This window comes from Syngnathus typhle, linkage group LG14 (genome assembly GCF_033458585.1).
Source record: "Syngnathus typhle isolate RoL2023-S1 ecotype Sweden linkage group LG14, RoL_Styp_1.0, whole genome shotgun sequence".
NCBI lineage: Eukaryota > Metazoa > Chordata > Actinopteri > Syngnathiformes > Syngnathidae > Syngnathus > Syngnathus typhle.
This window is the reverse complement of record NC_083751.1, coordinates 5,173,516-5,244,793: the sequence shown is the minus strand read 5'-3', so window position 1 is coordinate 5,244,793 and position 71,278 is coordinate 5,173,516. Positions and strand designations below refer to the sequence as shown.

Sequence of the window (71,278 nt, the reverse complement as noted above, 5' to 3'; positions counted from 1 at the left end):
AGATCTGTCTGAGTGAGCACCGAAGGCTGTAGGGGGGGGGGGGGGGGGGGGAATTGGCGCTCGATTATAACGACTTTTCTTTCAATACTCACTTCTTTAAGGTCTGGTTTGTTGTACGTCCTTGCATCGGACATAATGTCCATATACGGGTTTTTTCTACAGTCCTTTTTTTGTATTTTTGAAAACCACCAACATAAAGCTTCCTCGTTAAACCATTCGGCGCTATCATCGCATTTATTCCAGAATATTACAGTACCCAGCTGTACAGTAGAATGACAGAATCAGATAAAACCACATGCAGGTAATTGGAATTCCTTTGTGTTCTTCTTTCTCAGAGCCCGAGAAAGGACCAACAAAAAGATCCGATCCCATCCACCATTTGCATTTTTAAACTTGACGCATTAAAACCCACAAAGACATATTTACAATTCCCCCCCCCCCCAATCCACAGTGATTTGCAAAACATTGCAGGCATCAGCCTGTGACTCAAAGTAAATGTTTCATCTGGAGACTGACTGATTCCCTTTGTGCGTTACAGTTTAAACAAGGAATTATGTAAGGTAGTCATGAAAATGCATGTGCGTGCGTGCACCTACTTAGATATTATCAATGTAGCTATCAGTGCGTCTTGCAAGGTGGGCAGAAGAGCCAAAACATCACAGATGTCAGATAGAGAAGTATGAGCACCCCCTGGGCTGCTATATAACCAGACACGGCACTGCAATATGACAGGGAGCAAAATTACAGCTGTAGACTTTTCACATATAGCAAACCTTTCTAATGTCTTTGACACAAGGGAAAAACATGACTATGTTTATATTGTGATGACTTTATGAAGTATTAATAAATGTCAGTTGATGGCAAGGAAGTAAAGTTGCTTAGACAAGTTATGAGCCATATTGGAAAAGTATTCCGGAAATAAATATCTCCATCACATTGATACAGTTTTAATTCAGTTCGAGTTAATGTGATGTAGTTAGTAATGTAATCCAAATACTAAATTATTAAATTATCAATTACTTTTGGATTAGTCCAACAGTAAATATTCTAATGGCAGCACTATAGCTAAAGCACCAAAAACACCAACTGACAAAATAAAGTAGAAGAAAAAATGGAATAAAATGAAGAAGTATTAGTCATGGCAACTTTACAGCTGCAGTAATTCCAGATGTAAAAGCAATATATTTACTTCGATTAGTTTCTTGCAAGCAGTTTAGTTGTTTTCTTTCAAACTCGAGCGCGTCGCTATCACTTTTCTGCTTCTTCATCCACCCTCATCTCCTTCCCTTGTCGGCTTCTCATATTCCTCCACCCACACTGACCCTGTTTTATTCAAGACATACTGTATAATAGAACACAATATACGGGGGCTCGGCTCACCGAGTGCTTCTGAGGGCATCGTCATTGGCTCGGCAACGTGCGCCATCTCCCATGCACCTGAGGCCATTGTGGGTGGTGACAGCGGTTCCAACCCAGCTTTGCGTCATCCCAACGGGGGCTGGGGAGGCTGAAAAAGCGGCGTAAATGTCAGAGGAATTAGCCGGCGCCACGGCGCCCACAGAACTCAGCGTGACAATGGGCGGGAAGACGAGAGCGAGGACAGCGGCTGTAGTGCATCTTTAAGCCGGAATCACAACTCTTGTTTTTTTTTTTTTTTTCTCTCCATCTTCCTTGCCAACTTCTTCACTTGTCCTCACGCCCTCGCTCTCTCCTTCTCGTGCTCTCTTTCTGTATCGCTGTCTCGCCCACCTCGCCTCTGCCCGCGAGCGGTTTGGAGCAGATTATAGGCCTGCCACCCCCACTAGCCCATACACACAAGCGTTCGCTCACACACACTCCTGCAACGGCAACACACACTTTGTAGACTTTTTCTGCGCCACCTACGGTTCCACTACATCGCATTCATCATGTAGAAGAACATCCCCATCCGGTCCGAATGTGGTTCGGCCTGTGACAAAATGTCCCCCCCGCAAGAGTAAACAAAGCCAGGAGGCGAGCAAAACAAGTTGGCAAATGTGAACCGGCAAGCTAGCGTGTCCAAAATGTTTTTGTTTGGCGGTCAAGTAACACCTGTAATTAAGGGCCATGGATTCTGTATGGGCCGTGTAATTGTGGGAGTACAATCTGTTGGAGAGAAAGGCTTGCTAACCATTGCTTATTATACATTTTTTCATTTTGGGAAGCAACTGCAGTGTATCATATTTAGGGAGCCACCATGGATGAGGATGTGTCCATCATAATTCACTTATTCACTATTTCCTAATAATTAGCTATAGGTTTTTATATAATGCACAGTAATTCGATAGAAAAAAAAATGCAAATTTATTTTCAAACATACTCAGGCGCATCATTATGACGTCACTGCTGTTGCATAATGTCAACGTCAGTGTTTGCACCTTCTATAACAGATATCAAGCTTTGTTTGTCTGACAAAGTGAATGTAAAAAATATTATGTTTGCTTGATTTACACCAATATTGAATAACTTTTAAGTCTTAGCGATGCAGTTAGCTAACAAGTAAGACTTACATTTGTTGACGAATTATCTTTGAAGGCGTCAATGGTTCATTGCAGGGCTTGTGCGGTACGTTGCAATCACCTGTGCAACAGTCATTAATCGATAATTAGCTCAGACTATCAGCAGTATTACAAGTTCTGATCATCAACTTTTCAATAACTTTACTCACCTGAAACACTCAACAGCGGCAGTTACAGTCACGACCCGGCGAAACTCCCGCTCAGACCCCCGTAGTTGTGCCAGGTGCCTAATTGAAATCCCCAAATATTCGCCACTGATACCATACAGTACTATTTGCATATAACGGCATATAACGTGTCCAGAAACATCACAAAGTAATAAAAAATAATAATAAGGCGGGTGAATATGAATATCCATTCAAATGTCCCAAAAAAACACCATGGGCCCCACACTATCTTCTGGAATCAATATTAACGACGCGGAACTAGGTCAATTGACATGAGTCAAGTCATAATGGATGTGAAGTAGAGAATCCTGTTACTTTTCAAAATAAAAGGTTTTCGGCCTCGAATAATAAAAAAACAGAAAAGCTGTTAAGACTGTTTTTTTTTTTTTTTCTTTTTCCATTTGGGGACCTAGATTTAGTTGGCGTTGTTTCTCACTTGTTTGTTTTCTTGTCCAATGTCATGCCTGTTTAGCCTGTTGAATAAATATCTATCCAGCAATCAATCAAAAAGAAGTGCCACTGTTTGGACCATTCAATTTGACAACTGTACATTCACATAAGTGCAGGTCAAGACCTCTACGCATCAGACGATGAACAAAAATCGGTTGTAGCATCGAAACCTACTGCAGTGTGTGCGTGTGTGTGCCTGTGTGTGAATTTGTATGTTTTCCAGCATGTTTGTGCACATCCTCTGTCGTTAATGGCTACCCTGAGTGCTCCCTACAACACCTAACTGATCCTCTAATTGCTTTTCCTCCTCTGCATTTATCATCATCCAGCCAGCCTGTCATGTTAGCAAATCTGTGAGGAGCGACTGTCCAGTGGTGGAGGCGGCTGGCATGCAGTAATAGTTGCTCGGAAGGTAACCAAAATGTCTGCTGTGTTCCGGAACCAAGAAGCTGTCGTTCAAATAGAGATCGCTGGCTGCTAATCCCAGACACTATAGAGTATAAAATTAAGCAAAAGCCAAAATGGATCATTGAGGCGGGAATATACATAATTTACGAATTTAAATTATTTTTATTATTTTTATTATTTAAATTGTTACAAAATTATATATATTATTTTATTTATATTATTCATCTAAATAAACTCCAAAAATGCCATTATTAAAAGCCCACTATACAACCAAAATTATTCATTTATTGCAATTATTTTATTTCTATAGACAAAGAGGTCATATGATAAAAGCCTTACGTTTTCACATTTCACTTCATTAAATGCGAGGTGTGCGCTCAATGTTGCACTGGGTCGTTTAAATTCAGGACACAACAACCCACATGGAAACTGGATAGCTCGAGGATGGGGGTCCTTTTCCCCATAAGGGGCTTAGGGTTGCCCACTGGTAACACAAGCAGTCTTATAGGAAGAATACAAATACATTATAATCGCAAAGACGAGCACATTTCCTCATTCTTGCAAGACTGTGAGAGAAAGAAGACACGTATACTGTACTGTATGCAGGGGGAGGGGGTTGGCTCTCTGAGTGGGGATTTGATGCTGATGAGGTCTGTAATGGGAGAGAAAGGCGAGCGTGAGGGGAATAGATTGGGACCCCGCTCTTCCCCAAGCACTTCTTCCACACGTGCCTATTTATTTCCACGCGCCTTTGCGTTGACCTTTCTCCAGCCACTGACGTTAACCTCACATCGCCGCCAGGGACTCGCACATCTCGCCTCTGTATGATTTCCTTGTTTATTTTTTATTGCCGCCGTTGCCCACGATGCAGAGGGCGACTGTGTTTTATCCGAGGGACGGGGGGTTGAGCATCTTATGACTCAGATAAATTGCACCTGTGACACAGTGCATAAGCTTTGAATATGCAAATGAAGAGGCCGAGAACATTGATTCATACTCACGCTCATCTGTTTGTGCTTTTGATTCAAACACAATCAGACTTCTCTTTCAGGAATTTTCAATGCCTATGCACCCCACCGTCACTTTATTTGGCACACCTGAACACTGTGATAAGCATAAATTCAGATGAGTAGTATAGTGACTTAGAAATTGTGCAATAATAATAATAATAATAAAGACATTGATGATACTAAAATAAAATGAATAAGGGAAAAACTAAGAAAAATAAGTGAGCATAGTAGCTTCGCTATAGCAACAAATATATACATCACAAAGACAGTGCTGTGTAAGAGGAACCGATCCAGATTGAGGGGGGGAGGTATGAACGTATTCGTCGACATGCTGCGTGGCAATACCGCCTCAAACAAAAGGAATACACTGAGCCAAACACACAGATGGAAAACACTCCCTCTGTCTGTTTTCATCCCTCATACACACACACACACACATACGCTTCCTCCTCATCCTCCTGTTGTGCAAAGCAGATGCGGGCAGCCCGTGATAGAGAGAGTGTCGGTCTACACAAAAGCAACCATGTGACTAAAAATAAATGAATCCTCGGGTAAGGGAGAGCCACACTCAAAGGTCTTAAAATAGCCGTTCAAACAAAGGCAGGAATAAACGAGAACGTGTGAGTGGGTTTTATTTTCAAGAGGAAACTACCCGACCATCCTCCCCACCTCCCGCCCGCGCCTTGGCGGCAGCTACTCCCCGGTTGCTAGGTTACGACACTTGTGGCCGCCATCCTCGGCCCAGAGGTGCTCTTGCTTGTGCATCATGTTTTTTTTTTTTAATGGCGTGTATATTTGTGTTGTGATTTAGGGATGGATGTGGGGGTCAAATGTGAGGAGGGGGGGGGGACGTTCTAGAGTTTAAATTGTAAGACCGATGCTTGTGTACCATGGAAACAGTGGATGCTAATTTGAGTGTGCTAACTGTTCCTGCAAGGGGGGGCACATGCATGCTTGTATCTTTGTGGTTTTTAAAAACTTTATTATGGTAATAGCACCCTCTTTCTTTTTGGAGAATGCACATCTATGTTGTGATTAAAAATTCATTTTTCAGACTACCAGTGGTTTAGAATGAGACTTTTTTCCTACCCCGTAGTGGAGAAAAGTGGTTCTAAAAATATTTTCTTTCTGGACTCGGCTTCAAACAACCTTGCAGCACGGGCACTGTTGGCGCTTTTCTTCTTTTTCGTTTTTACAGTGCCTGGGGGAAGCTAGTCACAATGTGAAATAAAACACAAAAGTGAGTCATGCACTTTAGTTGGAACAGTTGTTGCCGTTGATGTGCAGCTCTGCATAATCTGGGCCCCTTGCGTGAAGAGCTGCTCGCTCTCTGAAGGTGACTCTGATGTAGCAATTGATATAATTGTACAATATAAATTCAACATATATTATTAATTTCATTTTAAACTCTAACTGCAGCCATTAGCGACCAAATTTAAAACAAATGTATAGCACAGATCACATTTTATCTAAGGAACAGCGGTAAGGTCAAAGTTAAGGCCCAGGGGACGTGTCGTTTCCTTTCCCTCCCGTGGCTCGGCGGACATTGTTTACTGGTCAGCGAATTTCTCCTTCGCCTCCCTCTTGGCCAGCAGGGAGTTGGCCTGCTATTTAAAGGCCGAGCCTGGTCCAGGTGATTTAAAGCAGCCTGAGATTTGGCCGCCCTATTCCACCAGTTCCTGTCTTTCATTTGTGCCCTCAGTAAAAAAAAAAAAAAAGATCACAGTCCTTGTGTTCCACGCTCCCTGGGAGGTTGTTATTGCATCCTGGGGAGATTTACTGGGCATGTGTGGCAGGAGATGCTTTTATTTGTTTTCGCTTTTATTTTCGGGCTGTTGAACGATGACCTTGCGATGCGCGCGTCAACAACTTTGAAACAGATGGCTAACAAAATTTGGAATAAAATATGCTGTTTTGTACATATGTATCTTCACTGTCAAAAAAAAATAAAACTAATAATACACACACATTCATTGGATTCTTGGGGGGGGGGGCTTTGCTTCTGGCTAGCAGACGCTAAGCAGGAGACAAAATGTCTTTCTAGGAAGTCAATGAGAACCAGATCCTCTATGAACTTGTCCTTCATAAAGCATGCTGGCAAAAACAATTGGGGTCTGCTAGTGGAGGTGAGACCTTCATGTGAGGGGGGGGGGGGGGGGATAGGAGAACAAAGTCCTCGTTCCTTCAAAACAAGAAAGAGGAGGTCATTGATCTGGCCCACGTCTGTGATGAGAACACATTTATTTAGACGCTCTGTCATTTTCTTTTAAGTCGTCCATGTTGGGAGCTGGACGAATTGCGTGGGTGGAGATGAATGTTCCCCGTTAGGCCTGTGGCAAGGACTTTTTAGAGCCAATAAAAATCACTTGAGCAGGCCTGTGATTGATTTGGTGTCAGCCAACCGTCTGATGCCCGCTGCTAGGCTTGCTCTTCGTCTGTCAGACACATGCGAGAAGAAGCGTTGCTCCTGTAGGTGGAAACTAAAAAAATGGGAGCTCCAACATTTTTCCAATTTGGTTTGCAACCTTGATGGAGGTGTGCGGTCCTCTGAGTGCTATTCTACTTTCTTTATGTAATGTTGAATTTTGTTGTAGCTTGAAGATCCTCCAGTGGGAATCCATCCGAGTATGCGGCCACCACCAGAAGTCCCTGTGGCGGGAAGCGTGGGACGTCGCTGTGGAGTTTCCTGGCCAACGTTTGCGGGATTCCCTTTGTTTAACCCCACTGGCTTCCCGTCCCGGCAAGGAAGAGTGACGTGCTTGCCAGCGACTCCCTTGGCAGGATGCACGAGCCTGCCGTGCTTTATGACTCACGCAGCAACCTTCAGCCAAACCCTCATCACGAAACTCTCGGCGTCCAGTAAAGTCCGAGGGGAAATTTGAATGCTACTAGAAGGGGGAAAAAAAAAAAAAACTCCATGCTGATCCAGAAATCATTCACCTCTACAGCCAAGCATACTTCTAGAAAAAAATAAGGGAAAACAATATCATCTTAAATTAATTAGCCCTTGACTTGAACTAAAGACATTCTACTAAAACTGCTCAATAAAATGTATGGTAAAACTTTGTGGATTAACCTGTTCTGGAATGTCAAACAAAAATTAACACAAAACATCCTAATTGGAGGCATTAATTTTAGAAATACATTTTTTTTAAGAAATTGCCACAAATAAATACATAAAAAAATTGATGGTCATATACATCCCGAAAATTAGAGTTAATACCTTATATTTTTTCCTGGAGGTGTATGGGGAGGCATTTCTTTTTGACAGCCACCATTTATTCATAAATGAGAGCGTTTCATTGTAAACACAGCAAACCTGTAAGACAGTCACCACATACGCACGCCGACTGAGTGATGATTGACTGTTGCTGCCGAGCTGCTTCCTTCCTCCTTGCTTGTTTTCATCACGGGCCCCTCAGACCGAGTCGGGGGCCCGGGCTGCGAGCCTGGATTACATCAAAAACACAACAGACGCTACAGCCGGAAGACAAGCGGGAACTGGTGAGGCTCGTCTGCTATCAGCAACCTGACCTAAAATGAGCACAGACGGTGTGAGGCCTCGCCACGTGACGTAAAACAAACATCCAGTCTGCTTTTGTCTGCGAAGAAGATCCTTCACCTGTGTGTTTTTTTTTTTGTCTGATGACTTAATGGGTCTCTCTGTGTCTAGCGTCATTATCCCCAATTTGTCTGCAATCTTTTCTCTTGTCACACAGCGTCACGTGGAGGAAAATATGCTGTCTGGTTCTGGGCGAGTGCAGCCATGTTGTCACATGGAGCTCACTGGAGCAAAGACAAGGACAAACAGTACTCACTGAAAACACACAGGCACATAGGCAATTAGAATATCATGGGAAATTTCATTTTCAGTAGTCCATCTGCTGAAAACTGCAAAAATTTCCAGCACACTGGATGCGTTAGTCATAACTAAACAACGAAGGAAAATGATGGGCTCCTTTATTCAACATATTTCTAATGGGAAGGAAATAAATGAATTGAAATGACTCAGTGGGTCTGCAAAACAAGATAAAGATTCATCATGTTCTTTTTGGTTGATGAGCAGAAATGCGGAAAAGAAATCCTGGGAAAATATGATGAAGTCAATTATCCGCATTGGTTTCTATGGGGGGGAGGCAGTGCCCCCCGCAGCCCCCTTCTAGCTCAACCACTGCTGGTCGTACCTGGAAAAATGGCAAAGCGTCGACAGCCCGTGAGCAAAAACATGCCATTAAAAAATTCCAGAACATGTTCTTTAAATATTTTCGTCACATTTCAGCATGAAATGCTAACATGTCATCACTGAACAAGACCAGACGGAACTAAGCCGGAGTGGGGCGGGAAGCGGCGAGCCCAGACTGGACCTGATCCTAGCCGCTGTCAACCGTCCGTCAGTCTGGACGGCAAATCTCAGTCTGTCTGGGGTGTATTGATCTCTCGGATTGATTTGAGGCTTTGTCCATCTGCCTGACGCGAGCCCTTAATGCCGCAGAGCACACACGAGCTAAGGAGGCAGCGGGACGAGGAAGATAAACAGATAAGGAGTCCGATAATGATACTGCAGGAAGTGGGTGGGAAGGGGGACCGAGTGAATCTCGCCAGTCTGGTCTGGACATCTGGTGTTGAGAACTAATCTGCCCATTTGCCGGACGCTTTTTTGTCAAACATGAAACCCGGCAACATGATATAGTGCAAATTAATAAATGAACACGTTTTTTTTTTGCACAAGGGATCCCCCCCTCCCCTCTCCCCTTTTCTCTTTTCACACAGTGAAACAATACACTGGGAAGGGGCCCTTAGGAGCACTCGGTCCCTCAAGTGCGACACAGATCGGCAGACGTCTGAGAACCACTTGATCGAATAATGACGCGGAGAGATGATACCTTGAGGGGATACGTAGAGTCGGACAGCATAGTTCTTTGAGTTCTGACAAGTTTGCTTGATTGATGCAATTGATGGCGAAAGGCGAAAGGAATGCCGCCCGGGTGTGACGGGTGTGGAGTGATGGCGCAGATGGAGTTGAGTAACGGGCTGGCCGAGGGTTTGGTTGAGGTAAAATGGCAGGTGGGGCAGCGAGTTGGGGCGCAGTAAAGAGCCAGGCGGAGTGGAGCAGGCATGTGAGCTATGTGATGATTATCAGAAAACAGAGGGCCCGTCTGTTCTTCATGCTCGGGGTTGGGCTCAAGGTTTGAAGGGGAGGGGTGCGATTGTGGGGGTCGTGTTGTTGCAAACGGCGCTTGGCGGCCGAGCAGGTGTGCAAGGCGAAGAAACATGAGGGGGGAGGGGGGGGGTGACAGCCGGGGAAATCGACACGAGGAAAAGAAAGCAAAGCGATACGAAGGCCGGACAAAGAGACTCTTAAGGGCAGTGGGCTCATTTTGCTAATGTTTGTGTTTCAAGCTTCAAAGGGGATTGGAAAAAACTCATTTGGGCAAACCTCTTGGAAATGCGGTTTTAAATGCAAGCTGACTCACCCTGTTTTGAATTTGGTTGGACCTGAAAAGCTTGTCAAAAATGAAAGGTTAGGGCGTCGACGTGACGCAAGCAAGAAATCTCCTCAAGGCTCGACCTTATTTCGAGATCTAATAATAAGCACATTGTTAAATAAAGACGTCGGAGTTCTTGTGTAAGATGTCATTTGTTGCAGGGGAACCTAATTTTGCGGCTTGTTAGCATTGCTAAGCTAACACACACAGACAGCAGTCTGCTTCTGACGCAGAGGAAGTGATGGTTTCTCGAGTGTTTGTGTTGAGAGACGTCCAAAGCGTGCTTTCATTTCGAGAGGGCTGTCATTACAAAACGCGGCTCACGCGAGCTACCCCGGCGGCTCTTTTTTTCAACAGTGCCGAGACTGAGACGCTTCCAGGGGCTTAAAAAAATAGTCAACCGCTCCCCTTTTGCAGATGAAGCGACACAGGGTTGCTATGTTGGCTTCCAGAAGCACATGCGGCTCATCTCTGCTCCCTTTAATGAAAACCTTACGTCGGGAATGCCTGAACCAAGTGTGGCTGGGGCCTTTTTATGCGCTTATTGTTCTATGCTCCGTTAAAATATGGATCAATATCTGGAGACAACACATGACCCGAAGCTCCACATGAAAACAAATAGATAAAACATTAATCCAAACTGTCGTTCTCAAATTGAGGTCCCCTCAGGCGTAGCTTGAAGGCTCGCGAAATAATTTGCTATTAATTATTGTGTTGAGCCATTTTTAAAAAGGATGTGTGTGTTTGTGGAGGGTCTCACTTGGCTCCAAAGTGTTTCCCCAACGACAAGCTCATCTTGCACGTGGACGTTGATGAATCGGCTGTAAGGCGAGCCACAATTAAGATTGGATCAGGATAAAGGTACAAGTTAAATGAATTTCAGGAGCGCCACCAAAACATTCCTCCACCGAGCGGCCCTGCCTTTCGAACGCGCCTTCTGTAAATTGTTTGTGCTTTTAATTAATGATCCTGACATTTTTGCGTGTGTGTGTGTGTGTTTGTGAGAGGTAAACAGAACAGATGAGCTGGGAGGATCATTAAAGTGTGAACACACACACAAGATCTTTTTTTTTCCTTTTTCTGGAGTTGAAAAACTTCTGCTTTTGGAACATCCGCTTTCAAAATCAGCTCAATGACAGTTTCCTAAAAAGTGTCTCATTCAAGTCCAAACAGGTTCTCCTTTTTTTTTTATTCTTGGTCAATCCCATGATAAGCTTATTTTAGTAAGTAATCGTTGAAAGAGCACTTTTACAGCCTCATGTTGGGGTCACTATGGCCTTCACTAAAATGGAAGGAACTAGAAACAAAACTGTTTAAAATTGCGAAACAAATGATGTTTCCTGAGATCATTTAAAATTACATTATCTACCAATGTCTTCTCAAGTTGCATAATAGCATCACAACGTTGTTAACTCCCTGAAACATTTTTTCTAGTTTGATATAAATTTGAACAAATGTGTGTATGTGTGTGCGTGTGTGTGTGCTTTCACATGCTCAAAGTGTGTGACAGAGGCCAAGGAGGGGGATGAGAAACACAGTGTGGGTGGGAAACCTTTTGACAAAGTTCCCCATTTTCACAGAAAAAAAACTTGTTCCCGTTATGAGTCGCGTGACACAAGAGAATTACTCAGAAGTCGGCGCCAGGGTGCAAATGTGCGTTTCCACCCCCTGACTGGTAAGGGGGGAGCGGCCGCCACCGGAGGCGTCTGGGCTCCATTAGCATATTAATTAGCTGATCCTTTGACCAACAAGCACAGCAGCCAAATGTCACCGCGTAGGAAACAATCACAATTAGCGGAAGTTGTTATTGTTTTAGCAATGGCGTGTTTGTCCAGCTCCATTTCCCGTGGCTTCGGTGCCGCCCAATCCCAAGATCCTGCCCCAAACCCCGTGAGCCATCTTGTTAGCATTAGCCTACAACAACAAAACTGCTCTAAATTCTTGCAGTTTGTTTGCTTTACAGCCTTTCGTGTTTTGTTTTGAACTTCTCTCTCGCTTGACATTAATTATAATTCACCAGTACTAATGTTTTTGAACAAATGAAAGCCTACCCCCCAATTTACAGTTGAATATATAAACACCCACGGACAACTATTAGCATCACTCCGGTGGATGATTTTGTAAACAATGAAACATTTTCGAGGCTTCGTTATAGATGTGCGTGTACCTAAAGCTTGCGTGTGTGTTTTACGATGAGATGATGGCAGGAAATACTTGGCTTTGTATCTTTACTTGCCACTCCTTTGTCTCATTACACTATTGGATTTACGGGGTTATGTAAACGCTCAGAAGTTGGTGAGAAAGAGGCGGAGACACCATCCAGTTATGTGGAATGAAACAACTGTAGGTGCAATTTCCCCCAGCTTGACTTATCTTGACATGATGGAGTTTCTGGCCTGACCGAATGAATTCTTTCCTGTGGTGTAACTATCTTGTCTTTCCATCTGCAATGCCATCTGGGTTGGAGAGTCCAAACCGTCACGCAGAATTGATGCTCGAAAAACATTGCGGATTTGAGAACTTGTAGTTTTTGGACATTTAGCTAAAGCTAAGAAGAAAAAAAAAAAGCTAACTGCGCAGAATTCCTTGCCAAACAAACAGTTGGAGTAATTGTTAACTTCATTCAACCATGTTCTAAAACTAGAGTCTAGAGTGAGTTACAACATGGACCCTGGCTAATTTATGGTTTCACTGGGATGTTCCGAATGTACTGCAAAGTGTAAATCACACATTTCTTCAACCCAGTTCCAAGGAAGTGGCAAACAAGTTCTGATTTGACCGAGACATGAACTTAGATCATTAAAGTTCACCATTTCAACCATTCCTAACTAGAGGCACTTTAGAGTCAATTAACATGAGAAAAATATTGCAATGTCGGAGATCGTGAAATCCGAGACCCAAACTAATGAACGCAGAATTGTATGGCAGACATGCTCACCACTTCTGATAACTCCCTATAGTGAACAGTTATTGCTAAATTTAAACCTCTGATTTCATTACGTTCAACCTTGTACTGTATATGAATGGAAAAAAAAAGTAGAACGAGGAAAAAAGTCAGACACTTATTGCGTCTTCGTTCCCACAGCGGGGGTGATCCCCCTTTCTTATCATTAAAAGTCTTCTCCCACATTGTTCGTTATCGCTGAAACAAGATGAGAAAAGCTTTCTATCTTTCGTTAGAGTTTTGTTGATGGTGTTAGCGTGGCATGCGATTGCAAAGGGACAAGAAGAGAAAAAAACAAAAGGGAGGCTTGCAGTGATATGAAAGCATCCTTGAGGGACTTGCAGCTACATAAAGGGAAGTGCAGCGAGAGAGTGGGCTGTTTATTTACTGCACACAAGCTGCCTCCCTCCAGGGCTTTTTGAGTCGAGCTTGTCCCCATCGCTACCTCGGCTCCCAGCCTCCAGATAAAACGCCCCACGCCATTAGGCTCCGCCCATTTAAGGCGGGGGGGGGGGATGCTGCAGCTGGGAAGCGAGAGAGTGTGAGAAGTCCCTCTTCCCCTCATCTGGAGCGAAAACAAGCGCCTGTTAACTCCCAGCCCAAATTGTTAGTTTATTCACCTCGCCCTCCCTCTTGTTCATTGAGGCAAGTACAAATATGCAGATGTGACACTTGAATGGGGCTTCTTCGGGGCATTTGTGAGTATGAAGGCAAAAGAAAATGATACAAATGAAGGAGTTAAAAAGGCAAAAGAGGCAGCAGCCGGAGGGATGGAATTATTTGAAATGGGGAAGAGATTGTGCAATGTGGGGGCGCCGCTTGTCAGCGTGGCCCCGGTCCCAGGTGCCCTCCCGTTTCATGGCTCTCGCAGCCTGTCAGGGAAAACAGCCGAGCCGTGCAGACGACTGCGCTCGGGGAGGCTGCGGGGGCGACGGTAGAGGAAGAGCGACTTTTTGTTTTCCATTTGCCGCTTCGTCTCCATCAGCGTTCCATTTTATACCGAAAGGCAGTCTTCATTTCAGTGCCGGGGTCCTTTAGGGGCCACGCGAGAGGAAAGAAAGAAAGAAAGCGCCACGGTGCATTGAAATCACGAGTTTAATTCCTGGCGTGATTACGGTTGTGACTCCAAACGCTACGAAATGAGCAGAAATGCCATTAATTGGTTTTTGAATGTGCTTTTAATGAGGATAAATGGCACTTCATTATATTGTCATTTAGAGAAACGTACAGTAATGGCATAGTTAGAGATTGAAGACAAACAAACATATTTGTCATTGAGACGTCGCCACTTGTCTCTCAGCTCATCAGTACGGCACTAATTGTTCTTTGCAGAGGCTAAATAATATATGACTGAGTCATCTCATATTTTCTGTCTCCATGTTTTGCTGCACCGCTATTGAGTTTTAAGTCTATGCTAGCTAGCCAGACAGCTCCCGCGGTCCCATTTTTTCTTTTTTACAACTCATTATGCTAATGTACCACTGTCAGACTAGATTGACAATTTTAAACAATAATAAAAAAGGTTTTTTAATTGCAAACGCTACGCTGAATTAGGAAATGTCTGGCTTTTACAAGTCAAGTCCCTGACTAATAATTCTCGCCCTTGTCTGACGTAAGAAAAAAAAAAAGCCTTGGCTGAGAAGGAATTGTGACTGTGAAATGATTTGAGTGCCGCCCTGCAATAATGCGCAGCCTACCCTTTAGACATTTTCAGGGGAATTAGCCTAGTTTTTGAAATGTCATGGCCATCGCTCACCTTATTCTCCCCTGTTAGCGTGTGACCTTATTTCTCTTATCTGTGACGGCCATGCAGGACCTCTGCTCATCTGCGTGCGCGCGTGTGTGTGTGTGTCACTCGTATTCTGATTTTCATCCACACAATGGATATTTTCATGCTTTGATGCAGGGTCTCTTCCGTTTGTCTTGAAAACAGTATAACGTTCATATTATTTTTCCAAACTAAGTCGTACCCCAAGTGTGAATCGAGGATGTTTGGCAGCAGGTTTGACAGAGGGTCACCTTAAAGGTCCTGAGGCCAATGACTTTAATACTAGCTCAGACTGCTACGCGTCTGCCGCAATGATGATGATGATCCAAGAAATGGTGCACTCGGGTCAATGAGGGCATTGCTATCCGGCCTATAGCAAAGGAGGGGTTGGGAGGGATCAATACATAATATCTTACAAATTGAATTCGACCTGGATCAACCCGGAGGCCGCGTGTGACCGGCTGAGAAGTGCGGGACGAGAGCACAGTAAATCCTACTGATCAGTGTCGAGGCGAAGGTGGGTGAGGGGTGGGGGTGATGGAAAGGGTCTTTGTATGGAGAAGGTGGCGGGTTCACAGGGGACCGACAAAGTACAGGTTTATCGCCTCTAGTGGGCCCCTGGGCGCAAGGAGGTTACTGATTATGGGTCTCTTTGTGTTGTTATCTTCAAGAGGCTTCACCCCAGTCTTGTCCCTTGTATGGTCATTTCTATCATCTTATCTCCTAATGTCTATTTATATCCATGCATGAGTGCTCAGACATTGAGTGCGGCATTGTAAAAGAGTCCCGGAGGGTGTGATGCTTTTCTGTCTGCACCAGTCATTAGCTTCACTTATTGCGGTCACATCCGGCTTTGTATTGTTTTTAGCATTGATGGGTGAAAAATGAGGGAAGGCACCTGAGCGTGTCTGCGGTCACATATTGTCTAGCTGTTGAGGGGGAACAAAGGTCACGGTCAATGTGGAAAAACAATCTGCGTGGCGGAAAAGCTGCTCAATTGGAAGGCCCTCCGCTATCGCCCCGGCTTGGGTGACACGGGGGCCGGCGCGCGGGTGTCGCTTACACGGGAGGCTCGGCGCACTGCCGGCCCACCGAGGTGGGGGCCGCATTTATTTGAGGGCGTCTAATTGACACGCCGAGATCGATGGCGCAAAAGAAAGCTTTCTAACAGATCCCCCCCCACCACGACTGCCTCATGCTGGGGGGCTCCTTGCCCGATCAGTCACAACTGTACCAGTGAGCTGTAAAATACTCATCCATCCCCCCCACATACAGATGGAGACCAACACACACATTCTGGGAAACGGACACCAGAACGACCTCCACAGCGGCAGGCGATCGAACGCACAAAATTCCTTATTGATCATCACCCCTCACTGTTTAGAGGGGAGGGGGCGAGGCAGAGCCGCATAGCAGGAATACAGCTTCATCGATATTATACTATGGCCATTCTGTGAAATTTCCCTTAGGCAAAAACTTGACATTCTTTGGGTAGCACACTAAACGGATCCATTAAATATTGACACAAAAGTCATTCCAATATGGACAGCTTTCCATTGTGTATTTTTTTTAATCTTAGCCTAATGTAAACTTGGGGCAATTTTTCTTTATTATTTTTTTGGTTGCTTAAAAAAAGACAAATAAAAAAAAAAAAATTCCCACTTGCATGTTTTGATTTTTGTGGATTGCCAGTTGAAAATGAAAGAATTTTATATTAATTAAAACAAAAAAAAATATCTTAAAAAAATTCATCCATTTTCCCTAACACACAAAAACATCTAACCTACAAATGCTCATGATCAGTGCATTTTTATTTTATTTATTTATTTAGAATATTTGGTATGGCCCTCAGAGTACTTCTAATGAAGTGCCACCTGTCCCTTTGCTGTATGGGGATGATGGGGGGGATGATGATGGGGACGACATGATTACAGGGCTAAAAGCGCACGAGGACAGATGTTTGTCTTTGGCTGGAGCCCCGCCATAGCGTTCATTTGCATAGATTTGCATAGAGGCACACGCCTCCCCCAAAAATCCCTCCCTCCCGCACGTGCCTTATTTACAATAATCCCCCCGCATACGCACTTGACACACACTGGGGGTCACCCTACCCCATCACCCCGCAATGTAAATAGGATTGTTGTCTGTCAAATTAGCTTCAACACAACCCCTTTATATAATTTCACACAAAGCAGGAATGGGCGTCATATCAAGGCTAAAAAAAAAACAACATAACCATCAAACACAGAGTGGAAACAGTGCAGGCAAGAGAAATACAACAATTAGGATCAAGATTCAAACCCAGAACTTTCAAGCAATGAGGCAAACACACTTACCAGTCGATGAGAGTGCTGCCATAATGAGTTCGCTTGGCTTTTCAAATCCCGAAGAACATAGATGCCTAATTCTAACACTAGCCCTAATTAGAAATCTTTGCATTGATGCAGTCTTTTTAATGAGGCAGACTGATGAGACAAACCATGAGGGACTCCTCCTCCTGGACACGTTTTACTCTCTTTCTTTTGGCACTGGTAATTTGTTTTAAAGAAAAAAAAAATGGAGGAAAAAAGACCCTGTGGTTGGCACAAAGAAGAAGCGTCATTGGTGGATGTAAATGAATCAGCTGCATTCAATTGCTACCACTCAACTGAGATAATTGCAGGGACGCTTTAAACGCTTCGGCCCTGCGGGCATCCCAGAAGCCGCTGTCTTGCATTTGAGCCATGACCTAAATATGTGACAGCGTGATATTTGGGTCTAGTGGCGACCCCCATTGTTGGACTCTCATCGCCCCCGCCCCCTCCACGCAGTAAAATCCTAACTCGGACAACTCATCAAATTGGTTCGGTCCATACTATTGTCCATTAAGTGTTATAATAACACAAGGAGCCTTAAAAGGCAGCTACAAGTGCTTAATTGGTTCAGCAGATCTTAAATCATACACACACACACATGCATCCCTAAGCTGTACGAGTTCCAGATATGTGCGGCGACCATATTGCTAATTTGGCATTAAAGTAATTAGCATTTGCATATTCATCAGTCACACTTCTTAGGAATACCCTCTGATTTTCCTAATGCTGTCACTTGCGCTTTGTCCTCTATAGTGCTTGCTGAACATATGGGGATTTTCCACCACAATGATTTTGTTGAAAGGACAATGCAAGCAGATTTTTTTTTTTCTTATGTCTCTCGTCATTTTTTTTTTGTGCGCATCCACAAAGCATTGTGTGCAGCGCAGCTGCTGCCTTTGAGTCAGTGCTACTAGAAGTGACGTCAAGAGCGCCCAGCAAGGCGCATTTCTCACTGCTTTGGGTTTCACTTTGTTACCATGGCAGCAGTTGCCACTTCCTGCCAGACTGGGTCTTCCTGTGCTCATTCATTTTTTTTTTTTTTTGTAGCATGTTTACTCCAGACGGCTGTTTACCTTTTATTTATTCCTCGTCTTTGGGTTCCCCCTTATCTGCTCTCAAATGAAGCGTTGAAAAGTGCAGCCATTTGCACACAATTATCACCGCATACAGTTGAATGAGATGATAAAGGCTGACTGGGTGACACACAAAAGCAGGACAAGTTTGGGGGGGGGTCTCTCATTACTGGCTCTTAATTTCAATTGCACTGTGGGCTTCAGACCCAGCAGGAAGCCATTCCATGTCCTTGAGCATGTTAACATGACACCAATTGACTGAAGATGAAAAAACTGGAGATGAAGATGATGATGGAAAACAAAGACTATTTTCATTCAACGTCTGGTAGTTACCATGGTAGCAGCGTCTAGTTTACTAAACAAGATGTGCTCTGATACGGGCATTGTGTAAAAGATTACAAAACATAGATATGCTAACCTAGCACTATTGTCATTCTTCCTGTCTGACATTGACAGTTTGAAACAGCTTGTTAGTTTATAGCCACTATGCATACTGGCCCATGCAGGGATTGAACCCATGACCTTGACATTATCAGCAACTGAGCTAACCAGCCAATGGAAGGCTAGCAGATTGAAACCCACAATTGTGGTGTGATTAGTTAGCACCACTAAAATTTTAGATTTGACGACACCCAAATCAAACTCCCACAAAGTGTACTGTTCAAAAAATACATCTAGTTCCTTATTAATATTAAAACACAGTGTGTCCTTGGCATCCACACACCAGCTGCAGAAAGATAAAATATCAACCACCTTTTTCTGGGTTTCATCTGTGAGCACGTGTTCGAATGATCTCAATGGACAAAGGCAACACGAACATTTGGCTGTGATAAAAGCTCCATCTGCAGTGGAAACTTATTTTTTCGCAGACTTTTTTTTCAAGAGAAGGGGGGGTTTGTGTTTGCATGGTCAGCAGGATCCTTGTTGTCTTTTGTCTAGTTTTTGTTTGTGCGAGGAACAGAGTGGCTCTCTGTTTGAGACATTACCTGGTGGATATTTATGCAGCTGTGAGGAGAACCTTTGATATCTTTCTCAGAAACACACACTAGACCAGAGATGGTACACACACACACACTCGTGCACACATAAACACGCATAGACATGCATGTCGCTGTTGAAGGTGTTCAGCTGTCCAACGGCATCAGTTTGTGCGGACGACCTCGTAGCTTGACCCGGCGACACGGCCCAGAGGTCATGGTTAAAATAAACCCTGCTAACTGTGTAAACAGGATGTGTACACCCGGCCGCCCAGACATATGGCGTTCCCTAATCAAACGGCAACAATCTAAGCCTGGGTGAAGGCATGGAAATCTGTCGAGGTTATATAGCGCTCGAATAGGAACAAAAGTTTCATTAAAATGTCGGCTTTTGTGTCCGTTCCATTCATAACAAGTTGCAAATTCCAGTTGCTCAAAAAACATTCAAGTAAAGATTATCTTGCGTTCATCACACAACAGGGATATCTCAGTCAATTCCTTTTCCCAACAGGAAATAGCAGTTTTAATTGTGTGGGTTTAAGATCCTGTCAGCCATCAGCCTCTAGGAAGATGCAAAGAAAGTTTAAACTGATAAAAAGAAAATCCTGTTTGATAGTAGATCTCACAGGATGTCTGTCCACACAATTTTAAAACTGAAATTAGGCCCACGATTATCCTCAAGTTGGACTTTATTAACTGATTTACCAGGCTATTTACCCTAAATGAGCTGCAAATAAGGCTGATCATTATTTTATTTAAGTACTTAGTTTTGGTTTATTGCACTAAAATCAAAATGACGAATTTGAAACGTGACTGCGTTATTTTTATTGCACGACCAAAACATGGTGTGATTGTCAAGGAAGAAGCAAATTGCTACAAAAAAAAAAAAAAAAAAAAAGGAAATGTGTGACAAATAACAGCGTGAGGATATTTGGAAAGTCTGGCAATAATCTATTTTCCGCTTTCAACATATGCAAGCCGATTTTCTACGCCCTCCCTCCCGTTAAACAACAACGATATTTGAAGGCAATTAAAAATTACTGATAGGTAGGCGTAGTGTTTTGCTGTCAACGATCGGGGCGAGGCGAACAGATACACAAACTGTCACCGCAAATTGCAGCGCAGTCGTCGGCGTGCGTGACTGCTGTTGACGTTAAAAAATATGGGTATGGGGGGGGGGGGGGGGCAACAGGTGTTAACAGCAGCGTGACAGGTAGGCTGGTTTTGCTTTTTTTTTTTTTTTTCCTCATTATGACAAGCAAGCACAACGAGCGAGTTGCTCTTGCGTGCTCGTATCTACGCGTGTGTATATTTGCGTGCGTGTGGGCGTGTGTTTTAAATTCAGCAGCCTGTCTTATCTAAGATCACACCGAGAAAACCCCCCCAATCCCACCCCCGCCCAACTCTTTGGAGCTTCTCTGCATCCTGCACGGAACCGCCAGCTTTCAGTTAGTGGTGGAAACTAAGCCTTTCTCTCTCTCTCTCTTTTTTTTTTTTTTTTTTAGTGTTAGTGTGCTTCACTCGGTCTGTCAATGAAGACCGGGTTGAGTGCGGAGGCCGAGAGTGACAGCGAGAAAGAGGCAGCTACTTCTCAGAAGAGGCCTCTTGACAGTTGCAGTTTGACTGGAAGTCATGAGAAGGTTTGCAGCGCCTTCAAAAAAAAAAATGCCACATGATTAGAGAGCTATAGATATGGGAAAATCACAAATGTCAAAATAAAAAATGGAAATATCTGGAAACCTGATGTGCTATAAAAAAAAAGTAAATAATTTGAAAAAGTGTACCGTTTTCAGCACAATATTTAAAAAAAAAAAAAATTTGTACTCCAGTGATAACACAACGCCGAGAACAAAGACCGTACAAAGACTGAAAGCTTCGACAACCGCCGCACTATAAGAACAGCTTTCATGTGAAGGTTTAGTTGACGCACACAAGTCAGTCAGTCCTTCTTGGCTTTTGAGGCCTCGTCCTTTCATGTTCAAGCCGCCTTCAAATCTTTCCGAGTTGAGCTCACTCTTCGCGACCTTCGCACTAAGAAAAGTCGGCTGGCGGCGCCGACTCGGAAATACTATTAACCGCCTGCTCGTGTGAGGCTTCAACATATTTGGATTTACTTTGGTGGAGAATGCATGTCATGTGTTCTTTATTGTGAGGTCATGTAGTGTGATCATGTGCAGTACTAAATATATTTTTATTTTATCTGGGGTGGGGTGCAAATGGTGGGTAATAATGCATTACATTTACTCCATTACGGTAACATTTCGAATATACTACACTTACAGAGCAGTTTTAATGCAACAACATACTAATGTACTTTTACTTGAGCATTAATGTTAGCTAGCTATAGCTAGATTGTGCGCGTGGCTTTTAATTAGCAATCAAGAATTGCTTACCCCCCCCGCCCTGCAAAAGCAAACGTGGTACACTCCAGTCATTAAATGTAATAAGAGTAATCAATCCAATACTTTCCTACTTGATTAGTTGAACAAATAGATTCCCCCGTAATATGTAATGCAAATGTAACAAACACGCGTGGACACAAGCTTGTGTTTTCATTTTGGCTTTTTTTTTTTATTTATTACCTAAAAAAAGAAAATGTTCTATCACAAGTCACACTGAAATGTATTGCTTAAGAAAAAAAAATATATTCATATATATTTTAATTTTTTCTTTTTTTTTTTTTGAGAAACGTGGTTTGTTTCCATTATATTTCCACCAAAAAAAAAAAAGAAATCCAGACACGAGCAAGAGCCGCTGCCTTGTTTTCCCCCCACTTAGAAAATGCACAAAGAAATACGTAATTCACAGTTACCATTTTGGTTTCATAAATTAATACAGTCACACATGTGCTACACTGGTCTAGAGCTAGAACATTGTAAATTGTATTTTTGAATCTGGTTCAATTTCAATCGTTGGCTACAAGTAAGAACAGGCAACTGAAACTGTCGCGATCAGGAATTTCATTGAAGTCATGTTTTTTTTTGTATCCCTCTGTAATGCTCTATCATCATTTGTCATCTTTTTCAATTTCACACAGAAGTGAGGCACACACAGAGTATAGTTCATACATATACAAAAGGAAAATAAATAGAATTTGACCGGAAGGGAGGTGGGTGAGGGGACGGGTGGATAAACTGTCCTTTTGGTAATGTTGGATCCAAGGAGAAAAGAAGTGCATGTGGTCCTTACAGGACCTTTCTGGCTCTTTTGTGCCAAGTCATAAGCGTAGGAACAGTTTCAAATTTAGCCTCTTTTGTTTTCAGGGACGTGAGGTCGGGGATGACAAAAAATATTTCATTGACAATGCAAGGGCAACATTTTAAGGCACAGAAGCCTTGACATAACAGAGACTCCACCTGCTAGAAAACACATAACAAAAAGCTCCGTGGCCTCTTTCACACACATCCTGCAAAATGACCCGGCATTTATCCGCCGTTGCCTTTTACACGGAGCCCAGCCAAGGCAATGAACCACACTGATCGGGTACGATTTCAGGAGTCAGGAGATTTTTACATGCAGTAGAAAATGGGTGGGAAAATGACGCTTTGAAAACTGAAATTTCACTTAATTGACTTTGTCCCCACATTCCATGTTGGTGATGATAATACACAAAATACCAGTTTTTACATGCAGTGTAAATCGGGCTACGCCATTCTAATACTTTTGGAGCTTCTGACACTTCATCCGAAAGTGGAAAATTCCGGGTCAGACTTTTTATCCCCATTCCAAGTCATTTACAAAAAAGAAAAATGAAGGCGGACAAATGTGGGCTTTTACAGGCAGTGCTAAAGTGGTGCCTTGATGACATAGCGATAAAGTTGGGAGAAAGAAAAAAAATAGAAACATTCCCGTCCCCATTGTCCCCAATTTCTTAGTGAAAGGTAAGGCCACTTAACAAAAAGATGAGGTCCCCTCCCCACACACACACACAAAATGGTAATCTCTCACTGCAATCTTTTGGGAGTGCAATCGTGGCGGGGCGCTCAATAATTCAAAGTTCCTCGAGTCTCCGCGAGTGCGTCCGGATGTGATCCATGGTGTCCTGGCGTGAAAGGGGAGCTTCAAAGTTTTTAGGTGGGGGGGGCTCCAACTTCATTGTCACATAACAGGAATGTTCAGTGGGGGGGGACTTAACTTCATCTGTTTTGATTTGTTGGTAATACTTTCACGTGTCTTTTTTTTTTTTCTCCCCCATCTCCCCCAAATACACGAGTAAAAATGACAAAAAAACAAAAGCAGCAGTTTTTTTTTTTCTTCCCCAGAAATTCATGCATGTGAACCTCCACCTCTGCTTTTCTTTTTCCATTTCATCGTCACGCCATCCGCATGCAAAGAAAACCTGACACTTTTTTTTTTTTTGTGTAGCAGCAAAACTGTGATATGTTCATGGATGTTCCGGTGGAGGCACTAAGTTAACACATTTAGCCAATAAAAAAAAAATTGCTAGGATGACTTTAAATGGTTGTGAGGGGTAATTAGTGAAAACTTGGGGGAAGATAACAAATATGGTGGTGGGGGGGGGGGGTTCAACATACACTCTTAAAAGAAAATCTTTCCCAATGGCCACATTTATGTACACGGTCCACCTGGGTTGCGAGTCGCGTGTCATTGGACCGTTATGAACAACCTTGAACGACTGAATGGATATTTATTGGTACCCAACCACAAAGCCACAAAGGGCGGCTGCTTTTGGAAAACAGCGAGAGGAATAGAAATAAAAAATAGATTTTTTTTAATTATTATTAAATGTCATAATTAGCATTTTTTTTATTTAAGGATTTTAAAATCCCCCAACTAAAGCACTTTCTGTTCGTCCTTTTATCTCTCTGATCGCTGAGGTTGATATCAATACTTCCATATTATTTCTGCACACGAGTTAGAAATCAAGATTCTGTGCAAATCAACGTTTTGAACTGTTCTATGAAAACCTGAATGCTTTGTGAACAATGCTACATTTTCTTTTCTGCTTTATAAAATAGTATGTTTAAAAAACAAACAAAACAAAACAAGACATTGAACCAGCCTGTAACAGGTCAGAAGCGGACTGCTCGAGTGAGTTTGGAGATCAGTAAAGAATGCCCGTCGCAATATTCCAAAGAGTCTGGCAGCGTTGCCATTTTGGGGAGGGGGGAGAGGGGGGGGGGACACTGAGGCATCTGGTGCTTGTGTCCTATTGGGAAGTCAACTTGGAGCTCGTAGTCAGTGTACAGAGCGCGCACGCATGAGAAAGTCCAAAAATACCACCACCACCCACGGAATTCTTCTAAGTTCAAATTCAAGGTTTCTTCTTGAGTCCAAATCCAAGCAGCAGACAAAGTCCTCTTGCTGTGAAGGATGCTGGGATTGAAGTCTGCCAGGAGGGGAAGGGGGCGGGGGGGTTCTTTCCTAGCAATTCCCCCTAAACTTTGCTCTGAGCACGCTTCTTCCTCTCAGGCCATGACAAACTCGGACTTCAAGTCGGCCTTGACGTCGGGCTTCCAGACGGAGTCGTCAAAGTCCAGGTCCAGGGAGCCCTCGCTGGACATGCTGCTGTTGCTGTTGCTGCGGCCCGCCTTGCGGTTGGGCAGCCAGTGATAGGGGCCGCGCTGGTCCCGCCGGGCCTTGCGGCGCAGCCGCTTCTGCTGCATCAGTAGCTGCAGACGCTCCACTTTGCAGCGGGTGGCGCGGTTCTCCGTCTGCCGGACTCGGTCGCCTGCGAACAGAAGGAGAAATTAGCTTGGGAAACTCCCAATAAAATAAAATAAGTGTGTGTGTATACATTGTATACAGGGCTTAGACGGAAGGTGCCAGTAACCACAATCTATTAGCCAGCTCCATTAGTATCTGTCTGGGAATGAAATCATGAAATAACGGGCTCCCATGTCGATAAAGCAAAGCGGGGCGGCCCATCGCCTAGCCGCGGCTCCGATCCGGCATCACATATTTGCACGAATAAACACACACGCGAAACGGTGCACACACAACCAGCCACACACACACACACCCAGCAACAGCCGCAGTAGCTTTTAACGTGGATCGATGGCAAATTAAAAAGACCTATTGATTAAACCTTAGCTCTAGTGCAGCCATCCATCTCTGGCTCAGGACAACGCTATTGGCTTTCAATAGAAAATGCAAGCGAATGGAAATTGTACGCGGTGAGAGAGACGGGGAGATTGGGTTTTTCTTCTAGGTTTTTTTTTCCCATTATGGTTTCCTACTTGCGGCTCATTGACCCACATACACCCCCCACCGTCACCTCCCTCTTCATTTCTACCCTGCTTCCCACTTTGCATCTCGAGGGATGCTGCTAGGTGGGCCAGTGAGAAGAAGGGCACTGGGGGGGGGTTAAGGAATTCCGCCTCCAGAGGCAGAGCAAGGAAAGAGGGCGGAGGGTAAAGGATCAGCCGTCGGTGGCAGTTTTTCCAATCGATTACGCTCTCCTTTGCTCTATCACCGTCGGAATGACTTGCGGACCCCGCGTGGGCTTCATTTGCCTTACCCCCCCGAGCCTTCTTCCTCCGCCTCTATAAATATTAGCCACTGTGAATAGGAAATTTTCTGGCAATGGATTCTGGAAATCAGCATGGATGTTAAATCGGGATCTGTAAAAAACAGAGGTAGGGGGGGATCCCCTTGATTCAGACTTTTCTTCCATTGCCCTAGTAACTGCACTCTGAGTGAGCCCCCCCCCCCCCTGATTATCCCTTTTGTCAAAAATATAGCAAGCACTTTTCATTCTAAAATGCAAAAAAATACAACAGAGTATAAAAGGCAGTTTTTCAACATGCTGTAGGAAGTCGACGGCCTTTGGCTTGGCAAGTGTTTTGGGAATGTGCTTGGAGCGCCACCAATATGAGTCTAAGTGTGTGTTGTGTGCAGGCATGTGTGTGTGTGTGTGTGTGTGAGAGACCATTCATCAGAGTCACTACCGGAGCCCAGGGCGGCTGAGCCGGACACAGCTGGCCACAGGGATCTCCAGTCTATGTTTATGACAGTAGGGCTATTATTAGGGCTGGCTAAGAGGGACAAACCATACACGCAAATACATAAACGCACCTATTGCAAACACACACACACATTCATGATGGCTGCCCGGCCCAGAGCCTGACTGGAGAGCTTTGACGTGAACACAATAACCTTGGAGGACCCAGAGAGAAGTAAGAAGTGAATGGGAGAGACAAACAATTCCATTTCGTCCACTTTGCTTTGACAGAAGACCAAAAGATGAGATGGGGAGAAGGGCGGGCTGAAAATCAACTGTTCTTGCTTGGTAGAACAAGAGTTGACATGTTTTGATTTGGTTGACAAGACCAAAGAAAAAGCTATATTTATTTGAAATCATGTCTAGAAATTGTCAGTCCTTGACCACAAAAGTTGAATAAATGGCAACCAAAGTTCTTCTTGGTTGCTTCATCGGCTTAAAGCAGTCAAAAGAACAATCGAAGCAAAGATTGAGGGTTTCTTTAGTACACTGGAATGACTTTAACTTGACATTCCGACTTGCCAAAGACACCAGCCACCTGGGAAAAACAATATAGTGCTGAGGTAGAAAATGGCAAAATTGGCCAATCAGACGCGCCGCCGATCAAAAAAACGAGGCGGGGGGGGGGGGGCTGAAATGAGCGTTGTGACAGCAAGTGAAAGGCCGCCGACAGCCCTGCAGGGACACACGCTCTTCAATGACTTTTTCGACTTCATTTGCATTCTCCCTTCTTCTCTCCTTGTCGACAACGAAAGGGCACCCGATGTGCTTGAGTGGCTTTTCGCTCGATAGCGCCGCGCTGTACTGCGTGCGTCACCGCTCGCTGAGCTGGGCTGAGCCGCCGTCGCACGTGTGAGCAAGGGTCTTAGCGGCGGATAACGGGTGCGGCGGAATCGGTTCAAGCCGGTCGGAGCTTAATCGTGGAGAGGCAAAGATCTCCGATTCTTCCTCACCCGCCCTTCTCGTCTGGCTTGCCCCGGGGACGCTAACGTGACCTGACAAATCTAAAGGGGACATGGGGGGGGGGGGGGGTCCGGAAGGGAGCGGGAGCTTTCAGAGCTCTATTCTGTGGGCCTGTGTTGAACTAAGGCAGCTGCAGTGGGAGAAGGACTAAAAGGCAGCCCTATAATCCCAAAGCCCTCCCTTCCTCTCCTCCACAATGGCTCAGCCTGGTGCCCTGTATGCAGCCCCTGTCCCTGGCCCCTACACAATAGCTTTAGCTGGACAGGGGGGCCGGAGGGAGGTCCACCCTCCCCAGTAATGGAATTTATCTAACAATCAGCCTGCCAGGCCGTGAGTCCCGAGCTAGAAAAGAAAAAAAAAATCCTCAAACTCAGCAACTCCTTTCACCAGTGCTATGAAACCAAGCTTTTAACCAGCCGTTTGAGGCTCGGGCGTGTCAAGCTTTTTTATTTACGCTTGTCTTATCCTCCCCGCACATGAACTTGCAGTGGGAAAGGGTAAAGGCTCTCTGGAGAGACTCCAGCTATGTGACATTTCCAAGAGGTTGTCTTAAGTAGAAGTGCGTACACGTACTGCGCAACACACTCGGTTAGTCCTGCAGCTGAATGTTGGCAAGCCTTGGTGACGTGAAGTTAAGCCGTAACGTTAAGTCCAGTAAATCATCCGTCAGATAAGACTGACCGAGCATGCTAAGTCAGTGACTTCCGTGGTCCACCAGGATGCGAGCGACCGCAAAGAGTCCAAGGTTCGTTGTATCAGTGAGCCACACCGGCTTTGCCTCAGCTGGTTCCCCATTCATATCAGTTCCCAAGAAGTTTCGATGCTGAGCAGGAAGTTGGGGCAAGGCAAAAGAAGCTTTTTCTTCTTTTTTTTTTTGTGCCACTCCCCTGGAAGCCACGGTCAGTCCCGTGGGCAGTTGGCTGGGCTGACAGACGGGAGTTAACACCCCTTTGATGAATGACGGTGTTGAGTGTTTTGGTTTTAACGACCCCCTCCAGTGCTGAAGTTCAGACTAAATCTATTTAAAGGCCAAATGAACACAGAGAATGTACAGTATTGATGCACAACACAGGCATGGAAAACGAAGAGGAGGAAGATGGACAGATGGATTTTACAGGCGAGGCTGTTTTTGGACGGGGGGGGGGGAGTGCAGATGTAGAGACGGGACGAGGGGAGGTTTGGACTAACTGGGGGGGCGGGGGGTATTGAGGGAAAGGTCTTTCCTAAGTTAGGAAAATAAGCCTGTGTTATTCCAACTGTTCACTGGACACTTGTGAGGACACTCGGGTTGATATAGGGGGACGCTGGACTGTACAGTCCCGCTCAGTCAGCTGCTAAAACTATTCAACTCGTACAAAAGCAAACATTCAACACCCATTGAGCGCATCTCAGGACCGACTTCACCCAACTCCGTTTCCCCCTGACGGAAGATAAGGAGGCCGCCCAAGACAATGCTGTTTTCTCTTAGCGTAACCTTACAACACAGGCTCAATGTTATCTTCTCCGGACATCTGGTTGACACTCGGAATCTGGTGGCTCCGACCGGAAAGGTGCTTTTAAGAGAGTGTCATTTGAACTCCAGCACCTGCACCACCCTTGGGGCATGTGCGGTGTTGAGTCCGTACTACTTAAGACCTGCGCACACCCTTGTCGTCTTAAAGCGGTTGAAGCCTAATCTACTCCAAACATAGCTTTGCCCGGGGTGGAAGGGGTAAAGCTATCTCCTTGGCGCGGAAATACAAGGTGATGCCTGACTGTAAAAGTCTAGAGAGGCTCGTATCACGTCTTGGGAAAAAGCGGCTTTGACCGTAGCACCCTCTTAGGGTTGTGTAATTTCATTTTTCTTTGGCATGTTATCAAATTAGCTGTTGATCAAGAGAATGATCAAGTGCAAGTGAAAGCATCAGCAGGAACCATCTGTGTCGTGAATGAATGCGCCCTTTTGTGTGTCTGCGATTTCATGTGCAGTTACTCACCAGGGGGCTTGCACATGCGGATCTGGCTCTGGCACTGCACCAGCGGATGAAGGGTCGGCGGAGGGACGCTAGGGTTGACGGCGGGCACCGAGGTAGCTTTGGCTGAGAGTCCCGTGGCGCCGACCACCGGGGGCGAGGGAGGCGGCGACGGGGACGGCGAGCCGGGCGTGCCGCATTGGGTTTGGTAGCGGAGTTGGGTGAGGGACGGCGGCATGCCCTGGTAGTGGCGCGTGGCGCTCAGGAGGTCGTTGAGAATCTGAAGGATGGTACCTATATCTCGCCGGGGGCGCCCGTTGCTGTCCTGGCAGTTGGGGTGCAAAGTGCCTGAGAAGAGAGGAAGCAGAGTATTGCAGCAATACACTCGAGACGAGAATGTGCACGTTTATTGCTCGGAGCGATCGATAAATCTCACCTGAAAAGGTCCCTGAAAAGACTCCAGGAGCGTGGTTCACGAAGCTCTCAATGATGGCGCCGGGTTTACGGGAGCGCGCCGAGGAACTCGTGCCACTACTGGGGCTGTTGGTGCTGCAGCTGGCCTGAAACAGAAAAATGGGGGTCGTGATGTTGCAGTCAGAAAGTCACTTCAAACCGACAAGCAACAATTTTGAGATATTTTCATTTTGTGTATGGTAAGATATTTCAGGCTTACCTCAGGGCACAAAACGGGGGCTACGGGGCTGGCCGGGTTGTGGCTGGCCTGGCCCGAAGAAGGCTGGTGGTAGTGGTGGTGGTCCCGCAGATGATGGGGAGGAGAGCGGAACAGACTCCCGGCGACATGCGACGACGTGCGAGGGGAGCGGGAAGGAGGTGGAGGAGGGGTGGCCGGGCCGCAATGAGGAACCGACGATGGGGGCTGGTGGTATATGGGGGGCAGGGACTGGTGGTGTGTGGAGGGAAGAGGGAAGGTTGAGGTGCTTGTGGGAGAGGATGCGGAGGGGCCCGGCTGAGGCAAGTGGGGGTTGTGTGGATGATGAGGAAGTGGGGAGTGCGCTTGAGGGATACAAGGTTGTCCTGCGGGCTGGCCCATTGCCCCATCCGGGTTGCCCCGGGCGATAAGGTGCCTGTGCTGGATCTGCGGACCTCCCGACTGCTGAGCTGCCAGCTGGAGCTGGACGAACATCATGTGATCACCCACGCGGAGGGCCAGCGTGAGGGGGGAGCGGCCAGACAGGAAATCACTGACCTGTAGATGGAGAAAAAAAAAAAGATTTTCAATAAGGACAGAGAATTGTTGCAGTCCAAAAAAAGCGAGACGCTCCCCTGCGCGTTTGACTTCCTCTTCTGTCAATGAACAGTGGACAGCCGTTGAAGCGCAAACAACAGAGCTTTGAGCTCCCACTCTCATCGAGACACAGACGCACCACATTCGGCCAATCCTGCGATCAATCACCATTCTGTAACACTGGGCTTATTTACATGGGCTGGATGAGGCCGGCCGACTGTTGGAAAACACACAAACAGAGCCCACTCTCACTCGCCTCCAACTGCCCTTGGGCGCGCTCTTAGTCAGCAGTGTCATTCAGCGTGAGGACAAAAGCCACCCTTCTCTCTGGCTTAGGGCCTGAAAAATCAGTCCTACGTCCAGGAAATACACCCCGCCCGCCCGCAGGAACAGAATGGACAATTGTCTATGGCGGATCTGGAAGGGATGCCCATTTTTGGAGCACTCACAACACAGGCCAAAATGGCTGTGTGTGTGTGTGTGTGCGGAGAGGGGGATTTACTGACCCATCAGTGGCCCGGATGGACACAAGAATTCCACAGTGGACTTGTCGCAACTTGGCTAGAGGATTCGCATTCAACAACAAGAGTTTTGTTGTCTTTGCCTTTGCGTGCATGTGACGTTGCTGCATTTTGCCGCTCGTTTCTGTTCTCTTTGTTTGATTTGCGCGTGAAAAACAACGGCGGATAAATATTATAGCTCTGACGTATGTGTGAAAGGCGCTTTGGAGAGGAAGGGGAAAAAAAAAAAAAGAGCAGAGGTGTCACTCTGTCAAGACTTTTGACCGTGCTCCTGAGATGTTGCCTGGTGGTTAACCCTGTGAATCAGCAGGCTCTGCCCTCAATCACTCGTCTCTCTTCAGAGCTGCTTATTTATCGACCGTCGCCTCCCTATATTGCCAGGGTGACCTTTGCACGCTGGTATCGACATGGGTGTGTGGCAATAACAGAAAAACAAAAAACAGGGGAGAGGCAGGCGAAAGGACAAAGATGAGCTCACGGCCGTGTTTCAACATTAAGTAAAAAAAGGAAGGTGATAACAATCAGCATACAAGGGAGGCTTTGGGATAAACAAACTCAGCACTTTTGGGGAGTGTAAACGGCACCTATCAGGGTCTTGTTGATACAGTCCACACCCAGCGCGATTACACCGTTGTGGTAAGACGACAAAAGCAGCAGGCCTGAGGCTGGGTGTGAAAGCAGGGTTGGGTGCCGGGTCTTGGGAGGGAGGGGGGTAGGGGGACCCTGACTGGCAGCTGTCAAGAATGAGAGTATTGCTAGTCCAAAACACACAGCCCTGGGGGCGGGGCGTCAAAATTGGTGTTTGGTTAGAAGAAGGTTGGGAGTGGGGTGGAACCTGCGTGAGAAGTCTTTCAACCTCATGTCATCACCGCTGGCTCCACCCTTGCCTGTTTGGACGGGACTTACCGGTAGATTTATATAACAAATGCTCGGTTAGATAAGCGAGCTGATTACTAGTTTGGCTTACAGCATAACATTTTGTTGATGCGCGTCCGTTTTTTGTTGTCGCTGTTGACTGAAAGTCAATTCGGTGCCTCGTATTTGTTTTTCCGAGTTAAAAACGTCTGACTCGCCAAAGGGTCTACGACTGGAGTCGCTGGGGCCGCCTCGACCTTTTCGTTAGACAAAACAAATCAAAAGGCCAAAATCAGCAAGCGCGCAAATAACGGAGAACATTTCGACGGCTGTAATTTTTGCCAAATGATACAAAACGCCTAGCCAAAGTAAAGCTTCAGGTGTGCAATTCAGACTGACGCACGCAAGAAGCAGCTTGAGGATGCGGGGAAGGGGCTGCCGAGCGGAACACTTGAAATGGGGCCCCCGTTTCCTGAGGGAGGGGAGCCGTACGGGGGTTGCGGAGGATGATACAGCACAGTCTGCTTGCCAGCGGCCACATTGGCGAGAGCGCTCGTGTAGCAACAAGCCTCTTCCAGACGGACAGACTGTGCGAGGGAAACAAGGGGGGGGGGGGGGGGGGTCTGTTAAGTGTGCGGTTGGGGGAGGCGTTTTCGAGTGCTGTCGAGCTGGCGAGTGAATGATTCCCAGAGGTTTTCAGCTATAGCAGCTCAGCTCCAGTCCAAACATGCCTGTCTTGCTCTCAGGAGCCCGGCCAAGAGAGAGCCGATGTGGCTGGCTACCATTGACGTCAGTACAAACACCAGATAGAGCTTTGTGGAACATCACAGGCAAACAAAAGAGAGGCTTCTAGGCATGTCTGAAACCCTTCCTCCTCCTCCTCTGTGCAACCTTTATTCCCCCCCCCCCCCACCCCACCCACCGCTGTTCATCGTAGCACACTTGAATTCCAAAGCTTTACAAAAGCAACTTCTGTGCTGGTTTGTTATGAGAGACACAAGAAGAGAAGAGAGGAGAGGCCTCACTCATATTGTTTCCTTTAACACGCAAAAGAGAAGCGTGACGTGTGTCTTTGCCCGAAACGACACACTGGCGTGATTACCGTTGGCTAGGTGGTGTTAATGAAGAAGCCTTTTTTTTTTTTTTTTTTTAGAAATACCATCGTGTTGTCGGATTCGGGTGCCGGTATTTAGTTTAGTGGGAGGCTGCGGTTGACATGTAGGGATGGAAGAGCATGGTGAGGGGCAGCGAGAGGAGGGGTTGGGAGAAGATGGTGTGCGAAAGGGGGGAGGCGGGCGATGGGGGCAGGGTGTCAGGGAGTATTGGTGCTGGTGGTGGGTGATGAAATATTCAGTGAGGATGTGCCTCTGGCTCCTTCCCTCTTTTTTCCTCTCGACATCTCTAGCTGACAGTTTTATTTATTGGGGTCCCTGTGGTTCAAGGAACTCATTTGCAGTCGTTCTTCCTTCGCGCACTAAGCGAAGTGCGGCGGTGGCGATAAGGAAGGAGGAGGGAGAGAGGGAGGGGAAAGAAGATGCCTAGCTGACATTCATGAACAACTGAGCAGCTTTGTGCTGGAGAAAAGAGGATAGAGGCTTGGGAGGGGGGGGGGGGGGGGTAGGAGGCTGCAGAGAAGGGGAGGAGGCTCTCCTGCAGGCGTATTCGGGTTCCGATGAAGCTGAACACCTGTCCAAGTCGTTTTTATTAACCCGACTATCGACTGAGGTGGTTTGATCGCACTGTCGGTCTTTGCGCGGACAACATAGCAGCTAAAGATGCAATAACGGAAAGGAGACGGGCGGGGTGGGGTGGGGAATCAATGACTTGCATCATGCCCTAAATCCTGAAAGCAGCCAGGGGGGGGCTCTTCAAAGACCCCATTAGGAAGACCTGCATGAGTAATACGGCCTGATATGAAACAAGAGATGGGCAGGAAATAGCATTCATAACGGTGAAATTAAGTTCCCACTAAAGCCACTCCTTGTGGTCACGGATCAGGCCGAGCAGAAACTAGAGCAGCCTCAATATGAGAAGTGGAGCTCATGGGTTGGCACTGGATGAAAAACTGAAGAAGACTCTAAGAACGGATACATGTACTGGAAGGTTTTATGGACGGATGACAACATTTGGTAAAACATTTGCAGGGACTTGGAAAAAAAGGGAGTGGGAATAATAAGACAGTGTTACGTGAGGTCAAAACTGTTTTGACTGACATTCTCACGCATTCCTAAACCGAAAACTCAACCCACATTTACTGGTCCAATTTTTATATCCATTTCCAAATGCGTCTGTCACGGAATGATCAGTGAACCGAGAGAAAACATTTTTTGTGTGAATAACTTGACCTCATTGGACTCGGGATTGGCCATCATGTCTCCCTCCGCCCCCTCGGCAGCTCTACCGGTCACGACGGCCGCTACTTGAATCACAAAAGTGTCGCTGGCGGAAAACCGAAACAATGGCGGTCACGACGCGTATAGAGAGATTGTTCTTGCCGCCGTGAGCCCGAGCGAATTAATAGAGGCGGACATTAAAAATGGATGCCGGCCCATGCACAATGAACGACATCCCCCCCACTGCAAACACACCTTGACTACCCACCACAATGCCCATCCTCCCTTTTTTTCTCCCGCTGTGCATTAATAAATCACAAAAGGGGGGATTATACAGGTGCAAAAAGAGGCCGTGTGATCATCTTATTAGCGCCATTACCAAAGCCGCCATTTACGGGTGCTGCGCCATTATTGTCTTTTATCTCAAATTTTAATTCAGAATTAGCATTCGGAACGAAAAAGAACTTTGGAAAAAAAAAAAAGGCTTTGTTTTGAATGGTGGGAGGGAAGCCACGCTTGACCAATACTCATTCTTAAGGTTCCTGGCCCGCCTACATCCGAAACCCAATTTGAATGATTTCCAGTGGCGTCAATGCGGCTGATTAACTATTATTCAGATAAAGTGCACGACTGTAAAGGGAAACATAATCGAGCCATATTGAGAAGGTAGCAACATTCTATTGTGGCAGATCCCACATATTGCGCAACTCAATGACTGTCCAATCCGCCCTTTCGTGGGAGGGAAAGGAAATGGAACGAGGTGGACGTGACCCCAAATGGTGCCTCTTCAGAGTTTTGCATCACTCTGCTACGAGATCCAATAGCATTGAGTGTGAGTTGTCGCTCCCTGTGGAGGAGGAAGTGTGCAAGATGGGGGGGGGGGGGCAGCTACGTAACTGACCAATGGCGAAACACAGCCTCCTCCCAAAGCAATATGTTAGCATTCAAGGGGAAATTTGTCAATTTGTCAATGCCTTGAAGGGCTTGTCAGTTGGTCAGGTTCCATGTCTTAAGACGTGAACAAAGAGGTGGCTGCATGCGGGGGGGGGGGGGGGAGGTCAACGGGCAAGGGGGGAGGCAGGGGGTGTTAAGGGGTGAGGCCTGCCTGGGTTTTATTCCGACATCAATGTGCATCAATGAGCAAATAGTCCCTCGTGTGACGAGGAGGGACATATAATCCTCCTCTTTCCGTCAAACGCCAAGATCAATAGTCGGAGAGAGAACGTGGCTGCCGACAAATGCCCGAAATTTGCGACTGCGCCGCTTTCACCGCTCGTCTTTCATTTCCCTAAGAGACATCGCTTTACTTTCTGAACAGGAGCAGAAATCCTCTTAAAAAAATATCCTCTGTGAGCCGTACGTATGTAAGACATACACACTTGACGAAAGCATATAAGGTTGATGAGAGTCGCCCCGGCTGGGCTAGCGTCGCTGCGCTTTGATGGGCTGTCACTAGGCGGGAGCTTAACGCCACTTAGATGTCATGCAGAGAGTCTCGAGTGAGGTGGCAGAGCAGGAATTAAAGGCGGTCAGGATTGTCCTTGTCATCACGGTCAAACCCAGGCGCATTTAATTGATAGCTGCTTGGGAGCGTCCCGACTCATTTCCATTTCTGCGGTCGGCCTGTTTTCCTCCTCAACAAATGCGGCTTTACTCCAAAACACGTGAAAATGCGAGGGTTCATAGGTTAGCGGCTCACAGCTGCACCCCAAAACACGTTTCCCCGAGGCTATTTTTGGGTGAACGCTGGTATCAGTTATCGTGTCAGACACTTTCAAGAGCTAAGTGCATTGATTGATTTTTGATAGCCCCGGCATTAAAGGGAGTGGGGTGGGGGGGGGGGTCGAATGAGAGAAAGCTTTGGTGTTTCTATTTTCCCAATCAAATCCCACCGCAATCCATACCGTCCCGCTTCATGAATTATAAAGCAGAATCAATTTCTTTTGGATAAAAACACACTAAAGAAGCCAAATGGCTTTATCGTAACCTTTGACCCCGCCACACTGCGCTGTTGTTTCGCAATTGGGATGAGGACAGCAAGAAATTCCAGAGAAAGGCACACGCGGAGTGACTGATAAGCGGCCACCCTGGGAATAAAAACAAGGATGACAAATATTCAAAGTTGATGCATCAATTGGCAGTAAAGATAAGCTCGATAGCGCTGTAAAGTGCGAGCAGCCATCCGTTGTCACACACCTACACACATGAAGTCATTTGCTTCTTCTCCGCTACGAGTTCACACGCTCAACAAAAGTTCACATCGGGAAGCAAAGTCGGGCCAAAATGCGCTCTGATGTCATCGGGGTGGCTTTTTTGCAACAGGCGCAGATCCGCTTTTTGAAAGCCAAAGGGCAAAACTAGCTTTTGCAATTTCACAAATAAATTGCTAGATTTGCATCGCCATCTCCTCCGGTTTCGAAATCGTCACTGACGCGTCCGCACGCATCTCACACTTATGCAACTCTGCAAAAGGAAGTCGCCCGAGCGCGTTTCGCATCTCACGCCGCCGTCTATGTGCCTCAGCTGTCGCCATCCATCGCCGAGGTTGAGTCATACCCTGACGCGGCCTAAAAGGCGCACAAGCTTTTTCGGCCGAACTCGGAGGTTTTACATCGGGTGCGGTGTGTCGCGCCCCGCCGCCGCCGCCGCCGCACAACTTGCTTTCAGGAAGCTGGCGTCGATCCGACAGTCCAGCAGTTTACGAGCCCGAGCGCACTTCCTGGAAACTTGCTTGTTGTGCATGCGAGTGTTACATGAAAGCATCGGCAGCAGCAGCGGTAGAAGGGCTGACGCTTCCACCGCAGATGTTACCAGGATACGGGAGGGTGGCCGCTCCCTGTTATATCTTAACGCGTGACGCTCGCCAGGCTTGTTTAAGAGGCGGAGATTAAGACAAGCCAAAGAGGCTTGTGCTTTACAGGCTCATCCGCTCTCCGCTGCATTGCTGGAGTGACAAAGGTGCCCCTTGTCACAAACACAATAATCATGTTTTCACGCCTTCTGGTATAATTGGTGAGGCTCCTCCCCCCATGCAGTTGAGTTGTCCTGATAAGGCAGTGAGCTCAACCTGACAAAGGAGCGAATCAGGTTTGTGGTGACGTAACTACAGGTAGCGTGTCAGCAGATGACATACGCGAGACTGCGTGACTCACGTTGTCCTCGTTTATTGTGTTGCCTTGGTATGTCATCTCGGGCAAGGTTTCGCAAACTGCGGTCGAGGGGCTTCAAAATGGCCCGCATGTAAATTTTTAGGCGGTTGAGTAACATTTTTTTTGATAGAACTGTCTAGGTCTGTGATAGGTGCGGACCAATTTGCGAACAAGTACTAAGTGTTACGTCACCACTGTAACTAAGAAGCCCTAGTTTGCTCATTAGCGGCTCACCCAACTTTACTCAAGCTCAGTAAAAGGCGCTAATCATATGCTGTTTGCTACAAAAGGTAAACCGACCAGGGTCAAGTTTATAAAGCCGACTTCTTACCTGAGTTTCGGTTAAGCTCTCCAAGGCTTGCATTACTGACTGCTCGGGTCTTGACGCTTGAGACTGTGAGGGGGAGAAAACGAGACAAATAAAAATAAAATCGATCAAATCAATAACACATGTCCAAACGGCGTACGGTTAGGGCAGGCCGGCCTCACCATTAATCCTGCTTCGACGGTCGGTACGAGTGTTAACTTGCTCCCATCGGTGACGCCAATATCCTGGAGTTTCCCCGAACTTAGTCTGCTGCGGGGTTCAGAGAGGAACGAGATAATTAGACTGTGCTGACAATATCTCTCTTCACACAAACAAGCGTAGCCGCGTCCGCGGGGGTGCGCCGGCTTCAAAACCAGTTTGGAAAAAGAGCCGAGGGTGAAGGGAAGTATTGATCCGCCTGTCATATTTCAATTTCAAGTATAGCGAGGCTCTGACAATTGCTCGCAGTGGGTATTTGCCGGCGTTTGAGGTGGTTTGTTACACTGAGCAGCGCCATTTATAAACCAGACGGTTCCTTCCCCAAATATAAAATAACAAACACAACGATATGAATAAGCCTGCTTGATGTTTTATGAAATAACTTACAACGCTGCCTTAAAAGGAATCTTTCCTTTCCATGTGACATGACGCAATACACGTGACTGATAGGATGACGCTTGCGATGGGCAGCTGAGTGAAAAGCCAGCTTGACCCAAATCTCACCCTGTGCTGCTGAACAAAGACCCCCGGCACCCACTTGCTAGCTGGTCTACAGTTACAAGGGCAGGAGGGGATTTAAAAAAAAAAAAAAAAAGAGGAGGGGGGGTACATTTTAAAGGATGACGTGATTACAATGGGCAAGGGTGGCTATAGGCTTGAAAAACAATACGTACTGTTTGCATCTTGGAAAGCCTCCTCCTCCATGGTTACTTTTTGCAAAACACCACCTGCGCTTTTGTTAAACCCCGCTTAACCTGGCCTTCATTCATTCATTTAGCCGCTTGCTAATACTGCAGCGTTACGCTTTCGCTTCACTTAGAACGACAAAAAAAAAGCCATCTAGGCGGCGCCCACCCTACCGAGCCACTGCGACGGACACACGAAAGGGCATGACTCACCCTTGACATGTAACTTTATAAGATCGGACTTGTGTAAGGTTCCTGACATTGACTGTGTATATATGAGTCACCCACGCACGAACATTATCAATTTATTCCGGCCTCACTGTTTAGAAGGTGGGAGGGATCAATCAATGCGTCGTCCCGTCAATATCATCTCAAGTGACCGACGCGTCCCCTGTGTGTAATTGTGACACACAACATTGGGTACACTTGCGCAATCTGCCCCAACGCTCAGGTTTGATATAAGAAATGTCACAATTTGGGAAGTTTCGGCACAAATCTATACTATTGGTCGCTCCACGTGCAGGTTTTACTTTAACAAATTATTAAGTGTTGAAAACGCCTTGCTCTTTTGTTGTACGATCACTTAGAGCCTTTCCCCATTTCAGTTTCGGACCTCAGATGGCCATAGTGAAAATACAATGGAGGAAAATTAAATACATATTGAATGTATTTGGGCTTTTAATATGATTACATTTCAGGCCCACGAGCTGTATGTTTCGCACCACTGCTGCCAATAGTTAATTTGATAAAACTGGATGGATTTTTCCTGCTCAATGATGTATTGGTCATACACAGACAAAATTAAATACTGGACTCACGTTTCTTTGTGCAGCAGGGCGAGCCTCTCTTTGGGTACTTTGAGCCGCTGCGACAGCCTCCTCTTCAGCCCGTCCACGGTCTCCTCCTGGGGCAGCGAAAGCTCGAAGCGGGTGCCGGTGGTGGAGTGGATTTGCAGGTTCATGGAGGGCTCGGCGGGGGCGGCCTCGCAGGACGAAGAAGCCCCGCGGCTGGTGCAGCTCCGGGCGCTGGGATGCTGGTCCATCCGATAACCTGTGGGTCGCGGGGAGGTGGAAGATGAACGGTGGGGGATGATGGAATCGACGAGGGAGAATAAGAAGATGAGGAGGACGAGGAGAAAGCCGATCCGGGGCTTAAGTGTTCAGCTAAATGCTACATAGATGGGTGAATGAATAGCACAAAAAAGGCAGACCGGTCCACGTCAAACGTATATTCCTCTCAGTTTTACAAGTACGTTCAGCTTCGATACACGGCGACGAGACGGGCTTAACTCGTACCCACGCAGGCTCCCGTGGAACATGAGTGACAATGAACGTCGTGCACACAAAAAGTATCCCAAAGATCCAGCCAGCGTCGGCTCTCAAGCCAAACCCCCTGCACGGCGGACCAATCGTGACAAAGCTCACCCGGGGCGAGCCAATAGGAGGCAAGGTGTACACCCACGTGGAGGGAGAGCGAGTTAAAATCCATTCATAATAAATGACAGCATAGAAGAAGCGAATGTGGAGTACAAAGCTCTAATTTCACCACATTTTGGCCATTCTAGATGTTTTTTTTAAACGCATTTCCACCATATCATGTATTCTCGTGCAGGTGGATACTATTTACGCTATAAAATTGAATCTGCTTTTGCATAAATGGGTGCAGCTCTGTTTACACAATAATTTCCCTGTCCTTGCATAGCGCATGTGTATGAGCTCTGTCTGGTTGGCAACACTAAAATAGACTTGAATATTCCTATAAAGAATTATAATGAGAATAATAAGTTCATTTATTGGCATACATAAAAATACTAGATATTTACGTGATTATCCTCTAATTTTATATCGTGAATATAATTTCAATATTTACATTGTACCAATTTTAATTGTTTATAGCTGTTTATTATGGCATCAAGTTAGCCTTCTTCCACGTTAAAAGATCTCGATCGCCCCCAAGTGGCCACAGAGGAGTTACAACTCAATACCAGCCGGTTACTCACTTTTCTTTCGTAATTGCATAAAATTAGTACAAAATGTCTTATTACTCAAATTACGAATAGAGACCATTTATATTTATTATTTTTATGTTTATAATAAACAAAACACAGTATAATAATGTGCTTTGCTGTGGTCACTACCACAGCACGAAAATCAATAATGTGCAACTTATCGTTTTAATTAACACTAGCCGCCCACTAATTATATATTTTGTTTTACTGTAACAGCCTGACATTCACCACTCGATCGATACGAGCCGTGTGGGGAAGTTAATAACGTCCAACACAATTTACATGGCATTCCCTTGACAACATGCTTTATTATCGATCCTTAATTACCGGTCAATACGACAAGCCACCGGCCTCTGTAATATTTAGGACGAAAGAGCGGAGGAATGTGATGTACTGCTTATTAAAAAGGTGAAAAGTACTTACCGATGACCGTGGCAAGAACCGCGAAGCTTCGCGTGGAAGTAAAAGGTCCAATTTGTTCCCCCAGCTTTGGCATGTAAGGTACGAACCGAACAGGTCAGCAGCGAATTCCCAATAAGGAATGGGATCGAAATGAATTATCCACAAGGTGGTCGAAGTCGCTTGAGCACGTTGCTTCTGAAGCGATCCAGTCAGCAGTGCTTGTCTCTCAGTGTCAAGAACGCCCGCTCGTTGGTGAGTCGCCTCTTAAAGAGACTCTTCTCGGATGTGATGTCACCAATATGATTTTTTTTTTTTTTTAAAGGTGGACTCGTCCTCCAAAGGTCACCGTCGCGACGTTCTATTTCAGTAAGGATGTTCCGAGGCAATGACGAAACATAAAAACAAATAGTTTACCGTGTGACTTAATAACTGACTTACGCAAACATTGCAAATGACACTTGTGAATCACATGCTTGTTTCCGTACGACCTTAAGAGCATTCAAATAAATAAATAGTGTCGGTGGGCTGTGACGTCAGCAAGGCAGGTAACTAACCACGCCTCCTAGATACAAGGTACATTTGTAAACAAACTTGTCATATCCAGGAACTAGACTTGGAATGCCTAGAAGCGATACTGAAGTAAAAGTGCAAGTTTCTTAAGAGAAAACAAATTAAAGTCTGTATTTGGAATAGTTGAGTTAAATTAAATAGTCAAATACTAAGTATCAAAAGTATTTTTCACGTATATTTTAGTCATCATTTTATTTGGTCAAAAAATAATTTATTCAGGTTTTATTTTGCACTAACATGGGAGTATGGGCGTACAGAATGTATACATATGTGGAAGAACATGTATTTTATGATGTACATGTATTTTATATTTACCATCCGTGAAAAGAAATACTGACGTACAGAATGTATACATATGTGCAAAAACAAAAAGGATTCAACTGAAAACAAGCCTGCAGCCTGCATTTGTAATATGCAAATAACATGAGTTTAATATTGATTCAACAATTTAGCTAAACCAAGAGACAAATTGTAACGAGACTCAAAGCCATAACCTCAGACCTGTGAGGCATAAGCACTAACCACTATCTCACTAAATGAGTACTCCACAAATTCTCAAGATTGCTGGCGTCTCAAGACGAATCTAATCTGACAGAGACTCAATGCCTTCCGAGCATTGAATGTACTGACTGAAATGCCTATGCCGTCAGATACCATGATAATAATCAGTAATCGTGATGCAATTCAGGAGGGCGCTGTACTCTGTATCCACAAACAGCACTGAATATCTGATCACAAACAGAGCGGGGAGGAGACGAGCACAGCCCCAAGTGAATGATCACGCTGTCTGAGAACTGAATCATCCTGCTTTGTGTCTGTGAGTGATTGCGGCGGTGAAGTGTGTACCAAAAAAAAACCCACAGGCGTTATCTTAGACTCCACGTGCAAACAAACACAAGATAAGCCTTTGCTTATAGCCCACACGGCTCCCTCTGTCACTTTATGTCGTCATCTCTTTTATTCTCGCTCGCACATGCTGACTCAACAAACATATATAACAAAGTGAAAGAAGATGTCCCCCCCCCCCCTCACTTCCTTCAAACTTTCAAAAGTTAAGGTGATGTATGTGTCACTCTGGACTTCCTCTTTTAGCCATGCAGAATGACCTGACCTCATTTGCCAGAATTCAACATCACGTTTGAGCTGACGATGCGGCGAGAGTGTGACACGATCTTCTTCAGCTTCTTTCGCTGATCAGAGGTCTCGCCAAATGACTGCTTTGGAGTTTTAACACACTTTGGCTGGATTTGCAGTGCAGGTTGAACGTTTTGTGCTACTTTAGCGACAGTATATCACTTAAATGTTCTCGCCGGCCTAATGAGATTTAAATGGATTCAATCCAAGTCTACTCTCGTCAGTTCATTTATTCTAATTGACCTCCGAAAGCACAAAATGTCCCAGTTTGATCCTTTATGCTAAGTATGCCAATGCATGCATTTGTCATCAAGAGGCCTAGAAACCAAATGAGCTGCACACGAGTTGTTCCGTGATGGAGGACATGAGTGCAACCCCCGTACGTAGACGCCGTAATGCATCTCACATACTTCTGGGAAGGCTTTATTGACAGGGGAGGAAGGCAGCGGCGACGTAGGCGGGTTGTAAACATTTCACATTGGACATGAGATCTGGTGGGACTGTGCAGCCTGCGTGTGTGCCTACCGCGGACTTGTATGTGTGAACAACAACATGTGTGGGACATGTGTGGGCGTGCGTGTGTGTAACATTCTTATCCATCAAAGTCACCAACGAGAACGCCCTCTGCTTCAGGGGTAAAATGAAGCGTGTCCTACACCGTCGCCCCATCGTCGCTCTTCCTGTGACGTTTCCTCCTGATTTACTCTGACAGATTGACTGATTGAAGAACCGAAGAACTGAGTGAGGGTGGAATCGACACACCTCGCCTGCTCCGTTCCCGACGTGAGCATACCGGGTCATACGTGTCACGTGTGCTAACCTTGGACATCAGTGTGGACCATGTTAAAAAAAACGTCCATCTCATCTGAGGTTCCGCTCGTCCCGCCTCTCGACTCACAGCACAGATGAGCGATGACACATCTCGAGCCCGGCGGCGACTTGTCTAAGGAGTGCGGAGAATGTGCCAAAGCGAACGTGCCGTGCCGCGGAATTGGGGGGAGGACAAAAAAAGAACGGCACTTCAGACTGGGACGTAGTCACAGTTTACAGTAAGTGTGAGGTCGAACACCATTCAATGTGAGTCACGACAACGACACGAAGCGGGAAAAAAAATTTGGTCGCGATCTAACAAGAACAGTGGAACACAATGACTACAGAGTGCTTCCAATTCCAAAAAGCTCCCATTGGAAATAATAAAAGTAATTTGTTCCAGCCTCCAACTGTCACCATCACAAAAGTGCCACACAAGTACTAATTGAATCATTCTATCGTAAAACTAAAACAATGTAAAACTGCTTTTTACTTTATTACCCTGCTGTCATTCACTAACAATACCACAAATGAAAAATATATATGATAGTCTGAACGGCGCCAAACGGAAAAGGCGAGTCAAAACATTTCACAATTCCCAACAACTATGCATGTGACCATTATTTAAGATGAATACCATGAAGAACATTCTGTCTCTTTTGGTCCTATGTTGCAATCCATTCATGCCTTTGAGTCACAGCATTCCAACGTGGCGGCTATTGTCGAGTCAACAGTTAGCGCGCTTTCAATGTATCGTGTTCGGACATGTAATATGAACGCAGCTGTAATTGGAATGACTCAATTAACGTTATGTTCTGGTTCAGTCAAAGGTCACCTTGTAAAAATCTAGGTGGTGTCTCTTTCACACTTCAACCGATGATATTTTGATTAGTCATTCATTCAAGCGTTCCAGGAAAGACAACTTTTTTTTAATTCTTTCATGTATTCTGTGGGCGGCTCGGTGGCGCACTTGGGTAGCACGTCCGCCTCACAGTTAGGAGGGTGCGGGTTCGATTCCACCTCCGGCCCTCCCTGTGTGGAGTTTGCATGTTCTCCCCGGGCCCGCGTGGGTTTTCTCCGGGCACTCCGGTTTCCTCCCACATCCCAAAAACATGCTTGGTAGGCCGATTGTACACTCCAAATTGTCCCTAGGTGTGAGTGCGAGTGCAAATGGTTGTTTGTCTCTGTGTGCCCTGCGATTGGCTGGCAACTGGTTCAGGGTGTCCCCCGCCTACTGCCCAATGACGGCTGGGATAGGCTCCAGCACGCCCGCGACCCCAGTGGGGACTAAGCGGTACAGAAAATGGATGGATGGATGTATTCTGTACCAAAGTCAGATCAAAGCAAAAGAAAAGAATTGTGAGCACGGCTTGCGTGTAGTAACGCCGATGCGTCATCGACTGTGAGGATACAATGTTCTGTCGTGCCTCAGCCTATCACGTTTGTAACAAGAAGTTTTGACACTGCGACTCCATATTTTGCAAACCATTTGTCTTGTCACTTGTGTGTCACCCTGCGTAGATGAATCACTGTGGAAGTACTCACATTCTGTATTTGAGTAGAAGTACAGATACTATTGTGAAGAAAATGAGAATAAAAGATTGGCAAAAGTAGAAGTATTGGGTTAACACTTTTAGTTAAAATAGTAGAGATGAAATGTACTTCAATAAAAAGTATATAATAACATATATATATATATAATATATTTATAGTATATATTAAAAAATATATACAAATATATATATTTTATATATATATTATATATATATGTCTATATATATATATATATATACCCGGTTACTTCCCACCACTGTCATCAAGGCCCAAAAAAATCTTACCGCGTCGCCCGAACACCCCCACAAACTCAATAGTCGTCGACTCCTCCTGGAACTTGTGCTAAATAAGCGAATGAAATCCACCCACCGGGACGCAATGAAAACCTTTATAGAGGCCGGGTTGTTCAATTTGACAGCCAGCGGCGGCGGTGCCCGAGGACGTTGCGGTCACGCAGAGGTTAGGTGTCGGCGTGGAGTGCATGAAAGAGAACAAAGCGTACACAAAAGAGAAGGGGAGAAAGTGAGCCGAGAGTGGGCAGGGAGTGTGGGAGGCTGGGTAGGTGGATTTTGGCAATGCGCAATGGACGTCTTGCACATTAGTTGTGGCGAAACAAAGAGCACGGACATTCAGTCGAGTGGTGATGGTGCTCTTTGAGGTCGGACTGTGTTGAAGTGTGTATGAGGGAGCAGGGGGGAGGCACACGCCAAGTACACACACACACACAGAAGAATCACAGAAGTGGTGGAAAGTAACTGCAGTTAATACAAATACTTTATGTACTTAAGGGGACTTTTTAGTTTGATGCTAACAAACAATATAAAATGACTAAGGTTAATGGTAAGGCACTACTAAACATGTAAATGTACTTTTTCAGTTGCTAGCCTTTGCTAATTTTGTTTTGCTTGTGTAGGACATGATGATTCTATTGTGTATATATGACTTGTAGGACAAAGTTGACATATTTTACCGTTACTTAAGCAAAAGAGACGAATCAGGACTTTTACCAAACTATTATTTTAGTAACTATCTGCACTTCTACTTTTGCCACCTTTGCACATCGAGGAAATTGTGTGGTTGTGTGTGTGTGTGTGCTGTGTACAGTAAATGATGATGAATACTAGATCCAGGCATTTCCTTTGTTGGTGCAGGCAAAATTAGGAATTGCCAAATCGCCCCAGTTCCTCCTCCTCCTCCTACGCAGTTGAAAACACACACTTACTCAACACACACACACGATCCCTGCCCACTAATCCTCCTCCATCGGGGTATCCGAAGCTGCAGGCTAATTCCATCTTGGCCGGCTCTCCTCGTTTCTTTTATAACTCTCCCGTCACTTTTTGCCTAATGAGTTTTTTTTTCTCTCTCGAAATTCCGACCCCCAGTATTTTTCCGCAGCGACCCCCGCAGCCCCTCTTCAGAAGGTCAACTGAGAGTTTCCACATCAGCCTCCCCTCCCCTTACCCTCGCCTGGGAGGAGTGTGGGGGGGCGCCCTTCTCTCAATTCCCAAAATAGCCCCAATTGGCGATGTCATCCATTCTTTGCTCCCGCTGAAGTGCTTGAACGAGAGGTCGGTGTACTCTCAGCCAAGCGTGGATGTTTATGTATAAATGATAGCGAGAACGGCCAAAGCACGCCGGCACTTCCGAGAAAGGTTTATAGTGTAAACAGAATGCCAAGCGATGAGGCACAGTGAAATATTTACTACGTATGAGCGGAATAGTGTGCATCTAAAGTGAGTCACCAGAGTTCTTCTGCTGGCATGTCACTCACGTTCAAAGTCGACTCTTCAGCAATTCATCCATGTGCCTGTCCTCACGAGGGCCGTGAGTAATAACATATATGAGTGATGTTCTGTGGTGAACCCTAACATGGGGGAAGTTCGAGCTACTTCTTTTTTTTTTTTTCTTTTTAGACCAGAAATGAAACTGTGTATTATTTCTAACCACAACTGTTAATTCTAAAGATAGGGGAGGAAAAATCTTGCACATTAATAATAAACTTTAATGTTTAAAAAAAATACAATGTCCTTACCTGATGATAGATACAAAACACTCAGAGACCACAAAAAAGTGTTTACTTAGAATACTACCTTCAAAACGTTTACAAATAATCTTATCCAAAGATATTATTTTGCGTTCATACATAGCAGCCCACGCTTGGTAAACTTCCATTCGAAAACAGGGATTGTCTTATGATGCATCCAAGACACCTCAAGACAAACCTCAAAGCATTCCGATTATATGTCAACAACAACAACAACACAGCTGACTGCCATAAGCCAAATTCAAAAACAAATGATGTTTCTTTTCAGCGTTATTACAAGTGGTGAACTTTGATTGAAAGAAAAAAAAAAATCTCAAATGATAAGTACGTGTGTACCGATACTTCAGTTGTTTGCCAAGTATGTATTGACCATGGAATCTCTGTCCCATTGACCTTTCCTCGAGCACCGCCGTGACATTCATTGTGACCCCGAATATTGCGCTCGTTAGCAAATGTTAGCATGCAGAAAATCTGAGCGTGATATACGCACACTACTTTTTTTTTTTTAATCATTCAATATCTTGACCTTACATAGTTAGCACATATAAGGGGCGCCTCTATATCAGAGTGTCTGACCTTTTCAGTGTCACACATTGGCTTTCTATTTGGAGTAATGGAACAATCCCACCTCTCAAGGCTCCCGGCGCATAATCTGTCAGTAGTGGCATTCAAAAGATGTCTGGCCTACTCTGAACCCAAGCACCACACGCAAAATGTCATTAATAACACAGACGGCATTGTTTGACGTTACAAAACTATTGCGCCGCAAAGGAGGGGCAACATAAGGGGTAAAGTTGAATATGGGGTGCCTCGAACCCTCCCGGGCAAAAAACAACTTCAAACCGTTAATATTTTGTGTAACACTCCATTAGGAATAAATCATAACAACATGACAGCCGTGGCTAATGACAGATTGTTTACTAGCTTAGCATTGCTAGCGCTGGTGTTTTGTATAAGATGGGTGTGCGTGCTTGGTCAACTTACAATCGCGCTTGTGCATGTTCGCGAGGGGCACGGCTTGGGGTTAGAAATTTGAAGTTGGGAAAGGGCGGGCGTTACACAACCCATCTTTGGAATTTGGTTCTTTGAAGAAGGTGCGGCAGACACAGGAATCCCCCAGTAGACGGAAGTGTCAATGTTTACGCCCTCATTCCCGAGGATCAAACTAGTAGTCATCTTAAATTGAAGTGAAAATTCCCGACGCCAAACACAATCTGTTCTTTAATGATGGTTGACTTGGAAGTTGTTCTCATGTCAAGATCAATTCTTCAAGACAGAGCCGAAACTGGTCACCAGTCAAACACAGTCTAATTGACATAACAAGATTTAATCTTCATTTTAATATTTCCAATTTCCTACTCACTCTATTGTTTATTTTGCTTTCATGTTACATTTTCCCAGGTTGTTTTGTTTGACGTAAACAAATTGCTCCACTGCGGAAGTTCCTGTGTAGGCTAGCAGCATGGCGGAAAAATGCGAGTTTGGATCGAGGGTGACCTTTCATAGATAGCTTTGCCCGGCGCTGAGGGATTATCTGGACTGTTGAAGGTCAAAGGGGAGCACATTAGCACCTGCCACCTAAAGGGAAGTATGCATAAATAATGGCCACTCATTGAGGTTTGAAAGTTACAAAGACTATCTGGTGTATTGAGATAGCGACAGTAAACCAATGACACAAGTAGCATGTATAGCAAATTCTGAAAACAAAATTTCAAGAAGCGTAAAAATAATCCACATTTGATTGTGCCATCGTATTTCTTGAAAAATTAAAAAACAAAAAAACTCAAACGGTCCTGGAATGGTTTCCCACGCTGATATGGGAGTGGTCATTCTTTTCTTTTTCAATAAATTTCGTCATTTATATGCCGATTTTCCTGATTCTCGGGCTGGCCCGGTTTGTATGCCGCATGAATAGGGTGGGTTCCCGGGATTGCTATTTCAGTTATCATGGGAACTACTGTTTCTACATCCAAACAATGGTAATTATACAACTAATTATAGAGCAGCTTTGATTGTGACTGACAAGATAAAAGAGAAAATGTACCACAACAACCTGCACCCGGGTGCTAAGCCTGTGCAACAAGAACGCCACACTCAAATTCTACCGCCTTGTTTGGAGCGCCCCGTGGCAGGATTAGCGCCGTTCGGCATTGGATTGCCAGCTGTGAGCTCAGGTGGCCTCATGAAGGCTCTGACTGTGACGTCAAGGCCGGGCGCTGACGCACAGGTGGAGCATTTGGTGAGCATCGGGTGTGAAAAACCCTGACTTGGAACGAACCTGTTCGCCAGCCTCGGCTAAATATAATCGGAGATGCGCAGCGCCGCTCAACGATAAGAATCAGTATGCATGTGCCTGTGCCTGCGTGTGTGTTTGGCCTTCTGTTACTGTAAACCACTCCTATCTGAAACCTCAAACTGCTGGCACAATACACACACACACACATGACACAAGTTGGGTCCCGCCCTGCTGGTGAACTCCTCAGAGGCCAAAAAGCATGTGACACCTCCCCTTGGAATGCCAAACAAGTGCAATCTTATTTGTCAGCAGCTACAGGGGAATACACATATCACACATTTTTCACACACACACGTTTTCACACAAACTTACGTCAAGGCGACAACACTGACACGCGTGATGAAATGCAAGGACCCTGTTCTTACACGACTACTCACACTTTAAATTGAGATTCTACTGATGTTGACACGAGATGATGGCGATGAGAAAAGTCAAGCGTTATTGTCATCACCGTCCACGATTCGTCAAATGTTCATCGACTGCTACCGTGTGAAATCACTGGAATCGTCGCACGTTATGATTATCGTTGTAGCCGCAAATTAGAAATCAATCGTGGTCAGCAATTAGCATTTAATTCGCGCCTACGTACTTATATTGTGACCACAAATTAGTATTTCCCTTAGAAGTCAAACTCGAATTGTTATATACTTGCGTATAAAGCTACTTGCGGAGAGGTGGCAGAACAACGAGGTGCGATGAGGGTGTGAACGAAGTTCAACGAGACAATATGCCGGGAACGGCAACAGCTTTTGTTTGTCATGAGAATAAAAAATGTATGTAAAATGGACGGCACTGTGGACGTGGGCGACAGCATCTGTGATTTTGAAGCGTGGCTACCTGTGTCTGGGAAAAAAAAAAAAAAAAAAAGTGTACAGCACCCCCCCACCCCAATGCCCACACTTTTGCTATTTGTAGCATCGCTACCTGTCTGTGTGGAGGCAAGCGTCTGAATGCGTGTTTGGCGGATGGACGGGTGGGTGGGTTGTTTGTGTTACGAGAGGGGGGTTGCAGGAATGGAGGGGGGATGGAGGAATGGCACACGAGAGGGCAGAGTGGTGGGAGGCTGGTGTCACGGCCTGCCTCCCACCGCCAGGCTGCACGCAAGGAGCTGACAGCTGACGGAGCGAGTCTGCAACAAAGTCTCTTACAAAAGGTCGCAACTCCAATCAGACTGCTCTCCGGACGCCTCTCATCCTCTTGTACCTATTGCAGGGGCCTCGATTTGCACCTTTCTACGCACTTATCTGTGCTTGACCATGTTTATTGAGTAAAAAAATATATTTTTTTTGGTGTGTGTAGGTGTCTGCCCATAGAAAGTCATGGAAACAGACATGATCCATTCCAACAGTTTAAATGAACATGAACTTTCTTGGCAGTCATTAAAATGTGAAACACTGGATGATACTTTAAAGCCCCCAAAACATTTCCAATTTATTTAAAAATGGCAGACAAAGACTTTTTTTTTTTTGCTCGTGATAAACACGCAAAGCAAATTTCATGTTTGCAAAGAAACCAAATTATCTGCCTGCCGCATTTCCGATTGAGCGGGCTTAAATAAAAGCCCCCGTTTGAAATACTTTATCTGTTGAGAAATCTTTCCTTCCTGTTCTATTTCAAACTTTTGTAATCACCCCCAATTAGAGCGTCTGATTCTTTTGTGAATAGCAGCGGACAGACAAACACTGTTCTGTCTGCCGCATGAATGATCACTAACACGAGGAGTAAAATGTCAATAGCGAGGCATGTAAAATGCATCTCATGATTTATCAGGACTAAAAAAAAAAAAGTCTTATGAAAGACTTGTAAAATTAACTGACTGGAGTCATAAAGTCTAATGAAGTTGACCATGTGATCATGACTTCCTATCTGGATATCATCACGATGCACCACACATTATAGAATGTTCTTTTTTTTTTTATTTAAGGGGGGGACGTTAGTATGCTGAGAGGAAAAATGTGACATTTGTGGCCTTGAGACTAGCTGATGTCCTCCACGCGAGTCTCTGAAGTTCATTTTTCAGTGGGGGGGGGGGGAGTGTTCCCTCTAACTAAGCAGAAAATAAAGTGTGTAACGTATACTTGAAATGTAAATTGGTTTTATCTTAAGTACAGTACAGGCTGTCAAGTTCTTACAGCAAAGGGGAGGGGCAACGGATAGCGTCTTAAAAGTAGTGATGGGAAAATGAAGTATTCAACTGGTTAAATGAAGCAAATTTGAAGCTTCATTTGCCCTCACTACTTAAAAGTCAATTTTCCATAATGCCCCTTTTAGTTTTTTAACCAAACTGCTTCATAAACTCATCTTCCGCAATTAAAGTGCATGCAATAGTTGCTTGCGATGCAAGTGTTTCATCCAGCCTGTCTGAAGTGTTACTCATCCATTAGCGGACCGGTCCACGAGCTGTCAAGAGCTAGTTATTTTTTATTTCTGATCTGAGACATCAGCCCGCAGGTCCACGCTGTGATTTAAAATTATATTGCCCTTATGGATTCACAAGCGAGAAGCCGGACTATCGCATTAGGCCTTCGAGAGTGGATGTTAATGTAATTAAAAAAACAAAAAGTGCTTTCTTTGCACACTTGAATCTAGCATGTGAATAAATGAACTGGAGCTTCAAGTTGGTTATGAAAGAGGAGGTCCCAGTGTATCAGAGTAATGGACCAGGGGGGGTCATCTCTCATAACAAACAGATGTGTTATCTCATCTCAAAGTGGTGCTTCATTTCCTTGAAGGGATGTTTAAAAGGTCAGTTAAATAATAATCAGATGATACGGAATGCTACAACGCTTGCTTTCTTCCCATTTGGCTGATATCTGCTTCCACCAAGAGGCCGCACGGTGACTGGTTTCGAAGCTGTGGAGGGTGAAGGGGACAAAAACAAAAGCGAGCAGCCAAAGGTCCACAGATAATTCCAAATAAATTTATTTAGTTTTTCATCCACTGTACAAAGCAAGCATGGAATCCACGGGACAGCTGGAAATGCCTAAAGTGTGTTCCACCAAACAGAAGAGCTAAGATGACCTGGAAGTGCAAGGGGGAAAGAAAATGTCTTCAGCTGTGACAAACTGGCTGTCAATCTTTTTTTTTTTTTCCCATACAAATGAACTGGTGTTTGCGCCGTACCACGGGGGAGGTCTACTCCAACGCCTTGACAATGGCCTCGTTGGCGTCTACGCTGATCTGAACCTCCGCCCTCGTGACCTCGCTGGATGTACCGGCCAGTTCAGCCTGGGCCTTTTCCAGGTTGGCCTTGGCAGCCTGTGGGAAGAGCAAGAGCGGTGAGACGACAGACTAATAATACGCAGATTGCAAAACAATTCATCCTTCATTTTCAAATTTGCACAAATGAGAGCTCCATTCTGCAACGAACTAAACGGTCACACCTACACTCGCCTGAGGAGTTTCTGCCATGATCACAGCCAGTGGGAACATCTTTTTGACACAATACTGCCACCTACAGGGCGTCAAGACTAAGTGCAACAAAGTATGCTATGACAAACTGCTTTGTTGAAATCTAAAAACATTTCTAATCAATTGTAGAGTGTGTGTTGAACTTTCATCAACACCTTTAAAATAGTTCAACGAGGAAGTGACATTTCACCCAAATTTGGAATATACAGTACACGAGGACAACAAATGCATAAGACCAGGATGGTTACAGTTTTATATATTAGGATTTTTTTTTTTACAGGTATATGCATGGATTCACATCGTGAAGGAAAGAATACCAACCTGTTATAAAAAAGCAAATCTTGGCAACAGTCCCACTGGTAAAAAGGCGACTGATGACGGAAGTCAGCCGGAGAAAAATCCCAACCGCCGCGTTTGTTCGGAAAGCTCCATTTGTCACAGCGGCGATTAGAAAGTAGAAATGCCAAACATGGCTGGAAGTTAAAGGTCTCCCAGTGGGGATTTGACACATCTGCTATAATTCAACACTGAGTGACCTTTCCCTCCTTATTAGCGGCGTGGTTTTGTGAGCATTGTTGCCGCACGCTTGAAGAAAGGGCTGAGGGTTAAATTAAAAAGACAAAAAACTCATTTTGTCCTATAGAGTGAAGTTGACAGTGGCATTGCTCAAGGTCAAAACTGGGTCGGCGTTGAGAGCGCGGCGGTGCATTAACAAGCCTGACATTTAAAAGGTCAAGTGCAACTGCGAGGACGGCCGGACGGGTCGTCACCGATCAAAACGGGAGGTAATTAAAACTCGTCCTCGGGTTCAAAGAATGCTTTCTGCTGTCAAAGAGCACGTCCATGCTGCGAGACGCACCGGAGTAACGGCCTGTAATTACTTTATCGACCTCTCAACATCATAAATGAGGAAACCCCCATCTTTCAAATCTCATTAAAACAAACCACATGTGTAATATATATAAATAAATACAATTTGACTCGTATGCACTTCCAAGGAACAGGCAAAATGATCCACAAAGACTGATCAGGTGATCAAATTTAAATTACAAATAGTTGTGGGGTCACAATCTGTGTTTTTTTACTCACAGCCACATCAAGCTGGTCCAGCGGTACGGCCTCCTCAGCTAGCAACTGCACTGAAGAATCAGCGTTGACAGTTATGGACCCACTGCTCACTATGTGACATTCGGTGGGGGGGGATAAATTAATGAGACAAAATCTAGAAGCATTATAGAACATCCAGGTGAGTTAGCTGTTGCCCCGCTTACCAAAGTATTTAGCAGACGAGCCATCGTCATTGAACACCGTGACAACGCCAGGCCGAAGCACCTGCAAGGTGGGCACGTGGGCGGGGAGGATACCAAATGCGCCGGTGAGTGTGGGCACGTCCACTTGCTTCACACTGGCCTCTTTGAAGAACACCTGCAAGTATGGTGTAAATATTTGGAAAGTTATTGTTTATGTTGGAGATGCTTTGACATTGGGAGTCGTTGTTGTCATCACCTGATTAGCTGTTAAATAATAAATTAAAACAAATGCTGTCATTTTGGGGTGATAATCCATATACAAATGTTGACAGAAGATGCAAGGTTAAAGAACTGTCATGAAGAAAATGAAGTCGGAGGTCAGTTAACATATCAAGTTTAACGCCATATTAAAACCAAACGGGTGGTCGTGGTAGGTATGACATTCACACAAAAATAATTTGTTAGCTAACGTAAATGTAGCAAGTTACATTGCGGGTCAACAACAAATGAATGGCAGGGCTTTAGGCTACTAGCTTGCTAAGGCTAACACATTGCCGCAAAGTGTGCATCAATAACCCACAGAATCCGAACAAAGACAAAGCAGTCAAGTGTAAGGAACTAAAACCGGCAATAAACATACACAGTCGCACGATTTTTAATAAAATCTGACAATCTATTTTAAGCGGATATTGATCCAGCTGTTCAGCTAGCTAGGCCTGGCTAGCATCCCTAACGCCGCGGCTACCTGAGTCGGAGAGGCGAAAGTGAAGGACATCTGCGGGGCACCGGTGGCTGGCTCGGCATAGCAGCGCGCTTGCCTAAGCATGGGGAGAGAACGGCGGAGAAATCTTGCTGCCATCATGTTGGGAAATTCCGACTTGTTTCAAGAACTACTGACTGACAGAGGCTCCCAAATCCCCTTGCTTGAAGGCAGTTGGTGTGTGCTTGGTGGACAAGGACGTTGGGAAGCTACCCACAAGGCTTTGCGGTGGTACAACTCTGCTGGGTAATGTAGTCTTTAGGGCGGACAGACTGAGGCGCGCGGCCAAAGTGACAATGAGAGAATCTGCCACAAGATGGCGCTATAAGACTATTTTTTGAATTACAGTGCTGTTGTGACAATACCTGAAGTAAAGGACTTTTTATGCTAAAAAAAATAGACATTATTAAGATCTTACTATTATTACAGCACCTTTTTATTTTTTACAAAAATGGCCTCATCCAGTGGTGAAATGATGAATGTAGACAACTTCGAGTGAGAAATTGTATTTCTCCCCTCGAGCAGCCATACAGTCGGCTTTACCTCACTGGTGACGTCACCAGGCGCGTCTCCGACTGGCCAGTGGGCGTGTCCTGAATTCAGGATCACCCATTCATAAATACCTTCAAGCCATTTGAAGAGTCTCCACATTCAAAAGTGCTCATTCCAGACTTTGCTGTGGTTTTCCCCCTCCGCCCCTGGCCGGACCACGCAGGTAGAGCAGGTGAGTGCTGATGTGGAAGAATGCCTTTGATGCCGACTGTGTACATCGCTGCATTCAAGCAATGACACCCCGCTGTGTCAGTGTTTAAGTCCATTTGGCTAAGATTCGGTTTTCTTGGATCTAAGATGCTCTTTAAATATCAACTGATTCACTAAATAATACGATGCACGTTGTCGGTATGACTGATACACTATGAATGAGTAGCCTACATTGGATTCACATTCTAAATAAGATCAACATAATTGCATCAATATTTACCATAAGATATTTTTTCAACTGTACAGCTGATTACTTTGGTAAACGTAAAGGTGTTTGGACATTCTTTTCATATAATAAATAAAAAATAAGTTAATGGTAGAAAAAAGTAAAACAGTGAAAAAATGCGTATTACAAGTGCATATTGGACATTTATTTATTTACTTGTTTATTTATTTATCCATATCTAAAAGATTGACATCAGTGTGTGCTGCTGGTTTGGTTAGCGACAGAGTTCAAATGGGTTTGGTCATTTTAATATCAGAGACGTGAACCGTGAAATCACTCTAAAAACGTGTCGAGAAGGGATCAACTTGGGCCAGTTTGCCCCAACTTATTCATGTAACCTAAAAAGTTAGGTTAAATGAATCATTCACAAAACAACTCAGGTTGGTTGTGGCTAACCTTATATATACGTACCACCATGCCAGACGTTTTAAAATGAATAATACTCTACATTCTCGTGGCATTCAGTTGGACCTGCCTGCTATCTCCCAGGTGCATTTTCTTACATAATGTCTAACTTGACATTTAAGCGATGGTTTTGCTGCTTTGTTTTGCTCCTGGCCATACCGCCACGCTGTCCTGTTGCTTTGAGGCCATTGGGACGCTGCTGCAGGAGGATGGTGGCAGGGGGGGTTGGGAAGCCGGAGGCGGATTCTCTCAACACACACGCACACACACACTTCTGGTGTTACTCCTCCTTCTGTGCACTGCCCTCCATCACGGGTGAGACACAGGAAGCAAGCAGGAAGCTTATTGACAGGCTACGAGCATCGGGTTGTGTTTACAGGCTCTGGTGCTGAAGTTGCTGCAGTGAGTAGCGGGCATGTTGCTTCTTCCATGCTGTGGTGAGTATCCAGGTTGTGTGGGTACCGTGTGTGTGTGTGCATGAGTGAGTGGGCGTTTGGTTGCTGCAGTAGCAGGATTAATGGCCATGATCTGAAGGAGCCAGCCCAGGCACAGCAGCAGCAGCAAGCAGCAGTGGACCTCAGTTTCTGATTAGCAAGGAAGAGCTTGTGTTTCTGTGATGGGGAGGTTTGTGCCGGAATGGTGGATGACGATTTACGCAACACAGATGCTTTGTTTTTTTTGTTTGCTCGGTGATTAAATGCATGCATGAGCTTCTTTTTTTTACAGAAGATTGCTCACACAGCAGCATCAGCAATCATTCTTCTTGTGTTCATTATTAACGTGACTTGCAGTAGCACTATAGTCAACAGAAAAAAAAGATCCTAGCCAGGAAAGTTGCAATTTTGCAAATTTTTGTGCAATTTTGAAAGTGCTGTTTAGTGCTCACACTTGACTGAGTCCAAGTTCACACAGTGATTGCTCAATTGGTCTGAAGTTTTCTTTCATTTCTTCATGATGCGATTTAGCAAAAATCAGTTCAGCCTTATCTAACAAATCCTTCACGAACAATTAATCGACTAATGGATTATTACTCCCGTCCCTAATGTGGTTCATTTCTATATAGGTCACAAAGATGATAGATGGAATCCGTCCATTCAGGTTATCATGCTCAGTTCATTTCTTACTTCCGCTCGGATCGTCGACAGCGGCTCTCAGCGTTCACGTGTAGCCGTCATTTCTCGTTAACTTCCCTGATTTGATGCAAGCAAAGGATTGTGGGTATAAAGTGGCGATAAAAAGCTGTTGTGTGTTGATTTTTGTGACTTGATGAGCAGCTTCCGTTTCCTTCCTGTTGTCTCTCAGGGGGACTCCATAGTTGGCCTGGACCATGAGCTATGAGTCTACCGTCTGGAACATCCTACCAGAAAACTCCACTGTAAGTCTGGTCCCATGTGTTTGTACGTTTGGTTGTTAATAAACAACTTCCTGACCTGGAGCCGGCATTAGTAAATCAGTGATCCCAAGTTTCATTTCCCCGCACAAAGAAACAAAGACGACGATGTGTTCCGTGTGATGTATATAATCGTATCCCAGGAGGTGCCGCTCGAGACGGAGGAGCAGCAAGATGGCTACGTGCTTCTCCTGGTGATCTTGTCCATCTTCCTGGTGGGGACGTTGATCTTCGTCTCCATCGTCCTCATCACCTGCCGCCGCTGCTGCCGAGGAGGAGGTCAATGCTGTGACAGGTATGAAAAGGATTTTTTTTTTTTTTCTAGGGGGGAGCTTTTCAAACACGTTGAACATGTTTGACTGGTTCACATGCAAGTGCTTCCTTCAAGATATCACATTTATTAAATATGTCGACTTACATAATAGATGAGGCTCATTGGAATTGCATATGAAGCTTCCTTCACAAGAATTACAAATGCGTCTTTAGTGCGGTTACCTCTCGAGCAGACATTCAATCGATATTGCGTGTTGTTTACAATTGGATTTTTTTTTTTTTTTTATCTTTGACTGCAGCATACATATCACCCACACTTAAAAGATGAGAGCAGCAGATAAACCGAATATGAAGCTGCCAAAAGGCAAGGAAAGGATTTGGCGTGAGAGCTGCACACAATCAGCCAGACTCGTACAAATGACGAGTGTAATGAGATTTCATCGCACCCGATGGCGGTGATTAATACCCCCCACGCCCGCCCCACCACTCTCTGCTCTGTGAGACACACACAGAGAACACACATTTCCACACTGATATGAAAACTGTGGGAGCCACACAGGAAATGAAAGACAAGAGGAAGCTGAGATCTGGAATGACACACATACGCGCCCACATGCATAAAGCCCATCGCTCTGCACCAAGGAATTCGACGGCGGGAAATGACAGAAAAGGGATTTCATTCTCTTTTTTCTTTCTCATAAAGCAAATGGCAGGCATGGGATTTCATTTGGATGGAGCAAAGCAAACAAAGATGTTTTAATCAAACACCATGTATGTGACTAAAGCCTTTTGTTTTTATTTTATTATACTAGCATGTACTCGAATTATTTCAATGGAAAATTATTTTCACACACAAGAACTTATTGAGATAGAATTCATACTGTATATTTCAAATTTTTACACAATCGCAGTATCCGAGTTGCTATCCTCACATTTGTCGTGACTGTGACTTTGAGTGTATATGGCTTTAAAAGGCGGAGCCTTGTCTGGTGAGTGACATGGGTGTCAGTGAACGATGTTGCACGAAATTGATCTGCATCATCGATAGTTTTCTTCAATTAAATTAATTATTACGCACTTGTTGACAATATGCCTTGCTTTATGTTATGAAATTAATAAAGCACCGATATGATGATGTATCGTAGATGGTTTGCTATCATGCCATCACTACATATTTTTGGCATCACATTATGATTGCAGTGTTATAGTGCCGCACAGATGAATAAAGCCAAACGACACTTGAACGCAACCCGAGTTGTGGATAGATGTGTGTGTCGGGGAAACGTCCAAGTTAATAAAGCTCTCTCTAACTGACATCATTTAGCCCCTCTCGGAGCTATTTTTCACACAGGCAATCAGCTTCTGTAGTTGTCCCTCTGGCTTCATCTGAAAACAAGACAGAGCTGTGTAATGCATTTAAATGTTGTTGTTTTTTTGTGCCGCAGTGGCAGCGATGATGCCGAGAAAACCACCGCTACATACACGGAGGAGTCTCAGCCCACCCATGGTAAGCGTGGGGGATGCTGTGTGTGTGTGTAGGGGGTGTACAGTGATTGATAGACGGAGGAGTGATGGAAGAAAGATGTCTACGGAGGTGCTTTTATCATGTCAGCAGAATGTCTAATGTATTAAATTTACCCCCCCCCCCTCCCCCCAAAAAAGCGAGTTGGTTAAAGCGCCCGCACGGGTCTTACATTCTGATATTCTGCGGACTATTGAATGCACTCTATCTCTGCAGAAAATGATTTAATAAAAGGCAGTGTGAAATTGCTTTTCTCAGGCATTTTCTATGAAGGAGTTTTAGCACTCAGCAAGCAATATATCAGATGGTTCCCGTCGGAGAAATGATCAAACAACCGCAATCACTCGGGGCAACATTTCTTCATTTTTGTCTTTGGGTAGAAATCACTATCAGGGTGGATGAGTCCGACTGCCTGTCAATGGCTAGCTCTCATGACCAGGAGACAGAGCGCTTCCTTTCTACGGGAACCACGGGCCGACGTGTTTCCTTCAATGAGGCGGCGCTATTTGATCACGGCAAGAAGGCCCAGGAGAAGGGTCGCAGGTTTGACAATTCAGCTCACGGTCTGCATGGCGAAAGCATAAACTGGCTTGTCAGAGTCCAGAGTTTCATGTTTCTGCGCCACAACTTAGACATGCTTTCAGTGGATCTAAAGTTTAACATCCTTTCAGCCACCAAAAAAGACAATGCCCAAATTTGAAATTCTGAATTCCAGATACACTCTGACTGAAGGAGACTTTCACCATCTTAAGAACGCGCGGCTAACGCACCTCCACATCCCGCCCCCGGCGCTCAAGATAGTCACCATCCATGAGTGCGACTCGGCGGAAAACACCATCGCTATGACAACGCGCCCCGTCGCCAAGTCGGCGCTCTCTATCTTCCAGGTGACTCTCCCAAATGATTCCTTTAGCCCCGTTGCCATATTGCGCAACCTCCTCCAACCCATTTACCTCCCACTGTGATGATACATTTTGTAACGCAATATTTAGAATCAAAAAAGACTCACAGTGTGTTTGAACCCCTTTCAGCCCATGCTGTGTCCCCTGCCGCAAACTGCACTGACCAGCTTGAGCCCCAATTCCAGCTCTGCTCTCCCTGGAGACACCCTCAATTCAACTGTGGTGGACGCTAGTTTTAGTCCTTCTGCTAAGACTAACGGCGGGTCGGTAAGTTACTTCCAAGTATTTTATACCTCATACATCTGGAGGTCTTGTGGAAAAACAGTAGATTGTCACCATTACTGCTTTCCATCTTCAGATGGAGATGATCGCAGGAGGGTCCCGGGGCCGAGGAAGCAGCTTGAGCACGGGAGGAGGGACGGCCCCCGCCACCACCGTCCCTCCTGTGAGCAGCGGTCCAGGAAGCCAAGGCACGGTACAGCAGTTCTTCACAAAACTACGGCGCCACGCAAGTCTGGAGGGCACCAGTCCCTATTTCAAAATGAAGAAATGGAAGCTGGACAGCAACCAGAGGGCTTCAAGTCTGGACATGAGAGGTAACAAACTGAAGTAAAAGAAAGACAGAAGCTATACTGTCCATATATTGATCATGTGACTCCAATTTATCTTCTGAATCTAAAGCCAAAGGTTATTATTTTTACCCACTCCATAAAATAAGTTGTGGGTGAACCATGGTGCCACGGTAATAAACTGCGAGAGGTGCTCTGGCTGCTCTGATATGCACAAACGCACACAAGACAGATGGCTTGATGACTCAACGTTTGCTAGTTCCAACTCAATTTAAACCCCCAAGTGAATCCTCCCTGCCATCATGCATACACTCACACACTTTCTACTACCGGATCAGTTTTTCCATCACACCAAGACTCCAAAGATGATCTCAAAATCTTCTTCAGATGCCTTAGCAGCTGATGCTATATTTATACAGAATTAGATATCACTTCCCAACCACCTGTCACCAAACTTTCCGTGTGTTTGTCATGAGTCAGGCTCACCGAAGCGAAGGCAATTCCAACGTCAACGGGCCGCCAGCGAGAGCATGGACCAGGACGACACACACCACATTGACCTCATCCAGTACATCGCCCGCAGTCAAGACATCGCCTATTGTCCCGGCCGGCCCGTGCTCCCCGCTCCGTCCGCACCGCCCCCTTACCTCGGCAGGTATCTTTAATTCCCTTGCCATTCATCCTGTCCACTGCTTTGCTTCGCAATCATTCCGCCAAAAATGCTCGGCGTTTTGCGTTCCAGTTCCTCCGCAAGGGTTCACTAAATACTGTGCTACTCAGCTAAGTGTATGGACATGCCAAGGCAGCCATTGCAAGCCATAACAGTCATTCCGTGCTCTGTGAAAACAGCCGTGTCGTCGAGGATAGTGATATCTTCTGACATTTTTGTGTTTTCCTTTTCCTCTTTAACTGTGTGCAACCACAGGGTAGAGGTAGAGGTGATGGTGGAGCCCATCTGCAGCCATACCGGACCAGGGGTGATTGGCTTGTCCCCTGATCCCCAAGATGAAGCTCTTTCCCTGGGGACAAGGGAAAGCTCTGAGCCTCTGGCGCTTCAGGATCCCCAGACACTTTACCGAGACATTTGGACCTTACGTGCATCACTAGAACAATACGCTGCCTCTGACCATAGCAGCAATAACGATAGGAACTCTGTTTGCAGCGATGCTGACAGCGTGTGTACAGAAAAAGAAAAGGAAGAGCTCCCCAGCTTTTCATCCCAGGATTTAGGAGATGAGCCAGAAGGTGTCGAGGATAACAAGGAGTCTTTGGTGTACATAGATGAGACGCTGGAGGAAAAGAGTGTAAGAAGTCGGAAACAAGAAAGTACCGAATCGGAGCGAGGCGGGAGCGATGGTGAAACGTCTACGCGGAAATTGCTGCAAATGGACAGTGGCTACACTTCAATAGAGGCCCCTTCTCGTGGTTCTGAAGATTTGCGGATGTTTGGAAGCAGCAGTCCGAAGGAGAGAACGGCCCATGAGAAGAGGAATCGTTTCACCAAGGCGGGACGATCTGGCACGATTGGTGAGAGCTTTGAGTCGCACCTCTATGAAGAGGAGCCAGACGAGCAATTGCTGGGCGCCATTGGGGGAGTTTCCACAGAAACCGATGTCGGTCCACAGAGTTGGTTTCCATACGGTCAGATGATCACCCCACGGGACACCTCGCACCCTCAAGCTCAACCCGCAAGCCTTCATCAGAGAGACTACAGCATCGATGAAAAAACCGATGCGCTCTTCCACGAGTTTCTCCGTCATGACCCTCAATTTGACCAGCAGGAGTCGGCGCTGAAGAAACATCGCTCTCGAATCCATCTTCGAAAGCAGTGGCAGCGGCACAAACAGTGGAGCGACCCCGGTGTCAGACACTTCCATTCCTCTTTCGAGAGACAACGAACTCCACTACGAAGGGGTGACAGTGTGAACTGCCCGATGGAAACCAGTTACCATAGCATGCTCCCCCGCATTGTCAGCGCACCGGACGAGGAGACCAGCGACGGCAGCACCCTTGAAACTCCAAAGATAGGAACCCCAGCTAGCGACGTTGCAGAGAAAGGTTCCACCGAAGACCAGATATCATCAACGCATCTTCAGCCATCCGTCCCTGACAAAGACGAAGGGCAGAGTGAACATCCAGAGATTCAAGACGACAGCAAACCACCCGGACACACCTTAGAACCTTTCGACGAGCGGTCACCCATTCAACCACCGGACTCCTCTGGCTACGGCCCACAAACCATCACGGCAGAACTCACGGACAAACTGACCGCTAATCTAGACGAGAGGCTCTACACGAGTCTTCGAAGGACCAAGGACACTGCGACTGAGTGTTTGACGGTGACGGCTACCCATGTTTCTCCAGACCACAGTCCAGTGTAGCTCCATTCGTCTTCACGGTCCAGCCCATAGCTGCTGATTCATGGTTCACTTTTGATTATTCACAATGAATTTCAAATCAGATGAACGAACCAACCAGACGGTACAGTTCAGTTTGGTTTGTTTTGGTAATGTTTGGTACAATAAACGCTTATTTGGACAGATTATTCGAATGTTACCCGTAATTAAAGAGTCTGGTGCTGCATGCATATGCAAATGAGGCAATTGCTATCCACGGTAGTTTTTTAATGGAACCATTTTTTGTCTTCCGTTGTCACACAGACGTTACGAGCATTTGTGACGCAATCAGATGACGGTGTGTAGCTCCACCCTGGTACTATCGAACAATTCCGAACTTTTTTGTAACAACTTGGAGGCTTGAAATCTCAAAACAGAGCATCATACTAAATTGAATCAAACTGTATAACTTGGTGGTAATTTAAAAGTCTTAGTTTTGTCATTTTCTAGGTCATTTGTGAAATGATTTGAGTCGAAGGTACGGTGAACATTCTTTTTTTCTGTTCCTGTCTTTTAGAAAGTAATGATATGTTATGCTAATCCGCTATGTGGCAAGTAAAGTGGTACAGGTGTACACTAAACTGTAACAAAATAGTATTATAAATTAAGTTATTTTATCTCTTTTTATATGATTTATTTTCATTCAACAGGAGTTTACCTTTAAAAAATGTGTTTCATAGACCCAAATATAGAATATCTTCCGGCATGGCGTTTCAAGTTAAGCTAGTTGATCGGATGACTAGTTTCCCTAATCATTAGTTGGGACTCTCACATTCTTTCACTGGGTTTGTACTTTATGTAAACTGACACGAGTCACAAGTATCAGTTGCATTTGAAAACACTGACATTTTCCATGGCTAGCTTGCTAGCTATCAAACGCGCAGAAAAACACTGGATCTTTTTCAATACATGGTGTTCCGATAGAATAGTTTAGTTTGTAAACCCTCTCAGAATCTTCTTCATTGTTGTTATTCATAAGTAGCTAAATATATTTTTGTATGTGCTTTGCGTGTGAACGTGATAGACATGCCAATCCGGTTTTTTAAACAACACAGGACTGTACTGTAGGGTCTAGTCCTGGTCTTGTGGAAGTTTGCAGTTTTTGTGTTAGCAGAGAGATAAAAGTCCTCGCTCTGTAGTTTTTGCTGGATGTCTCTGAAAGGCATGACTTCTTGTGCATGCGGCTCAACAGAAAGGACTTCATTTGCCTTGCATTTGACATCTTTGTTTTTCCCGTCGGCGTGTACTCGTCTACTCCTGAGAAAGATGCCAGCAGATCAGAAGCCTGGCAACTTACAATGCACCCAATAGCCAATTTTTTTTTTTGCTCCTCGATCGCTTTGTTTGAATCTAAGCCTGTTTTGATGATAGCACACGATTCCCCGAGGGGTTTCCTGACTCATGAGCGGAGAAGGGAGCCTCTGCAGAGCGTGGTGTTGAATATAAATTTTAACAGCAGAGGGGAAGCCCTCGTTTTTAGTCTCCATTTATTTTGAGCCTGTTGCATCGTGGTGCATCTGCAGTTTAGATCTGACGGATTCCCTGAAAGTCAAGATTCAGCATGTCGGTACTTAAATCTTTTTGATTATGCTAATAAAAACGAATCACGTTCTACTGAATTGAACGCTCACATGAACAGATTAGTGTTAACTGCAAGTGTTTGCTATGAGAGTTTTTGATGAAAATATGATGGGCCATTGGCTGACGACCAGTTTAGGGTGTAGGGTAAAATCAATCCCAAGATTTGACTGTTTACAATATTGGATAATATACTGCAGAGATTAAATAAATCTTACTGAGAGTTGTGCTGTTGTTTGTGAGTGAATGTATTTTGAGAAATGAAAAATAGCCGTCTTGGCAACTTCCTGTTCGTGACATGCCAAGACTTCCATGTAATCAAAAGCCCTTTAGACATTTCGAATGCGCCACTTTGAAAAACTGTTGTCACAAGTAAAATGGCAGAATGTAAACGCAACACAATTAATCCAGTTCCACGCTATCCGTCATGTGACATGTACCTTACAATGTTTTCACTCATTCCTGTGTTGCATCTTTACTTGAAATCTTTCATAAACGCAAAGTAAAAATAAAATTGTTTTCTTGGACTGCAGAGGAATAAGAGTGACTCTTCAGTGAAAAGCATAATACAATCTTGTGGAGAGAACGTACAAACAAGCCAAACCAATCACTTCACCTCCTCTGGAGAGGAAATAAATGAGCCTCGTCTCTCTCTTTGATTGGCCTCCATGGTGAGGATGATGCTCCTTTTCCAGGCGGCCCAGATTAGATCTTGAGTCTGAGTGGACTCACGGGCTCATTAGGGAAAGAATGGCGCTGATGGAAGGAAGTGATTTCAAATAAGTAGCTTGGGCAGCAGCCTTATTTATTTTTATCTACTTATTTTTATGTATTTATTTATTTATTCTAATTTTATCGCATCAGAACATGTAGCAATAAAATGCTTAAAATGTCAGAAATGGACCATTTTCAGGTTGTAACCTTCTTAATTTTGGTCTGCTCGGCTTGTGGTTGGTTGTTTGAACAGGTGTTCCCTCTGACGGTCATGTCACACCTGCCCTAAAACAAACAAACCACGGAGACTTAACCTTTTTTTTATATATATAATTATAATAAGATTGGGCTTCTGAAGTGAAGTGCGTTTGGTAAGTAGCTGTAAACAAAATTAACCAGAAAAAATCTTTAGGACACAGGAGCAGGTTTGTCAGTGTATGAGTCTGTAGCTATTTGGAAAGTTTTTTTGGCAAGATAGAATTTCCACCACAGGTATTTATTAGTACGTGTGTCAGACTGGTGTTCCCAAAGCTAATATGAGAACTGCGTCATATAATGTAATCATTATTCCGGGAACTCCATTCAAAAGTGTTACACGTCCCTTCTGGAAAGCACGAATAATTTCGGCGTTCCCCACTTTATCTATGCCAGTCCGCCCACGCGTCGCACAAAAAAAAAAAAATGCACACATGAATGAACACGTATTCCTCTTCTTCTTCCTCCTCCTTGCAGCACCCCCCTCTCCACCCCAAATAAATGCTTTGAGGAAAATCCACCATCCTCCTTCTCTCCTCCACTCACCCACGCAATCCTATCGTCACCCCACACCACCCTTCTCAAGAGATTGCCTTTCTCGGATGTGCAAAAAATATTAAATAAAATAAAAAAGAGAGAGAGACGCAGATGAAAATCCAGAGTCATGTGCATTTAAGATGTTTTTTTTCAGTGTAAGAGGAAATGTGTGAAATGTTTTTACAGAAAACCTTATCAAAACACCTTTTGCTATCATAGAAGATGGTGGAGACAAATTTCAAAAGCCAATTATGCAGCATTGTTCCCTCGCGTCCTAACCACTCTCTTCACCCACCCCCTCCCTCCTTCAAAAAGAAAATCCTACTACCACCTTCCCGTCCTTCTTTATCTCTCTAGGGAACTTCAAAGTTCCGGTCCAATTTATTGCATGTCTACTGTGACGGCTTGACAGCCACACACACCCCCACGCGGCCTACCGGTTAATTAAACCCTGGTGAGATACAATGACTTGATGGCACAAACTGTCAACTTCCAGAGAGCTTATTAGCTTCTGCTACCTCGTGTTGCCATAACCCTAAAAGCCTCATTTATTCTCTTTGGTCCAAATGCTTTGTTAAGTTCATCTGCCGTTCTGTCTGATTTTGCAATGTAAACTCAGCAGAGCAGGCTTCAACATGTGATCAGATTATAACGTCCTTAGACTGGCATGTGGGCCTTTGCCAGATGCTGTTCTCGTACACTCTGTTCCTGGTTACATTTTACAATTGTGTTTGTGATCAGGAAGCTGAATTTGTTTAGAGCTACAGCAGCCATCCAGAATTCTTCCTTATGAGAATCAAATTTTCCGGCCTACGAAGGGACCATCAAATTTTCCGGCCTACGAAGGGACCATCAAATTTGGACACAAAGTCTAACCGGTTAAATGTTCTGAGATGAATCTGAAATGCCGGAAATCATTTTAGACTCGTTAGACTTTCTTACGTATGTGTATGGTTGATTAGGCTCCCGAACTGTCTTCCCCGTTCATATAGTACTATCTTAGTGTCGTGCGCACAAGCTAGTAGCTAGCATGCGCGCACAAGCTAGCAGCCAAACAAGGAATTTGACATGCACAAACTTGTTAAATCTGATTCTTGATTCTTCTTCTTTATTTGCTAAGCGTGCATGCTAGCTGCTAGCTTGTGCGTGCATGCTAGATGATTAAAGCTCATTTAATCAGCGTTAACAAGTGTTCTTTGCGAGCAAATCACTGCCCGGTGCCTCTTTCTCCCTTCACCTTCGTCTTCGGCGCAGGGAGGGGGTCTCAGCAGCGGGTTTACCGATTAGGGAGATCCATAAATATGCAATCAAAGCGAGAAGCTCATTATCACCCTTCCCGTCCGATCCGGTGCCGTCACCTCCAAATTCACACCGTTTGTAAAAACAACGGCACCTCGGCCGACAAAGGGTCGTTGCGTGAAACGGAAATAAAACGAAGAGGTGAAATCTCACAGTTAGCGTGAGTGTGCCTATAAGCTGACTGCAGCAGAATGACTCACCCTGTTGCTATGGTAACCTAAAGACATGCGCTCCTTCTAATGTGCAATTTCAAGCGGCCTGTTCGGCAAGCAGGCAGGCAGGCAGGCAGGCAGGCATTCGACGGGGGTTGTTGTGATGTAGCATTTTCGTAAACCAATGTGGAGAGGGGTTATTGAGGGCGGCGTGGGCGTGCGTGCGTCGGTGTCGCGGCACCCAAAATAAATAATTAAATAAAAAGTATCAGCAGAGATAAAGCGCTCGACCAATGAAGGGCATTGTGAATTGAATTGCTGCGAGTGGGTGTTAAGCTCGGATGGCCTCGATAAGTCAAAACCACACAGGACAAAGTCTGGCCTTTCACCTTCTTCATTATAAGTTTTTATTGCTGCAGGAATTCTCGCGTTCCCTTCTCACACATTCATTTCCATTACCCTGAAGCGCAATGACGCATTCCTTTATAAGCTATGTAACCTCCATCTTTTTTTTGTTGTTGTTGTTGTTGCTCACTGTCATTGAAACGCAGCGTGTTATATGTGTTTAAATTAGCATTTCATGCTAGTTGTAAATCTGCAAGCCTAGTTACAGTTACTACAGTTACAAATACTAAAAATAAAAATGCACAGACAGTGAATGTGGAGGCTGGACAACATCACTCTCACATGTTGTTGTTGAAGCGTACAGTACGACGGTCGAGCTATTCCGTGATACAAAAATGAAAGGCAATGTTTTCAGCGCGGCCGAGGCAGGAGACAATCAGACGAGCGAAGAGACATAGAAATGCCCCGGTGTTTAATTTAATTGGTTCCTGTGTGGACACGCGCTCTCTTCCTGGCTGCTCGTTTGTTACGCTCGGCGCTGCGAAGAAGAAATGTTCCAATAGAGAGGCTAATGCAATAAAACAAAATGGGACGGTAAATAAATACAGTGGTGTCTTAACTTATGAGTTTCCGTGACCACGCCTGGAACGCGAAACACTGAATCGAATTGTATGTATCTATTGATCGTATAAATCGGTATAAATAGGAATGATTTGTTGTTTCTTTGAATTTAATTAATTAACCTGAATAATTTGGAAATTTAGTATTTCCATATGACAAAAGCAACAACCGGACCATATTGAATCGTAACCTCATTGAATCGAATCGTCTCACATGAAAAAGTATCGTTCTTGAATTGTATCAGGGATCCCAAGACTAATGGTGAATCTAATATAAACCCCCCCAAAAATTTCATTTAATTATTGTCCCTTTTTTCATTTAGTGACCAATAGGGGCAAAGCAGAAAGATGTCAACCCCCCCCCCCCCCCAAAAAAAAGAAACACACTTACACAAACAAGAAACACTCTTCTGTGTCCCCAATTATGTGGAAACAGCTGTCACCCCTTCACATTTGGTTTGTCATTAATAACATTTCAAGTGGGCAGCAGAAGGGTCAGTGACATAACGTTGGTCTCCCACAGCAGTCACGCAGCTGTCCTACCTTTTGCCAGACACGTTGCATGAAAGCAGTGTGAAGACCTTTTGTTTTGGAACAGCTCACACAACATGGCACCACTTAATGTGTGTGTGCGTGCATCTGCGTAAAGTGCTTTTCAAAATGACGCCGTGTCGTGACGCAGGAGGCGTCGAGTGCTTAGGTAAAATTGAGCATTCTGGAAAATAACAGCTCCGTTGGTGCCCTTGTTGCATATCCAGGTGTCGTGTCCTTGGCTTTTGTTTCCTTTTCCATTTATTTGATATTACTTTATGCAAGCAGCAACCCACTCTCCCACTTTTCACTCTCCACTTACCGTACCTCGCCACCTCCACCGTGCACTTACGTAAAAGAACTTTAAACGGCAATTGTACCTGTGACTTCAACGTGATTATTTGGCGAGTGACTCATGGGCTAGCTTGGCTTGCAGGCCTCAGAAAAATAAAAATAAAAATAAATAAATATATAATATAATAAAATATATAAATAAATAATATAATAATCAATACATTTCATATAATTAATATAAGTATCTCCGCTATATGACATTAATGCGATGTACATTTGCGTTCTATTTTGAGTGTCTCAGCTGGACTAATTAATATTGCATGAACTTCGGCATGAAGCCTTCTCCTCGTGTTCATAATAATTGACAGTGTGATGCCTAATTAATTCCAAAGATCCATACATTTAAATATTAGTCAGGCGACATGCTTATTATAGGTTAGGTCTACCGGTCCCCGTGGCGCCTGGCACCGTGTGAAATTTGTGAATCAAATAGTGCCCCGGCAGTGAGATTGATTTAAACGGGAAGCGAAAAGGAGACTCATTAATCAGACTGTCAATGAATGATTGAAAAAAAAAAAAAAACGAGGAAACTAAACGTGGGAATGAATCATCTACAAGCAGTTTCCATTCATTTCCATGTCAAGCTCAGGTGGGGTTCACATGCTGTTTGACCAATTTGTAGGGAATTCAACGAGCAGTTGAATACAAAGAAGCGCCCACAAATCGGAGCTGTATTTTGCCAGCAAAATGATGTTTAAATTGCATGTACAAATAGTCCATTCAGCCTGCATTTGAATTGATTTATGTATCCAGTGGTGTTGTTCATGCAACAAAAGCCTCAGCTACGCCTCGGTTGCCATGGCAACTGCTGCCAGCTGGAGCATCAGCACTTGTGTCATCAAAAGAGGCTTTATGGTGAACACGTCCTTTTTGTTGATTTATTTTCTCAACTGGGCTGGCTGCTAGTAGATTTCAGTGTTGGTGAAGCAGCATGTGGCTCAATGCCCAGTGCTCAGCTTTTTGTGGAATGAAACCTCTTAAGCAGGTTAACACTTCTTAGGTAGCACATGAGTAAAAACACTCCTGCTACATTCATTTAATATTAAAAGGATACACAGTCAGGATACAAATAGTGTATTATTAATTAGGTGGTATCGACTTAGCTAGCTAGCTGCTGCTTAGTGCTTACACCTCCAGCCCTTTATTTGCTTTTTTATGGATTTGCGCTGACTCATATTTGTGCCCCACTCCAGACGCCGCAGTGTTTGTCATCTGGTGCAAACACAATTTTTTTTTTGTACTACTCAGTCGTCGTCTTCCATCTTGACAGAACTTTGTGCTTCAATCCCTTTTGTCAGATGGATGGGTTATTATTGTATGACTCTTGTGTACTCTTGGCCTTTAGTTTGCTTACGTCATTAACTTCATGAGCTCCGGCCCATGTTCCAAATGTTCTCGAATGTTGTAAGGAACATCTGTTTAGAGAGCAGCATGCAGATGGAGCCTGACCGGAGGCCAAGTGGCGGCAGCAGTGGTGTGTGTGGGATGGTGGTGGTGGTGGTGGTGGTGGAGGGGCTCCCCTCAGTCACGACTGCCTCGGCATGCCGCTCTCATCGGCAAGTGGGCGGGGAGCCGAGAGAGGTGGGGGTGTTCCGAGATAAAAGTGAAGAGGAAGGAAGGAGGTGGAGGGGCGCAGCTGTAGGAGCAGAGCGTGTTCTGACATTAACCTTGTCCATTAATGAACTGCCGGGGGGGGACTTTGCATGCACAGGAAGGAAGCGGAGAGGTTGAGGGCGGCGTCAAAGTGGCAGAGGAGGAAGGCCGTCAATCAAAATGAGGCTCAAATTGAGTGGACGCGTGACGCGGCTGCTTTTAACCCCACTGCTCTCTTAACTTT

At 45.1% G+C, this 71,278-nt stretch overlaps 3 protein-coding genes across 5 annotated transcripts; 1 reads left to right on the top strand and 2 right to left on the bottom strand.

Moving 5' to 3' along the window:
* Positions 1-21,718: 21,718 nt before the first annotated feature.
* midn (midnolin) lies at positions 21,719-41,240 on the bottom strand. Its single transcript, XM_061296862.1, has 8 exons — positions 40,801-41,240; positions 39,188-39,419; positions 37,647-37,734; positions 37,489-37,551; positions 29,727-30,260; positions 29,490-29,613; positions 29,078-29,401; positions 21,719-24,866 (listed from the first exon to the last, which is right to left on the bottom strand). The coding sequence occupies exons 1-8, from the start codon at positions 40,871-40,873 to the stop codon at positions 24,604-24,606; spliced, it is 1,701 nt and encodes a 566-aa protein (XP_061152846.1). The 5' UTR covers positions 40,874-41,240; the 3' UTR covers positions 21,719-24,603.
* Positions 41,241-52,096: 10,856 nt separating this feature from the next.
* Positions 52,097-54,834, bottom strand: atp5f1d (ATP synthase F1 subunit delta). The gene is made up of 5 exons (XM_061298175.1): positions 54,597-54,834; positions 53,873-54,026; positions 53,691-53,779; positions 52,314-52,448; positions 52,097-52,211 (listed from the first exon to the last, which is right to left on the bottom strand). The coding sequence occupies exons 1-4, from the start codon at positions 54,711-54,713 to the stop codon at positions 52,326-52,328; spliced, it is 483 nt and encodes a 160-aa protein (XP_061154159.1). The 5' UTR covers positions 54,714-54,834; the 3' UTR covers positions 52,097-52,211; positions 52,314-52,325.
* A 385-nt stretch (positions 54,835-55,219) lies between these two features.
* cbarpb (CACN subunit beta associated regulatory protein b) lies at positions 55,220-65,161 on the top strand. 3 transcript variants are annotated; one of them, XM_061297795.1, is made up of 11 exons: positions 55,241-55,335; positions 56,384-56,441; positions 57,307-57,379; positions 57,538-57,689; positions 59,113-59,174; positions 59,570-59,732; positions 59,905-60,076; positions 60,221-60,358; positions 60,450-60,687; positions 61,141-61,315; positions 61,586-65,161. In XM_061297795.1, the coding sequence occupies exons 3-11, from the start codon at positions 57,332-57,334 to the stop codon at positions 63,039-63,041; spliced, it is 2,604 nt and encodes an 867-aa protein (XP_061153779.1). In that variant the 5' UTR covers positions 55,241-55,335; positions 56,384-56,441; positions 57,307-57,331; the 3' UTR covers positions 63,042-65,161. The 3 variants fall into 3 exon arrangements, with proteins under 3 accessions (XP_061153778.1, XP_061153779.1, XP_061153780.1); XM_061297796.1 differs by having other exon boundaries at positions 55,241-56,319; XM_061297794.1 differs by lacking the exon at positions 56,384-56,441 and having other exon boundaries at positions 55,220-55,335.
* The last annotated feature ends 6,117 nt before the right edge of the window (positions 65,162-71,278 follow it).

Coding starts and splice junctions, on each gene's coding strand:
- cbarpb (XM_061297794.1), top strand. CDS start 57,332: ATGAGCTATGAGTCTACCGTCTGGAACATCCTACCAGAAAACTCCACT. Junction 57,380..57,537: donor TCCTACCAGAAAACTCCACT/GTAAGTCTGGTC, acceptor ATCGTATCCCAG/GAGGTGCCGCTCGAGACGGA. Junction 60,688..61,140: donor TTCAAGTCTGGACATGAGAG/GTAACAAACTGA, acceptor GTCATGAGTCAG/GCTCACCGAAGCGAAGGCAA.
- midn (XM_061296862.1), bottom strand. CDS start 40,873: ATGCCAAAGCTGGGGGAACAAATTGGACCTTTTACTTCCACGCGAAGC. Junction 39,420..40,800: donor GGTTCTTGCCACGGTCATCG/GTAAGTACTTTT, acceptor CGCGACCCACAG/GTTATCGGATGGACCAGCAT. Junction 24,867..29,077: donor CCGCATGTGCAAGCCCCCTG/GTGAGTAACTGC, acceptor TTCTGTTCGCAG/GCGACCGAGTCCGGCAGACG.
- atp5f1d (XM_061298175.1), bottom strand. CDS start 54,713: ATGATGGCAGCAAGATTTCTCCGCCGTTCTCTCCCCATGCTTAGGCAA. Junction 53,780..53,872: donor CTCGTCTGCTAAATACTTTG/GTAAGCGGGGCA, acceptor AATGTCACATAG/TGAGCAGTGGGTCCATAACT. Junction 52,449..53,690: donor TGGACCAGCTTGATGTGGCT/GTGAGTAAAAAA, acceptor CTCTTCCCACAG/GCTGCCAAGGCCAACCTGGA.